The sequence below is a fragment of the Miscanthus floridulus genome, chromosome 3 (genome assembly GCF_019320115.1).
Source record: "Miscanthus floridulus cultivar M001 chromosome 3, ASM1932011v1, whole genome shotgun sequence".
Taxonomy (NCBI): domain Eukaryota; kingdom Viridiplantae; phylum Streptophyta; class Magnoliopsida; order Poales; family Poaceae; genus Miscanthus; species Miscanthus floridulus.
This window is the reverse complement of record NC_089582.1, coordinates 145,374,619-145,446,226: the sequence shown is the minus strand read 5'-3', so window position 1 is coordinate 145,446,226 and position 71,608 is coordinate 145,374,619. Positions and strand designations below refer to the sequence as shown.

At 46.8% G+C, this 71,608-nt stretch overlaps 3 protein-coding genes and 1 pseudogene across 8 annotated transcripts; 2 read left to right on the top strand and 2 right to left on the bottom strand.

The window, feature by feature from the left end:
* Positions 1–15,261: 15,261 nt before the first annotated feature.
* On the bottom strand, positions 15,262–31,089 carry LOC136544639 (carboxylesterase 15-like; annotated as a pseudogene).
* Positions 31,090–31,358: 269 nt separating this feature from the next.
* LOC136542735 (protein transport protein SEC31 homolog B-like) lies at positions 31,359–48,689 on the bottom strand. Of its 6 annotated transcripts, none has more exons than XM_066535304.1 (22): positions 48,182–48,689; positions 48,047–48,104; positions 47,830–47,952; positions 47,292–47,388; positions 47,157–47,193; positions 46,955–47,060; positions 46,616–46,673; positions 46,415–46,512; positions 46,182–46,301; positions 43,645–43,687; positions 43,015–43,142; positions 42,813–42,940; positions 42,219–42,735; positions 42,030–42,122; positions 37,201–37,386; positions 36,912–37,122; positions 36,184–36,290; positions 33,380–33,529; positions 32,848–32,979; positions 32,423–32,771; positions 32,080–32,318; positions 31,359–31,957 (listed from the first exon to the last, which is right to left on the bottom strand). In XM_066535304.1, exons 1-22 carry the CDS (start codon positions 48,499–48,501, stop codon positions 31,865–31,867), a joined length of 3,393 nt encoding a protein of 1,130 aa, XP_066391401.1. In that variant the 5' UTR covers positions 48,502–48,689; the 3' UTR covers positions 31,359–31,864. The 6 variants fall into 6 exon arrangements, with proteins under 6 accessions (XP_066391401.1, XP_066391403.1, XP_066391402.1 ...); XM_066535306.1 differs by having other exon boundaries at positions 32,848–32,973; XM_066535305.1 differs by having other exon boundaries at positions 33,380–33,526.
* A 2,988-nt stretch (positions 48,690–51,677) lies between these two features.
* Positions 51,678–55,702, top strand: LOC136547398 (uncharacterized). The gene is made up of 3 exons (XM_066539348.1): positions 51,678–52,296; positions 54,346–54,856; positions 54,932–55,702. The coding sequence occupies exons 2-3, from the start codon at positions 54,353–54,355 to the stop codon at positions 55,469–55,471; spliced, it is 1,044 nt and encodes a 347-aa protein (XP_066395445.1). The 5' UTR covers positions 51,678–52,296; positions 54,346–54,352; the 3' UTR covers positions 55,472–55,702.
* On the top strand, positions 52,651–54,261 carry LOC136547397 (protein ALP1-like). The gene is made up of 3 exons (XM_066539347.1): positions 52,651–53,297; positions 53,365–53,590; positions 53,666–54,261. The coding sequence occupies exons 1-3, from the start codon at positions 52,770–52,772 to the stop codon at positions 54,112–54,114; spliced, it is 1,203 nt and encodes a 400-aa protein (XP_066395444.1). The 5' UTR covers positions 52,651–52,769; the 3' UTR covers positions 54,115–54,261.
* Positions 55,703–71,608: the final 15,906 nt, after the last annotated feature.

The following is a 71,608-nucleotide window of genomic DNA, read 5'->3' as shown; positions in this document are numbered from 1 at the left end:
TACGGGTCAAACGGGCATGTGCGAAAAAGAAAGGATAAAAAGCAGAGCTATGTTAGGGTAAAAACAAAGAGCGGATGGGACAAGCTTCCCCTTACAAAGTGATTCCATCACAAAACGAAATTGATGTATTCATGAATACAAACTGTTCACACGGGGGCTTCCCCACGATCTTAACTTTTACATATACTGACTACTTCTACTCTAAATACTATTGTAGCCGTCCGACGGCATCGGTTGACGGCGTGACTGACGAAGATAAGGGCTGCTCGCTCTCCGATGGGGCGACGTTCAGTTCGGTCGGAGGCAGGACGACGCTCGCTTCCGACCCGGCCTTCACTCTATCCGCAGGCTGGATGACGTCTTCTTGACGCACGCCTTAGCCACGCTTGCACGGTGAGCCTCCATCACCCACCGCGCGGAGACTTGCTCAGGCAACCATCAGCGCACATGGCACAAGCTCTCCTCGAGCGCGTGGATGGCGTCCGCGCTCCAGCCGTCGGCGTACCCCCTGCAGATGGCGACGAAGTCCAAGTCCGGGTGGTGCGTCGCCACTAAGGTCAGCACCCCCGACGTCTCGTAGAACAACCCATCGGAGATGAGCACCCGAACCTCGTTCGGGACCTCCGCCAGCTGGATGGCGGGACGTGCTGGTGCTCGGCGTCGACCCAAAAACCTCTGAAACAATGACCTAGGGTAACGTTGCAGATCTGGTCGAGCTCCCCCTCGAGAGCACATCGCTCTTCAAGGGACTTGGCCAGCGCCTCCAACGATCCAATCCTTCCGCCCAGTTCTGGAAGAAGGACGACAAGCTCAGAAGCAAAGGAAAGGAAAAACTAAGGCATCGACCAAAGGCGCAACAGGTACATACCGAGGAGGGTGTTCTTGAGGATGGAGAGTCCTTCCTCCTGTCGGGTCACCTTCTCGAGCAGCCGAGCAGTTCGACCCCTCCGCCCCTAAGCACTTATCCTCGGAGCACGAACACTTCCCGATTGACCTCCGACCTCTGAACCAGGCCTTTTGCTCTATCTCTAGGGTCTCCAAGGACTTCTAGAGGCACCGCCTCGGTCTTCGTCAGGTGGACCTTCGCCGCCATGAGTCCTCGCTCGACAACGGTCGCTCATTCCACCGCAAGCAGCTCCACCGTCGGCGCTCCCGTTGCCTCGACCGCCCGATCTTGGGACTTGTGGCAGGCGGACTCCAACTTGTCAACCCGCCACGACATCACGGCTTCTTGCTCCATCCAACCATGCTCCTCCCGAAGGAAATAGGACTTGTGGATCGACGTCGCCTCTAACTCCTGTAAAGCAAGAAGCAAGCAAGCTGGGACAACCAGTGGAAGACCAAGGAGTTGAGGACAAACACTAAAAACATAGAAGGCTTACCTCAGCGACGCACGGCAGGTCAACTGAGACCACCTGATGGACGAGCTTACCTCAGCGACGCGCGGCAGGTCAACTGAGACCACCTGATGGACGAGCTCAACCAGCTCCAAGGCCTCCTTGAGCTTCGCCTCGGTTTGGGCGAGGTCAGACTCCATCGACAGTCCGCTCTCCTCCAGGAAGTGCCAGAGCGCCACCTCCTCCCTGTTGCGAAGGATGAACCGAGCCTTCCTTGGGTCGCTGGGGCAGGGCCACACTAGCTCGCAGGTGAAAGCTCTAGTTTGGTTTTGGTGAATTGATGAAACCCTAAGTGCTAACCTAGTTTATCAAGTGATCATGAGATAGGTAGCACACTCCAAGTGATGAAGCAAATGAAGATCATAGCATGATGATGATGATATTATGATGATGATCAAGTGCTTGGACTTGGAAAGAAGAAAGAGAAAAATAAAAAGCTCAAGGCAAAGGTATAAACCATAGGAGCTATTTTGTTTTGGTGATCAAGACACTTAGAGAGTGTGATCACATTTAGGTTTAATAGCCATACTATTAAGAGGGGTGAAAACTCGTATCGAAATGCGGTTATCAAAGTGCCACTAGATGCTCTAACTCATTGCATATGCATTTAGGATCTAGTGGAATGCTAACACCCTTGAAAATGTTTGTAAAAATATGCTAACACATGTGCACAGGGTGATACACTTGGTGGTTGGCACATTTAAGCAAGGGTGAAGAAGTTAGAGATGAAAAGGAGTTAGTCACGCTGGTCATAAAGTGACCGGACACTGGTCTCAGAGGGACCGGCGCGTCCGGTCAAGTGTGGCAAGTGAAAACACTAGTGTAGGTCACTGACCGGATGCTGGGTCTTGGACTGAACTAGGACACTTGAGGTCCTAGCGTCCGGTCCTGTTGTCGAGCAGTGCAGAGAAAAAGTCACTGAGTGACCGGACGCTGGCAGGGTCCGGTCAAGCATGACCGGACGCGTCCGGTCAAAGAAATTCGTTTCTAGAACCTTACTGGAAACGATCGGACGCTAGAGGCTGAGTGTCCGGTCAGTTTGTGCGCCGCGTCCGGTCAATAGATGACCATTAAAATCTGACAAATAGTATTTGAAGCAGGGGACACGTGGCGTGTATCACTTGACCGGACGCTGAGAGCCAGCATCCGGTCGATCGGACCGGAGCGTCCGATCACCCCACGCTGTGCCCAGTGAAGGGGTATAATGGCTCTATTTCATGGGGGCTTCTATTTAAGCCCCTATGGCCGGTTGAAGCTCACACCTTTGGCCATTTTCATTGACATAGCAACCTTATGAGCTTAGCCAAAGCCCTCCCACTCATTTCCATAATTGATTCATCATCTTTGTGAGATTGAAAGAGAATCCAAGTGCATTGCTTGAGTGATTGCATCAGAGGCACTTGGTGTTTAGTGTTTCGCTGTGGGATTCGCTTGTTACTCTTGGTGGTTGCCGCCACCTAGATGGCTTGGAGCAGCGAGGATCATCGAGCGGAGAGCGGTGATTGTCTCCGGCTTCGATCGTGGTGATTGTGAGGGGTTCTTGACCTTTCCCCGGTAGGAGAGCCAAAAGGTACTCTAGTGGATTGCTCGTGGCTTGTGTGATCCTCATCTTGTGTTGGTTGTGCGGCACCCTATTGAGGGAATGGCAGTGTGAAGCCAATTAGCGTGTGAACCTCCAAGTGAGTGAATCGCCACAATGAGGACTAGCATGCCGGCAAGCAAGTGAACCTCAGGTAAAAAATCATTGTGTTCATCATTGATTCCGAGGTGATTGGTCTTTATTGTTATTCATCCTTGTGATTGATTGGTTCCTTCATCTACACGGTGGTATAACCTTCTTGATCACTCTCTTTATATTACCGCAAACTAGTTATCAAGCTCTTTAGTGTAGCTAGTCATGAGAGCTTGCTTGCTTGCTTGGTTGGTGTGGCTCTTTAGTTAGCCTTTGAGAGCACACTAACATAGGGTAGTATCATAGCTATTATTTGAATAGACACTATCTAAACTAGAATTATGGTAGGTGGCTTGCATTTTGAGTAGGCTAGCGCAACTACTTGCTTTGCCTCATAATTGTCTAACCATTTTGTTAAGTGTTGTCATAGAAATTTTTATTAGGCTATTCACCCCTCCATCTAGCTATTAGGACCTTTCAGCGGGTCGCCCCCAACCCGCTAGAAGATCTAGTCGCCATAGCATCATGCGACGACTGGACCACCGCCAGCTCCTGCGATAGCGGGATGGCCAGCGGCTCCACCCTAGCGCCTGCCTCTCTAGAGCAGGGGATCTCTGCTACCTCGACCCCAGTGGCCCGCCAGTGGATGTTCTGCCTCTAGCCTAGCCGTGTCACCTCTCGACACCTCTAGCTCTGACCAGGAGGGCGAGCCGTACGTCCCTTCACCAGGCGAGGCAGTAGCGCTCAAAAAACTCAACTGTGAGATCAAACTAGCATAGGTACATACCTAGACGAAAGGGGCAGGGTCCTAAAGCCCTAACCCGCTGATGATCCACCCACCAGATGAGGACCGCTCACTGGGCCGTGACCCATGCCCCCTCACGTCGACCGAGGGAGGTGCTGACCTAGCCTTGTTCCTAAGTGGCCCGCTAGTCGCCACAACCACCGGCTCGTGGCGCACCCACCGGGGCAACCGACTAGGTGTCTCCCTATTGTGGCTCGCGCTGCACGCAGTCGACTCTGAAAGATGCGGGGGTATAGGCATGCTCCTTTGACCGGCTGGCATGCCCAGCCACTGCTTAGAGCAGAGGGGGTGAAGCCAAGCAACACCTCTGAAGGGTGCGGTGATCACGCCCGCTTCACCTCTTGCTCGGTGATGGCGTCCGAGCTCGCGGTGCTGCTTCCTCGACGCGAGTACGTCGCCGCACCTCTCCATATCCCACCCACCGCCGACGAGCACGACCGTAGGTGCACGACGCTCCACCAAGGTCATGATGACGCCCTTGTCTCCATCGTCCTCAGAGGTGCTCGCATCGCCACCCATCTCCATGGGCTCCTCCGACTTGAGCTCCACCTCCATGTCGCTCCCATTTTCGTCGGCCCGCACCTGCCAGGCGATCTCCTTCTCCATTGCATACCTCCTCCGAGCCTTCTCAGCTCTCTTCTTCTTCTTGGCATCCTCCGCCTCCTTCAGGGTAGCTTGCCGAGCTATGCCCTCCGATCCCCTTAGAAGATGCGGTCGGGATTTGTAACCGGCAAGCCCCTACGAAACGGACGACTCGAAGTCAAAATACAGGAGAGCAAAAGAGAAAAAAGACATGGAATAAGGAGAGGGGAGTGTACTAGAGTGGATAGCTTCATGGTGTGAAGGGGTCTGGGCTTTCCTTCGAGAGACTCTTGGGCCCTTAGTTGCAGCACCCAGTCAAACTAATTGCAGACCTCGTCCTTCACCAACTCCATCGGCGACGTGCGGTCAGGATCTGTTGGGCCCAAGTAGTTCCACATTGGCCGCCTCCTCTCTGCCAGCGGGGCGACTCAATGATGGAAGAAGGTGTGGAACACCCGCAGCCCATCGAGGCTGTGCTACACCAGCTTCTGGAGCTCTGCCTTGATGACCTCTAGCTTGTTCTACCGACTGGAAGGCCCCCACGACCAACTCTCCCGCCTCTCTGGCCTCCTTCGGGTGAACGGAGGGAATGGTGCCTCCGCTAGGTTCCTAATCAAGAACCACTCTCCATGCCACCCCTGATTGAAGTCATAGGGGGAGTACACGGGGTAGGAGCCCGGTGGCCTCGGTTTCTTCTGTAGCGTGAAGCCCCCAACCAGCGCGGTCCTAGGCAGGCCTCCCCTCTGACAAGGCTCGCCTAGTGAAGATCCACTGGAAGAAGTCCACGTGCAGCTCCATCCTGAGGAAGGCCTTATAGACGGTGAAGAAGCCGGCGATGTGCAGCACACCAGTCGGATTGAGGTGATGTAGCACCAAGCCCCACTCATTGAGGAGCCCACGCAAGAACCAGTGTGCACGGATATCCTAGCCTACGCTCATGGAAGGCAAGGATGGAGACAACCTCATCGGACCGAGGTCACGGAACAGCCTCCCCCAGCGCAGGAGCCCTCCAGTGCGCCACCTCCTTCGGTGAAAGCAGTCCCTTCTCAGCGAAGGCGGCCAACACCACCTCATCTTTGTTGGATGGCCTCCAGTTCGACATTACACTCCAAATTCATGAAATGGATCTATAAGTTCTCCTCTCCCTCACTTTACCCTCTTTTTCTCCTAGGAACCGCCGCGGCACACGAACAAGCTTGGCAAAAGGGAAGGAGGAGAGGCAGCAGTTGGAGAATAGGCGAAAGAATGGGACCAAAATCCTCTCCCTTCCCCTATTTAAGGAGGAAAGACAGCAGTTGGAGAAAGGTGAAGGATTGGGGCAAAAAACCCTCTCCCTTCCCATATTCAATGTAGATAGGCATGCGGTGGGACACGCCCAGCCCAACGAAACGACGCCTGGTAAAACGGGATGTGGCCTAGGTATGGCCCATCACTACCGCACGTCCAACATGGGAAACAAGGCGCAACCGCGCACAAATGACCCTCGGGCTTCCCAGGCAGGACTTGCAAGGGCCCAACAACAGGATCTCCATCAAAGGAGAGACCAACGGGCTTCATGAGTCGATCGGATAGCTTAGGTGAATGCCGAGAGACAAGTAAGGAGCAGAGAGATGCCTCATGAGGGCTATACCGACTCCATCACAAATGATGGACACAGATCCCCTTCGGACATGTCCAATGAGAGCTCCTCAAACCCATCACTCGAGTCATTAAGGTAACTTTACCAAACCTTTGTACTTTATTTTATGATGCATGATCATTCATTCATCCTTTCTCATATACACATTCACACATTCATTCATCCTTTCTCATACACGCATTCACACATCCATTCATATAATCATTCATTCATCCCATACATCCAAAGCACCGCATATGCAATTGATGCATCACAACGCTTCGTGTTGCGTCACAAAATGGTAGTCTCCTCATTCAACATGAGCGACGATTGATCGGGATTCGAAGGCTGGCCCGTGAATGGCTTGAGGCCGCCTCGGGTCAAACAGAGCCAAGGAAGAAAATGCAGATGAGCCCGAGCGGCCCTTGCCCGATCTGCCCAGAAGCAGACAGGGTCATCTCAACCTTCTCGTTTAATCCTAACCTTGAGCCATGCCCACAGAATCTCCATCGAAGGGAGGCCAGCGGGCCACCTAAGTCGGTCTCCGGAATAACCCAGGCATCTACCAGGAGGTAGGTTAAGGAGCAGTGGAATGCCATATGAGGGCTATGCCGACCCCATCACAAATGATGAACCTAGATTCTGCTCGAACGTGCCCGTTAGTGAGCTCACCGAGCACGTCACTCGAGCCATCGAGGCAAGCGACGTTAGCTTAGCCTCTCCGGTTGTGGAAACCGCGGATGGAGTAACGCACGAAACTAGACCAACCCCTACCGAACCCAACGGGGCTTAGGTGCTCAGGTCGCCCGACGCCAACTCAAAAAATCAACCGACCGCACAGATCGTGGGTGGGATGAACACAGGGAACACCCCGAACGGTAGAAACACAGGAAACTGTGGACCCAGGAAAGAGTACCAAGATGCTCAGCCTTCAACCAACTCACCTAGTCAGACGCTAGGCTCGGGGGCTATACCCACCGGGTGCGCTCACGCGCACCATGTGGGCAAGTCGAAAAATCCCCCACACGATTCTACTCGAATCGCCAGGGGCTCGGGGCCTACACCCACCGGGTGCGCTCGCGCACACCCACTGACAAAATGAAAAATTGCCCCAGATGATTCTACCCAAATCACCATGTGGCTCGGGGGCTCTTGTCGGGTTCATAAACCCGGGGTCCCTAATGGGCCTGCTTCCCAATAAAAGCTCAGGCCCAGCAGACGACATTGCGAACGACGTGCAACTCCTAGGCCGGCCCAAATGCCTAACGACCGACCGGAAGGCCTAGCCAAGGAGGGGACGACGCTCGCTTCTGACTCCGACCTCCTTCTCCGATCGGAAGGCTTGGCCAAGAAGGGGACGACGCTCGCTTCCGACTCTAACCCACATCTCCGACCGAAAATACACCGAATCTCTACTTACGGCTCTTCTCCGACCGGCGCGGTCGGAGCCGACTGGGAACGATCGAATGGGGACGGCCCGCTCGGTAAGGACCCAAAGAATCAGGTGGAGCAAGTGAGGCAAAGTGCTCAAGTTAACCGCAATACCGACGACCGTACCCTGCACACCTACAGGATAGTACTGATAGGTCATGTCAGAAGGGTACTTTATAACCTTTCTAGGCATGTCAGAACATAAACAGTGTTGTGGGCGCTGACATTTGTCCTATAGTATGGTAGGCGCCGACATTTGCCATACCAGAAGAATACGGTGGAGCCTACCACATTCATCTGGACGTCAACAGTATTGTGGGCGCCTGACAAATTATCTTGTACCCGACGTCGGTGGGCAATAAGACTAGGACACACACTCTCTCTGTCACTTATAAGGGCATCTCCTTCACCTATAAAAGGGGATACGCTCTCTCCTAAAAGAAAGGATAGAACAACGACCTGACGAACAGATCAATTCTGACTCTCACTCTGTTAGCTTTAGGCATTCTGAGCACTAGAACAACTTCACTGCTCAAGAACTCTACTAGCTACACAAAGCATATGTTCTATTACTTAGTGCACGTAGGAGCTCCCGTCACTCTCGGCCCTTCAGTCCAAAGTTCGATCGGACCTCTAACACCCCCCATATTATTCCCACTCGTTTGTAACCCCACAGCAAACTTTGAGCACCTGGGCTCAGGAATAAAGTCACCGACCGACTCAAACTGGACGTAGGACACGTTGCCTGAACCAGTATAAACCCTGTGGCATTAAGTGCTAGGCCACATCTGATCACAACGTACGACAAAACGATAAATATTTACTAGTTGGTCACTTTTCGCACCGACACTCACAGTTGATGGTAACAGATTAGATTAAGAGCGTTTGTAGATTCATTTGTACTAAATAGTCGATTTGTTTGCATGTTATATCCTTTCTCATTAAACTTATTGGCTCAATGCTTTACACCGGTTATATCCATCTAGCTGATAATGTTTCTTTATATTACTTGCATTTGGGTGTATTGTACATGTTCTATCTAGATTAATCAATCATAATAAAATCGATATGACCCATGAGTATCGGTTATTTTGAATTCATACCATCATCATTGATATTAGCCGATAATCTTCAATTCAGCAATACTCGCTTTACTGATATGTTGGATATCGACTATTTAGTCGATAGCCCTATCGAATCGGCTATTTAGCCGCATATTTGGAACTGTCTGGAGCAACACCGACATGTTCCACCTTAAACTACTGATTATTCTCTCCTTGTCAATTGTAGTGTCAAATTGATTGGCACACCTTTGGTCCTGAAACCAATCGTTCTTGTGTTGAAGCCAAGCAGATCTCCAATCTCATTCCGTTCAGATCGTCCGGCTTGCTATGTGTTGATTGCATCCCTATATTTTTGCATCAACACATTGTTATTATTTGCATTGTTCTTCAAAAAATGAAATTTCTAGTGCAGTACCAATATATTGTAGGTATGCTTCTTATTGTCCTGCAAAATGATAGTGTAGTGGTCTATGTTTAGCTGACGCAATAGCATTGATCAATAGTTAGACCATTCAGTTCCATCAACTATAGAAGAGCCACTGAAATATCAGCAAAAGCTTTTCCTTTCCAAACTTCATTGTAAATTAGCAATAAACTATCAATTCCCTCCATGTGAGGAGCACTGAGCAAAAAGTGAAACTCTATACCGGTGGACTAAGCCCTTATTTAGTTCCCATCCAAAAAAATTTTATACCCTATCACATCGACTGTTTGGACACATGCATTAAGTATTAAATATAGATTAAAAAAATTAATTATATAGTTTGTGATTAATTTACGAGACGAATATTTTTAGCCTAATTAGTCTATAATTTAACAATAAAGTGCTACAGTAACACATGCGGTAATGGCGGATTAATTTGGCTTAATAAATTGATCTCGTAGTTTACCGACGGATTCTGTAATTTGAGATTCTGTAATTTGTTTTTTATTAGTATCTGAACACCCTATACAACACCCCATATAACATCCGATGTGAAATCTTAAAATTTTAAGGACTACATCTAAACAAGGCCTGGCAGTCATAAATATGGGAGTAGTAGTAATTTGGAAGAAGAAAAAGAAGACTGAGTGCGGACGGCTGACGGCTGAAGTGCTTTTACTGCTCCTCGCCTGCTCCTGCTGCTCTCTGGGCTCCTCGTACAATCGGACGAGGCGTGCACGCAGTCGCAGAGACGTGATTTAACAATATGGCGCCTGTTCGGCTTAACCGTATTCAATTTATTAGGTTTTTTAGTTAGAACAGTATTTTTTCTCACAATAATTCAGTTAAAACGGTGTTTTTCAGCTAATTTTAGCTAAAATTCTGTCAGCCAAACGGGACCGTACTCTTTCTGTCCAACAAAACATACAGGTATGGATTACGTGCCAAAAAAGTAGTTTACGTTTAACTAAATTTTTAGTAAATAATATTTATATTTATAGCTCCAAATTAATTTATTGTGAAAATACATTTCGTAATTAAGTTAATAATATTTGTTTAAGAGCAGCTCACGGGCGTTCAGCCTCTGACTGCCAAGTGCCAATGGCGTGTGGGCTCCGCGCCCCACACGTCAGAGGATGTACAGTTCGTGCCGCATTTGCAACAGATCCCGTCGCAACTTGGTGGAGACATTGGTAGCCTGTCTGATCGTATTAGTCATACTTATTAGTTATGATATTTCTCTCACACTAAAATAGTATTAGCCGGTTTATAAACCATGTAAACGAAGTCAACATCAACCTATTCATTTAATTATATTTGACTTATAAATCATAATTTATTAACCAACAAATAATATTTTTCTCTCACACAAATCAAACACGTCCAGATGAACGGGGCGACGGCGACCCACGCCTCTTCCTCCAGCCGTCCAGCTCCCAGCTTGCTTGGCTGGTGGAGTGGTGTGCTTTTACTGCAACTCGCCTACTCCTGCTCCGTGGCTGCAGCACAAAGCTTATGAACTATGGCTATGGTACAGCTAGAGCAAGGCCTTTTTTAGTTGCTCCTAACTTTTAATTTTAGCACTATATAAAAAAAAGATTCCCCGTTGTATTAAATTTGTGGTACATGTATGAAGTACTAAATATAGACGAAATTAAAAACCAATTGCATAGTTAGGTTGTACTTTACGAGACGAACGTTTTAAACCTAATTAGTGAATGATTGAACAATTATTACTAAATACAAACGAAATGCTACGTGTACTACGATGCTGCACGGTGAATCCGACGGCTCCGGATTCGGCCAAGGCCCCGTTCGCTTGTCTTAAAAATGACTTGTTCGGCTTCTTTTTTCAACCGGAATAGTATTTTTCTCTCACAACAATTCAGCCGGAACAGTGTTTTTCAGCCAGTTTCAGCCAAGTTTCAGACCAGCGAACAGGGCCTAAACGTGGCCCAAGCCAGGAGGAGGCCTGCACGCAGCCACAAAGACACTGTGAGTGATGTGACAAAACAGCGAGGAAGAGCTACGAGTACAGCTTACTGCCCACTACGCTAGGAGGTGAGGGCGAGAGATCCACGAGAATGGTAGTCCTTGGCGGGTGTGTCTGCAGCAACTGACGGCGCCATGTGCATGCGTTACGGGCAGCCTAATTTTAGGGCCTTGTTTAGATCGTAAGTTTTTTTACTCTTTTTTTATCACATCAAATTTTTGACATATGTATAGAGTATAAAATGTAAATAAAAAAAATAATTAATTACACAGTTTGATTGTAAATTACAAGACGAATTTTTAAAGCCTAGTTAAGTCATGATTGGACAATAATTGTCAAATACAAACGAAAGTGCTACAGTGCCAAATACCGATTCCTAACCTCAATCTAAACAAGACCTAGGCCAGGTTTAGTTCACCCAGAATCCAAACTTTGCCACTATGCAAAAAGAAGATTCTCCATCATATCAAACTTGCGGTACATGCATAAAGTACTAAATATTGACGAAATCAAAAACTAATTGCACAGTTTGGTTGTACTTTACGAGACGAACGTTTTAAGCATAATTAGTCAATGATTGCACAGTTGTAGCTACGGTGAATTCGTCGGCGCCAATTCGGGCCAACTAAACACGACCTTAGATGCAGCGTGGGTGTCACATTAAATATTATATAAAATGTTACATGGAAGTTTAAATATTAATAAAAAAATAAATTACAGTAAATTTTACATGCGTGTTCGGTGGGTGTTTGAATACCACACTCACATCATATCACACGTCCGAAATTGGTTCCCTGACTGAGGTCTTGTTTAGATCATTCATCAAAACTTTACACTCTATTTCATCGAATATTTAGACACATACATAGAGTATTAAATATAGATTAAAAAATAACTAATTATATAGGCCCCGTTCGCTGGTCTGAAACTTAGCGAAAACTGGTTGAAAACACTGTTTCGGCTGAATTGTTGTGAGAGAAAAATACTGTTCTGACTGAAAAAGAAGCCGAACAAACCGAATATGGGGTAAGTCGAACAGGGTCATAGATTGTGACTACTTTGCGAGACGAATCTTTTAAACTAGGTAGTCCATGATTTGACAACGAGATGCTACGGTACACATGTGCTAATGATAGATTAATTAGGCTTAACAAATTTATCTCGTGATTTGCTAGCAGATTCTGTAATTTTATTAGTATGCGAATATTTCATACGACACTGTTACGTGACACTCCAAATTTACCTATACAAGCCCGTGGTGGTTTCCCGAAGGAACCACCGTCCACGTCGGCCTGAATGTTTCCAGCCGTCCGATCCGCGATCGTGCGTCCACGATTGATTGGAGCAGATTTCGCCGGAAGCGGCTTCTGTCGCTCCTCGTTCGCTTCCATCCGCTTTCTCTGCTTCTACCGGTGTCATGCGATTTCTGCTCCGGAGCCAGCCCACCAAATATATACGCGAGCTTCGGATTCTCCTTCCAGATTCTTCTGCTTCCCGATCCTCCTTCTCTTCGCTCTCTCTCCCTCCCCCGACGCTCTCTCCCCCGACGCGGTCGACGGCGACGGCGCCACGCCGCACGTGCGCCCCCACGGTGCCCGCGGCCACTGAGCGACGTGACTGGTCCTCGCTGGTGGCCGCTGGCGCGCCTTCCCCTCGGAGCTGCCTCCTCGCGCCCATCCGCGGCGGCTCGAGGAAACCCTAGCTGTCGCGTCCTCGTCGGTCGCGCCTGTGGCTCTGCTCTGCTCTCCTCCGCGTTCCTTTCGCGCTGGTGCCGGTAGCTCCAGCGGCCATTGCATCCCACCCCGGCCTTGGCGAGTGCAGGCCACCCTGCGTCAAGCCCCTCCGCGTGCGCGGCCCCTGTGTGCCGGTGCCGGCCGTCCGCGCTCGCCCAGGCGCTCCTCCAGTCGCGTGAGCCAGCCCCGGCAGCGCCTACCTCGGGCCAGCCATCTCCCTTCTCTTCTTCGCTGCAAGGTCACAAATTCTCTAACCCTAACTTCCTCTGATCGGATTTCATACATGTACGTAGCAGAACTGTAGAAATTAGGCGAGATTTCTCTGATCTAAAGCTCATATAGGAATACATCTTTTCTCTGATTTGGTATAGGTGTACCCATAGTGCTAGAGTGCTGTCTGATTCATGGAGAAGATCCCAAACAATGGGCTTATATCATCGAGAAAGTACCAACCTGGTGCGCTGCCGATTCCCTGGTAAGCATACAAATTGACCTGCTCATGAAGTGATGATAGATCCCTGCTTTCCATTGTTCTTTGAATTGGAAGGGGGCTCTGCTCTGCTCTCCTCCGCGTTCCTTTCGCGCTGGTGCTGGTAGCTCCAGCGGCCATTGCATCCCACCCCGGCCTTGGCGAGTGCAGGCCACCCTGCGTCAAGCCCCTCCGCATGCGCGGCCCCTGTGTGCCGGTGTCGGCCGTCCGCGCTTGCCCAGGCGCTCCTCCAGTCGCGTGAGCTAGCCCCGGCAGCGCCTACCCCGGGCCAGCCATCTCCCTTCTCTTCTTCACTGCAAGGTCACAAATTCTCTAACCCTAACTTCCTCTGATCGGATTTCATACATGTACGTAGCAGAACTGTAGAAATTAGGCGAGATTTCTCTGATCTAAAGATCATATAGGAATGATGATAGGCTTCAGATCATGTATTTGTTTATTTTATGGGAATGGAAGAACAGAAGCCGATGGAACTTATCATGCTCATGCACAGTTGGTCCAGTATTCAGTTTGATTAGTAGCAGCTCCTTTTTATTTAATCTCTGTGTATCCCGGTCTTTGCTTTTTAAGGCCGGGCACCGTATCATTTGTAGATCTTTTTGCAGATTTGAGACAAAGGTACCAATTTTCAATTTACAATTCTTTGAGTTTTCTCAGCCTATTGTGAACCAAGCTTAGGTGCTATCATGAGCCACATAAGTGTAAATCTCTATGCTGTTTTTTAGATATAGTGCTACATAAGTTATAGAGCTATCCCATTAGATGATCAATTGAGCAATTATTATGTAGACCGCTATAAGAAAATTTCTATGGTGCGATTATTGAGCAAAACTTGAATATGGCTCCTATTGAATAGTTTTTTTTTCTCTAGGGATGCTTTACCAACCATATTTGACAACCAGTATACCTTGTGTAATGAAATAGAAAAGACAGACTATGTAATGGAAAGTGAAAACAAACAGGATCTTACCAGTTGGTGAGTAGCTAGCTGTGGAGGCACGCTTGCAGGCCATGGCAAGTAAGAAGCTAGGCAGACGAATTGATGGACGCTGCCTGCGTAGCAGTGCTGTCGCCATATCAAGGTATTCTGATTTTACTTTTTTTCATGTATACGGCTAAAGCTTCTTTGCCCTGATGCATAGGCAGAAAGGCTTCGCCTGCAATTTGGCTACAGGCTGTGTGCCATGCTTCGTGGACTGGTATGGTTTATGCTAATGATGCTTTTGGGACCAATTATTAATTTGGACCACGCTTGATTTCTTACCAGCCTAATCTCATCCTTGTTGCATCCATTTTGTTTTTTTTTTTACATTGACTGGCCACCTATGGAAGAAAAGCCTTTGTGCATGGCCATGGTGGATTTCTTACTAGCTTTTTGTTGGTCACTCTTTAGGAGTTGGCTTGCTGGTTTGTCAATTTATGAAATTACTTTCCATTTGTAAATAATATTTATAACCATAGGTGAATGACAGCAATGAAGCGATACAGAAAAACAGGCGATGAGACTTCCAACTAACACTTCCTCTAGATTTGAAGAGATTAGGTGACTGCTAATATCACCTCTTTCTTTTTGTTTCAAAATGGCGCTACAATTGTAAAGTAGTTCAACCGAGGAATCAGTATCTGCTAATGACTGCGTTGATGTCTTATTTAGCTACTCCCGTGTTCGCCTCTGGTTATATGATTTCCCCCCAACCGACGCGCGCAATGGCGCGCGCAACCTACTAGTATCTAAACGAGGCCTGAATGCTGCTGCATCCCTCGGTGCAGCATACTGTACGTACTTTTCACTGATCGGGTGCCCGCGTGCCAATCCGGGCATGAGTCGTACTGCTGCTAGCTCTACGGCACCGAGGCATGAGTGCTGCTGTCCTAGTCGGAGAGTACCGCAGCAAGGCATGCATGAGTGCGTTCCTAGTCGGATAGAGTACTGCGTGGTAAATAATTATTACTGTACAGCGTCGTAAATCTCGTTCTGGTACTTGTACCGTTGTACGTACTCCTTCCTATACGGTACTATTCTTAATGTACGCAGTAAAGTTGCCGATACTACTAGTATGTAGTATAAGGGACAGGGCAGCAAGGGAATCTCAGTTCCTGCCAAACACAGCACATTACGAGTACCCAGGATCGAGTAATGCCTTATTGGCCAGGGATAGAGGATTTGTTAATGAAACAACTAATTTACTACAAATTTTTCGCTAATACGCCATCCAGAACAGTTCCTCCCCAAGAGGGGGCAGTGGAGTGCAAGCTCCAGCTGTGTGAATGGTTGTTTTGCATCCCAATCAAGCGCTCAAACCACAAAGCCACAACTGAGTGAACTCCTATGTACTAGTAGAGAATAGATCTTTGATCCTCGACTAAAATAGGCTCTAGTTCCGGTATTTTTTGCGCTCAGGACTAGAGAGACCTTTAGTCCCAGTTGGAGCCACCAACCGGGACTAAAGGTCCCTGCCCAACGGCTATTGCGCCAGACAGAGGTGGCAGGGACCTTTAGTCCCGGTTGGAACCACCAATCGGGACTAAAGGTAGACTTTTACTCCCGGTTGGTGCCTCCAACCAGGAGTAAAGGTCTACTCCCGGGCCGTGGCTGCACCGGGGTTGGAAAGTTACCTTTAGTCCCGGTTGAAGCCACCAACCGGGACTAAAGGTCCCCCTTTATATCCCGGCCGTCTCCTTCTTCCTCCCCAAGCCCGAGCTCAGCACATTTTCAAGCTCACTGCACTAGTGTTCTTGCTTCCTCCCTCCATTGTTCCTCCATCCATTCTTCGATTTCTCCGTCGATTTCTTCGATTCCTCCGTCGATTCTTCAGTTGTAAATGTTACCAATCTCATACTCTTATTTTTCATCATTGGCTTATCTCATATTGTTCACTATATATATATTCTTTTTATGGTGTTTTTTTATTTGTAAACAATTTGAGCTCAAAATAACTTATAGTTTGCATATTTGGATGAAGAAAGGTTAAAGTGGATATTTAAAATTAGTATTCACTTTTTATTTCTAGCATGCATAGCACACTTCATTATTTAGAGATATAGATAATTTTATAGCTTTTTAATTTTATTTGTTTATAAAATGAGAAATTTATAGTGTATTAAAAAATGAGTATAGAGAGTAAATGGCAACTGCTTCCGGGTCCTCGGCCTCTCATGGGTTTCCAAAGCGACTTAGGCCGGGCCACCCTCTCATTCCATGCGGCAAGTGTTGTGATGAGACGAAGATTGTGATGGAGTACCGAGTGAAGAAGGAGGATCCCAACAATGGTCGTATCTTCTATAAGTGTCCGGATCGCAATATGAGTTATTTTATCGTATTTTATGATTATGGTTAGTTTATACCTATATTCATGATGGTTGTGATTAAAGTTCTAATTTTTTGTTTTAATTTCAGTGGGATGGCAGTGGACGATGTTCAGGCTTCTACTGGGAGGAAGAGTATGTTGAACTCATGCAAAAATATCTTTCACAACAGGCAGATACGACGGCTAATGAGGCAGTGATCCAACCGAAGAAGCCCAAAGATGTGGCACAATCGGGGGATCTGTCTGTTTTAGTTGAGATTGGTCGTGAAATCCTTGTGCTCCTGAAATGTATTTTAGCTTTAGTTCTTTTAGTGGTAGTTGGGATTGTCTACATTGTAGCGATGCTTTCATAAATTTGTACCTTTTGTGGTGGCACGCATGTTGTATAAATAATTAATTATGATCTAGGTTTTAATATGGTATTTATGTCATGTAATGCAAATGAGCCGGTATTGGATGTACAATGCTGATCGTCGCTCCCAAGAGTTCATTGACGGCGTGCATTCTTTGTTACGTGTGGCCGAGGCAAACAAACGCGACGGTTTCATGTGCTGCCCATGTGCCATATGTAAGAATACGGTGAAATATCCTTGCTCAAGGACTCTTCATTTACACTTGTTCAAGTCAGGTTTCATGCCAAACTATATTTGTTGGACGAAGCACGAAGAAACCGGCGTTGTAATGGAAGAAGGTGAAGAAGAACAATAGGACGACAATGATATTATTCCCGATGGTGCGTGCTCCAATGATACTGCAATAGGAGGAGCTGAAGAAGAGGTAGCCGCAGAAGATGAGCCTGCTGATGATCTTTGTCAGGTCATTCGTGACGTACAAAGAGAATGTGAAAGTGAAAAGGAGAAGATCAAGTTCAAGCGGATGCTAGAAGATTACAAGAAATTGTTGTACCCAACTTGTGATGCAGGGCAGAAAAAGTTGGGAACCACACTAGAATTGCTGCAATGGAAGGCAAAGAATGGTGTATCTGACAAGGGATTTGGAGAGTTACTAAAAATCCAAAAGAAGATGCTTCCGAAGGACAATAAATTGCCCGCCACTACCTACGAAGCAAAACAAGTTGTCTGTCCTATGAGGCTAGAAATCGAGAAGATACATGCATGTCCTAATGACTGCATCATGTACCGTGGCAAAGAGTATGAGAAATTAGATGCATGCCTGGTATGCCATGCATCGCGGTATAAGATCAGGCGAGATGACCCTGGTAATGTTGAGGGCGAACGTCCGCGGAAGAAAATCCCTGCCAAGGTTATGTGGTATGCTCCTATAATACCATGCTTGAAACATCTGTTCAGAAACAAAGAACATGCAAAATTGTTGCGATGGCACAAAGAAGACCGTAAGGTAGACAATATGTTGAGACACCCTGCTGATGGGTCCCAGTGGAGAGCAATCGACAGAGAATTCCCGGAGTTTGCAAATGACGCAAGAAACTTAAGGTTTGCTCTAAGTACAGATGGTATCAATCCTTTTGGAGAGCAGAACAGTAGTCATAGCACTTGGCCTGTTACTCTAAGTATCTACAACCTTCCTCCTTGGTTATGCATGAAGCGGAAGTTCATTATGATGCCTATGCTCATCCAAGGCCTGAAGCAACTTGGCAATGACATCGATGTGTACCTGAGACCACTTATTGACGAACTTCTTATTTTGTGGAATAAAGAAGGTGTACGTGTGTGGGATGAGTACAAACTGGAACACTTTGATCTGCGAGCATTGTTGTTCGTAACAATCAATGATTGGCCTGCTCTAAGTAATCTTTCAGGACAGTCAAACAAGGAATATAATGCATGCACACACTGCTTCGGTGATATTAGAGGTGTATTCTTGAAAAAATGTCGAAAGGTCGTGTACCTTGGCCATCGTCGATTTCTTCCTGCAAATCACCCCGTAAGAAAGAAAGGCAAGCATTTTAAAGGGAAGGCAGACCACCTGACCAAGCCTCGCAACCGAACCAGTGAGGATGTACTCGATATGGTCAATGATGTGAAAGTCGTCTTTGGAAAAGGACATGGCAGCCAACCTGTTTTGAACGACGCTAATGGTCATGCACCCATGTGGAAGAAGAAGTCCATATTTTGGGACCTACCCTATTGGCAAGTCCTAGAGGTCCACAGCTCGATCGACGTGATGCACCTGACGAAGAATCTTTGTGTGAACCTGCTAGGCTTCATGGGTATGTATGGAAAGCCTAAGGACACATTTGAAGCACGACAGAACCTGCGTTGTTTGAGAGAAAGAGACAACCTGCATCCAGAGAAGATAGATGATGGACGCCATTACCTACGTCCTGCCAGCTACACTCTAAGCAAAGAGGAGAAGGAAATCATGTTTGAATGCTTAAACAACATCAAGGTACCATCTGGATTCTCCTCGAATATAAAGGGTATTATAAATGTGCCAGAGAAGAAATTCTGTAACTTAAAGTCCCATGACTATCACGTTCTCATGACGTAATTACTTCTAGTTGCATTAAGAGGAATTCTACCTCCAAATGTACGTCTAGCCACCGTGAAGCTATGTGCATTCCTCAATGCAATTTCTCAGAAGGCAATTGATCCAACTGATCTAGCTAAACTACAGAATGATGTGGTTCAATGTCTCGTCAGCTTTGAGTTGGTGTTCCCTCCTTCCTTCTTTGATATCATGACACACCTCCTAGTTCACCTAGTCAAGGAGATTTTCATTCTCGGTCCTGTGTTCCTACACAACATGTTCTCCTTAGAGAGATTCATGGAAGTCCTAAAGAAATATGTTCACAACCGTGCTCGCCCAGAAGAAAGCATCGCCAAGGGCTATGGAACAGAAGAGGTCATTGAGTTCTGTGTTGACTTTATTTCCGACCTTGACTCGATTGGTGTTCCTGTATCAAGACATGAGGGGAGACTAAGCGGAAAGGGGACACTAGGGAGGAAAACATATATTGGTATAGAGGATGATTATTTCAATAAAGCGCACTACACAGTTCTACAGAACTCCTCTTTGGTAGATCCATATATTGAGACACACAAGGATCTCTTACGATCCGAGTTTCCCAGGAAGACTGAAGCTTGGATTACACGTAAGCACATAGAAACTTTCGGCGGTTGGTTGCGAAAAAAATGTCAAGGTGATGAGAGCATCCATGAGCAACTGTATTTATTGGCTATGCAGCCATCATGGCATATCGTCATATACAAAGGGTACGAGATAAATGGGAACATATTCTACACAGTAGCCCAAGATAAAAGGAGTACCAACCAAAACAATGGTGTCCGCATAGATGCCACAGACCCGAATGGGAATAAGCAGACATATTATGGCCGCATAGATAAAATATGGGAACTAGAATATGCACCTACTTTGAAGATCCCATTGTTCAAGTGCCAATGGGTCAAGGTGACCGGAGGTGGGGTAACAGTAGACAATGAGTATGGAATGACAACAATAGACCTTAGTAATATTGGGTACAAAGACGAATCATTCGTCCTTGCCAAGGATGTGAATCAGGTATTCTATGTCAATGATATGTCTACCAAACCAAAAAGAGGGAAAAACGATAATGACTCAACCAAATAGCCAAAGCGCCACATAGTTCTTTCAGGGAAAAGAGTCATCGTGGGAATTGAGGACAAGTCGAACATGTCAGAAGATTATAAAAAGGATGACCAAATTCCGCCCTTCAAAGTGAACAAAGACCCTAGCATCTTGGTAAATGATGAGGACACTCCATGATTACGACGCGATCATAACCAAGGGACATACGCAAAGAAGAAGTTCACTGCTGTGTCCACTTGATGATATAGTGATTTAATGTAGTGTGTGTTTGAGATATTATATAATAATTATGAATTCAGATGTTTATTATGTCGTGTTTCAAATTAAATCAATGTTTGATTTGGTGGGATTTCTCTCTCGAAAAGTTAAATTAGGATATTGAGTGATGAAAAATTAAAATATTAACGTTAAAATGATGTGAAAACAAATTTCCTGTCCAAAACCAATAGTTTTAATAATTTTAATTGAACACTACATTTTTGCATTACGAAATAATAAATATTAGTTACATTATATTTTATAATTATAACAAAAAATAAAAAAAGTTAGGTTATAGATTTTTCCTATGTGCAATAAAGAAAAAAAATCCATATTTTTAACAAAATAATTTTATGCCTTTTATTTAATTTACTATGTATTTAACAAGACTATTGCATTTTATTAAAAAAATTTGCTCAAAACATGCGGGAAACGAAACTGCAGCCCACCTTTACTCCCGGGTGGGAAGCCCACCCGGGAGTAAAGGTGGGCTGCAGTTTTGTGGCCCGCCAAAAAAACCCTTTACTTCCGGTTGGTAACACGCACCGGGAGTAATGGACCTTTACTCCCGGCCGGTGGCTGGCACCGGGAGTAAATCTCCCTGGTATATAAGCGCCAGTGCCTGGCGCAGATCGATCCCCTCCTCTTCTTCCTCATCGAATAGCCGCCCTTTCTCCTCTTCTTCCTCGCGCCGCCGCCAGTCACCACCCCACCTCGCGCCGACGAGCCCTCCACCGCGCGCGCCTCCGCATTCGTGAGGTGAGTTCTCTCGGCTTTCGCATTCCGGGTCGAAGATGAAGAACCCGTGGCCCTGGCCCCCTCTGAACATGGCAACACGAGCGCGCCTCCTGTATGCGGTCATGCAGCACGTCCTGGTATGGGTCCACGACGAGCAGCGGTGGAAAGGCGACGTCGTCCAGCGGGACGCTGTCCGGCCCGAACGGGTTGGCCGCCGGGTCACGTCGACGGGCAGCGCCAGGCGCCACGCCTGGTCAAACAGCGCCGTGCCATGTTCGTCAACAAGGCCAGTCGCCTCGGACGCCGTCCTCTCCTCAGCGGTGAAGAAGGGCCAGAGCAGGACGCATCGGCGATCTGGATGATGGGGTCGAGGGCGAGCTGCCCGCTGCCGTACCGGACGGCGACGTGGTGCGCGATGTTGCCGCTGGCCGAGTCGCCGTAGACGAACACCCTACCCAGGTCGCCCGAGTCGTCGGCCAGCCATGGGTCGGCCTCGGCCTGGGCACAGAGCCACGATAGGACGGCCTCGGCGTCGCGATGCATCGCGGGGAGGCGGTGCTCGGGCGCCAGGCGGTAGTCGGTGGAGAGCACGAGCGCCGGGAGCTCCGCGGCGAGCCTGAGCATGCCGGCATGGAAGTGGGGCAGCTCGAAGCTGCACAGGTAGAAGCCACCACCGTGGAAGTAGACGAGCATCGGCAGCTTATTATTGGCCGTCGTCGTGTTGTCGTCGGTGGGCCTGTACATGTGGAGGCGGAGCGCGTGCGCGGCGTTGTAGACGACGTCCTTCCACTGGACGGGCAGGTTGGATGGCACCTCGCCCTAGAGAGGGAGCACAGAGTACTCCACGGAGCGCGTCATGGTGCCGTCGCTAAGAAGCTGCACGATGCCGAGGCAGTCGTCCACGACGTGCGGCGCGGTCGCTAAGAAGAAGTTCACTCCTCGGCTAGCTCCACGATGTTTAGGGTTTATACGGCGGAGCACCGCCGCCCTCGTTAGGGTTTATACGGCGGAGCACCGCTGCCCTCGTTCGCCCTAGGGTTTAGGGTTTATACGGCGGAGCAACGCCGCCCTCGTTCGCCCTAGGGTTTAGGGTTTATATGGCAGAGCACCGCCACCCTCGTTCACCCATGTGTACAAACATATATACGACGGAGCGGAGCACCGCCACTCTCGTCACACCGCCCTCTCTCACGGCCTAGTCGATCAACATTCATATTATCGTTATCATTAACGCTAAACAATCACACTAGGGCGAATTGCGTCGGTGACTAGGGCGAACCGCGTTGTTGATGTCACCGACGTGGTTCGCCCTAGTCACCAACGCAATTCGCCCTTGGCCGTTTATGTATAGCCCTAATTCACCCTAGTACCGACGCAGTTCGCCCTAGTGTGGCGAATTGCGTCCGTGACCGAGGGGCAAGATTTAATAATGTATATTGTTCGTAGATTTTACGCATGTAAGCAAAGATTTGACGTACTATATATTGGTTTTGTTTTTGAAGCTAGATGGCCGACCTGAGAAACATGGATGAGGAGTTGATGATGAATTTGATCAACACTGGCACTCAAGTTGCCGGTGATGATGGTGCTAAAAATAACGTGCAAGAGGATGCAGATGACGGGAGTCAGTACTTAGCTCTTGAACAAAATGAGCAACAACATATTGGCCAAGTATATATTTTTTATTATTAGCTATTTATATTATCATATGTCTTATGTGTGCTCATGACATTAAAAATAATGTTTATGTTTTGTAGCCCTCTGGATCGACATCAACAACTACAACGAAGAGTAAAAATGTTTGAGGTCCCAAAAAGCCATTGGAGGGCCGCTTCATCATCTCGGAGTTCAATGTGGATATAGGCGAAACGGGGGGGGGGGCAAATAAAATGAAATTCGTGCACCACTGTGGTTACCTTGTACGGGACTAGCTCCCGATCAGTACCCACGAATGGAAGAAGAAGACCAATGCTCCTCATATCAGTTTTGTCTCCGATCGTGACAAGGCGTTAATTTGGAATGATGTCTTGGAATATTTCACGCTCCAAACAGATGGTTATGATGATATAATAGATGGTGATGAATTGAAGGAGCGAGTTAGGAATTGAGCAATGAAGAAGATGGCCACCCAGTTTCAGACTTGGAAGAAACACCTATACACGACGTATGTCAAGAAGAACATAGTACCAGATTTTACTGTCCCAGGCCCGATCTCAAAGAAGAGGCCCTATTGGGATGAGTTTGTACAGTACAAGACGTCGGAAGAGGGTGTGAGTTGGGTGATAAAGAACCAACGTAATGCCCAACAGAAGACATACCACCATAACTTGGGATCAGGTGGCTACCCGACTGCCATTAAGAAGTGAAACAAAATGGAAGCAAACCTTCTTGCCAAGGGTATCACACCAGAATCACTCGAGTGGGGAGGGCATGCAAAGAATTGTTTTTTCGCTCATGGAGGAACACTGGACCAGGCAACAGGGAAGTGCGTTTATGGCGCAAGACTATAAGAAGCAACAGAAAGATTGTTTTATGCTCAGAGAGCTACTGCTACTGGTGCGTTCAGGCCCAACAGAGAGAAGGATGAACTGACATACGCCATCGGGACTATTGAACACGGTGGCCGAACTAGAGGCAAAGGAAGTGTCTCGTGGGAGCATGGATTCCCTCAGGATAGACCTTCCTACAGAAGCTGCTAGAGAAAGAAGGAAGAAGAGGCACAGCGGCTCCAGAGGTTGGAGAAAGCGGTGCGTGAAGCACAGGAGCGGGAAAAAAACCTTGAAGCGAGAATGCAGGAGGAAATCAGAAGGCAAGTGCAAATAGCAGTGAGTGTAAGCAAGCAGGCATCAGAGCCAGGAATCAACATTAGCCAATCTGTTCAGTTGAAAAGTAGCTGCGCTTCCACGGAGATACCAAATCAAGGGGACACAGGACTATGCTTCTCTGTGGATGACATCACTGAACCTTGTACATCGTGTGAGCTACACATTTCGAAGGGGAATTCCACAATCAAGGTGGCTATCGGTCTTGTTAATCCTATCGACCGAACCAAGACACCAAGGATTCATGGGAATAGAATCCAAGAAGGATATGCTACCATCTCGGTAGATAAAGCTAAAAAAGGTTTTAGTGATTTGCCTCTTGACATTCCTAGAGGTGATGGCGAGAAGACTCTCAGAGAAGCAGAGAAGACATTCATTCTATGGCGCAAGCGCTACATCATCATTCCCGGGATGTCGCCTCCACCTCCTCCTGAACCACCTCACCATAGGTGCGGATGAAAACACTACATCATTAATTTATATTGGCTTAAATAATTAACAATATGCTCATAATAATATATCATTCCTTTTTTTGTAGCAGATCCTCCCCCAACCTAAGTCCAATTGTTCAATTGCCAGATCATCATAGTGCTCTGTACGATGACAATTTGTTGGAAGGCGAGGCTACATCCACATCATCTCCAAGGAGGTCTCCAACGCCACAGCCGCCACCTCCAAGGAGGTCTCCAACGCCGCTGCCACCACCTCCAAGGAGGTCTCCAACGCCTCCCCCGCCCCCACCTACCAAGAAGCCAAGTACTAGCAAGAGGCCAGCCCCGCAAACGAAGAATCAGCCCCCGCCGGCAAAGAAAGCCACCATGAAACCAAAGGCTATTCCCAAAACAATATCTGAAGAGAAGGAAGAAGTAACTGATGCATATAAAAAAGATATGTCCAGATTCTATGACAAACTTAAAAAGGACCAGGAAGCAAGGAGTAACCCGGAGAAACCGTACTTCTTCGTACCTCTAGATATTCTAAGAAAAAAGGTCGCTTCTTACCAGCAACAACAGCGGGAATCTCGTAAGTCATCCAAAGCAACGTTTACGGACTATGACCGCACTCTCACCAAGTCAATTGAGGCGGCACAGAAAAAGAAGCGGGCAGGGAAAGGAGTTGCACAACTCGAACAACAATCGCACCAATCAGTCCCCCGCTAGTTGTTGGTAATGAATATGGTTCGAATTTAGGATTAATGCATCAGACAAACATACCTCCGGATATCGATTTGGATCACCTTGGTGAATTTATTGAAGAGACTGGTCTCGACCTTTACCATATGTTTGGTGATGGAAACATTGAGAGTGCGGCGGAGGTTGATATTTGGAAGAAAAAAATTATACTAGGCCAGAGTCTATACAACCCTCAAGCCTTAGATGATCTGGGGACACAAATGTACCTGCTAAATAAGTGGTACATGCAGGCGTCTACCGGTGGATACTTCTACGTTGGTGTCAGAATTAGAGACGAACATTGGTTCCGTGACGATGATGTTATGTATGTTGACTTTGCAGAATTTCATCAACTATGCCACCTGACCTCTCTGGACAAAGTTATCATTAGCTGTTATTGCCTAAAAGTAATAATTCTTTCGATCTATTATTAAACTCATCATATGTGTGTATATGCATATAAATTATCCTAACAAGTACTATATATATATATATGCAGATTTACAATGACAGAGTGCAGAAAGAAAGGCTGCAATAAAATTGGTTTTGTTGATCCCCATATAGTATTCAAAGACCCAGTTACTCCAAAGCCTAATTGAAAGTCTGAGTCAGAGAGTAACCTCATGAACTTCTTAGTGAACCAACGCCATAAGAAGGATATACTCTTTCCCTACAACTTCAAGTGAGTGTTAATAATGTCGATCATCCTTAATAGCGCATATGTTGATTCTAGTTAATTAATGAGTGTTATGCGTTATATCCTATAAACACATGCAGCAATCACTGGATATTGATGGACATCGATCTGGTGAAAAGTCACTTGATAATCTATGACTCGATGAGAAAATCACAATAAGACTACCAAGATATGATAGATATTATCCAGAGGTAATTTCGGTATCTCTAGCAACTATATATACACACAAACATGATGATTAACTATATCTGATGACGTGATAATTTTTTTATTGGGCAGTGTTTGGAAAACCTTTATTGAGAAGCAACACATGGGAAAATGCAAAGCGCCACTGAATATAATCCCTTTGAAAGTAAGTCCCCTAAATCGCATCATCTTTATTAATTAAACATATAGCTTTCACCGGATCACCAGATTGGATGACAAATCTTTTTCTCGTAAAGTGGTGTCTGAGGCAAGAACAGGGGAACAACTACTGTGGTTACTATGTTTACAAGTTTATCAAGGAGCTCTCCCAAAGAACTCCTACAGAGAGACTCAAAGTACGTTAAAAATACACTATATATTCATTTAATTATTATTATTGATTGTGTTACTATGTCTTTATATATATATATATATATATATATATATATATATATATATATATATATGTATGTATGTACATGTATTAATTTATTTTCCTTTAATTCAAACCTGTAGGCTCGATGGTTGGAGGAAAAGGTCATACGACAAGACCAGATCAAAGCAATTCAATAGTCTATAGCCGGAATTTTTAATGACCAGGTCATCGATTCCAAGGGCGAGTTCTACTTCGACCCAACACTGTCATGGAAGCCAAGCTAGAGGATAAGAGGAAAATTGTTATATCACAACAACCGTAAAATACACATATGCATGCATGCATGTAAATATATATATGATGCATGCATGCATATATATATATATATATAGTTCTATGCTTGAATTGTGTCATTTAATACGTTCATCGTGCTTGAACCGAAACATACTAATACGACTTCGAAAACCTATTTTGAAAAGAAAACAAAAAAATAAAAAGAAAAGAAAAAAGAAAAAAAATAACCTTTAGTCCTGGTTGGTATTACCCACCGGGGCTAAAGGGTGCCGGCCTCATGGCATTTCAGGAAGCACCTTTAGTCCCGGTTGGTGTTACCCACCGGGACTAAAGGTCCCCTTTAGTCCCGGTTCCTGACCCGGGACTAAATGACCCCCTTTAGTTCCGGATGCTTGCTCTCGGGTGGGGAACCGGGATTAGAGGGGGTTCCCCACAGGAAGTAAAGACCGTGTCTGTACCGGTGATGCCGATTAGGTGCAGTTTACATAAAAAAAACAGTCTGAAATTTTAAGGTCAAAGTAAACATTATATCCTAAGCCGACTAGCGTACTCGAAAGTATGGGTATACACAGATGCAGAGAATACAAGAGCATACACTCATCGTGCAATGCAGAGGTCGAGGCAGCACCTGCCCTGATAGCCGACGCGTGGACCGAAGGGGAAAATCCAAGGGTGCAGCGATCGGCTTGAATCCACATGACTCCCCAGCATGGCTCGTCGCATCCTCGGCTCCAGTTCTTTGGCAGCCTCGGCTTGGTTCACTCGCATCCGCGTACTCTCAGCACGTCTTTCGTTGAACTGAGCACGAGGACGACGAGGTTGACTTGCTCGTCGCCGGCCTGCCGCCGGCGCATGAGGACGCCGCAGCTGCCAAGAAGGAGGTTGATGTGCTCGACGCTGGCTCACCGAGCACGAGGACGACGCAGCTGCTGGGAAGAAGGACAATGAGGTTGATCTACTCTCGCTGCCGGACACGAGGAAGATGTAGCAGCCGGGCAAAGTGATCGCTCTCGGCAACAAGGGTAGGTAAAGAACGCATGGAGCTAGCAATCGATTACACTGCTAGAGGAGTGATTGGGAAAATTTGTAGGAGTGATTGCTAATAATGGCTCGCGGAGGCGGACGCGGAGAGAGATGTAGCAGCATTACACAAGGCCAGTCCATCGGACCTACATCGGGGCAGAGGCACCCAGCAGCCGTGATGGTCGTTGCCATGAAGTGTCATGCCGCCAAACGCTGAAGGACCTACATCGTCGCCATGGTGGGAGCCTGAGCCTGGGAGGAAGCTGAGCGTCGAGACTCGTGACGGGTTGGGGACTTGGGTGTTGGCCTGGTGGGGCGGGTTAGCAGATCGGTCTCATGAGATACGGAGCGGGGTAGGTTAGGGGCGGGTTTAACCCCATCAGAGCATCTCCAAGAGACTCTCCATATTCTTTCTAAATGCTAGCAATAGGAATTTTGTTGAAAAACTACCCTCAACAGCTCTTCTAAATGATCATCCAAATATAGCTATCCTCTATTCCGGAATTTTCGCTAGCCAAAAATAGAAGACGAGAATGGTTCTCTAGAGTGCGCATGGGATATAGAAAAACTGTTGGAGATTAAAAAGATATAGAAAGCGATTTTTATGCAAATGGCTCTCCAAATGATGATTTAGAGAGTGGGATTTAGAAAGACTCTTGGAGATGCTCTTATCTATCAGGCCTAGCCGAGCCGTACGACTCGCTGTGAGCTGAGGCGTGCGTCATATGCGCTGCGTTGAATCAACTTTCGAGCCTATAAAACCCCCACCCGTTCTCCTTTCTACCCTCACCTCACCCCTTTCACCACACCCGACGGCCGACGCTCCAAGCCCTACTCGCCTCTCCTTCCACCACTCCCCACGCACATCTCAACACGGGAACCGATGGCGCCTCCCAAGAGGGCCGCGGACGGCGGTGACGGCGGGCCGCGCAGGGAGGGTGGCGAGGGTGGCACTAGCGGCGATGGCGCTAATGGTGAGCAGGGTGGGAAAGGCGGCCACCGAGGTACAGGTGGTACCGGTGCGCCTGGCGGTCGTGGCGGCGACAGCGGGTCTTCCCTCTAGGTGCTGCCCCTGCGCTACCGCCTAGCCGATGTCCGCTAGGCGTACGTCCCAGCCATACTGTTGCGTGTGATTTGTTGTTTTACGTGTGAATGATGTGGGTGATCGCATGAGCAAGGGTCTTCCGTGTGAATGATCTCGATGGTGGGAGTATAGCTGGTGCGTGTAAGGAAAATGGACCCTAGGTCCATTTACTTTGGATTTTGGTGTTTGATGACCAACATAACCAAATTGGACTAATGAATTTGCAAGTGATTGTTTTGTAGTTCAATAAGACGTGACTTGGACAAAAGCGATGTGATGATCCGATGATCAACACCTCAAGCAAGACCTTAGGAGCACAAGAGAAGACCCAAGATATCAAGCAAAGTCCAAGCATGAAGATAGAAACCAAGCCGCACGCAAGATCGTGAAGAAACGAGCTCACAGAAGCGACCGGACGCTGGAAGAAAGTGACCGGACGCTCTGATCAGTGGCTCGGCAACAACAAGCGTCAGCAGCAGCGACCGGACGCTGAACAAGTGAATCGACCGAACGCACCGATGGCACTGTTCATCAGTCCGGCAAACACACTCAGCAAGTGACCGGACGCTGGCGGCAAATCGACCGAACGCAGGACAACAGCGTCCGATCGAGTACAAAGAGGTTCTAGAGCGGCGAACTTGCGACCGGACGCTGGCAGCGTCCGATCAGTTGTTCGCGGCTCCAACGGTCGACACGACCGGACGCGTCTGATAAGGACGACTCCAGCGTCCGGTCAGTAGCAGAAAAGCGGGATTTCGTCCTCAACGACTACTTTCTCAGTGGGGCTTATAAATAGACCCCCCAACCAGCCATTTGAGGTGAGTGGAGCTAAGAAAACATATCAAGGGTGTTGATACACCATTTTAGTGATCTCCACTTGCATATTGCTTAGTGTTTTATTAGGTGATTAGCGTAGGTGCTTTGCGAAGTGCTTAGATTGATTAGACCAATGCTTATGCGCTTGGTCTAGGTTTAGGCCTAGTGTTTAGTGAGGTTTGCATACCTCTTACCACTCGGTGCTTGCGCGCACCATCGTTGTACATCGGAGGGGCTTGTAGTCTGCGAGATCACACCAACCGCGTTTGTGGTGCGGCCGCCACCGTGTACTGGAGGGAACAAGACCCACGGCGTTTCGGCCAGAAGCTTGATGGTGAGGACGGCGGGGAGCATCCGGGAGAGGCTTGCCGGAAGGCACGTCGGAGACCCACTTGCGTGTAGGGAAGGCCCGAGGCTATCCACGGAGTTACCCGACCGGGAGCTTGGCTCTGGCGAGGGATTCCTTGCGAGGGGCTCCAACGAGCACTAGGGGGAAGCTTGCGCGCTTCTCGATACCTCGTAAAAAATACCGGAGTCATCGACGGGAGTTTGCATATCTCTACCTTGCTTTTTAGCTTCCATATTTACATTGATTGTATTACTCTTTTAGCGGTAGAGATAGCAATACACTAGCAAAACCGTAGTTGCACATTTAGATAGTTTATTTATTGCATAGGTTTTTGTAGAGTTAGAAAAAGAGGCCATAGTTTGGAGTTAGAATTTTAAATTGCCTAATTTAACCCCCCTCTTAGGCGTCACGGTCCCCTTCGGTGCGAAATGGAACCCCTGAACTTTATGCTTTGGCAAAGATTAGGGGCCATATTTAGCACCAACTTTTGGCAAAGATGGTCCGCCATGCATGCGATGTCGGTGTGTATTTGTTTTGTGGTGCTCAGGCATATTAATAAAATGGCTGGGAGGGAATGTTTGTGTTTGTCTGGCTTTCTTAATGTGACGGAGTGTTGCCTGTGACTGCCAATGATTGAAGTAACGTTGTCCAAGAGCACAATTTAATACGAAAATAGTCTCAAACTTGATATGTTATAGTTTTTGCATAATATTGAATGCATCACAATCAAGAACAACTAAATAAACATTGAATTTGGGTCGCATAACAGCGTAGATTCGACTTCATCATTCTTTCTTACATCTCTTCTGCCTCTAGATGTTTTTTGTTACACTCTGAATTTGCTCCAACTCCATCTTCAGCGCTTGTTATCTTCACAGGCTCTCTTGTTCAGAATGAGAATTGTCAGAATTCGTTAATCCTCCATGAGTTACTGCTATTGAACCAAATATTATCATATCAAGAAATATAGTTACTGCTATATCATATATCCAAAGCTATGTTGCACTTGAAAGCCAATAAGATGTATCTACTTTCCAGCAATTATTTCTCTTCACTTGTTGAGCTCTTTGTTGTATATCAAGCTCAAGCAGCTCGAGCTTGGTGGAATGGGATGGGTATGCTGTTGTTCTTGCCGGCTCAAGGTACCAATCAGTGCGGAAGTCGATGGCCTGATGCTGATTTGGTTTGTAGTGCTTGTCTCCCATGGATACTTGAGACCCAGGTTGTAGCTGTTGCTGTAGGCTGCTGCTACACTGTTGTCCAAAGAGAGAAGATTATGGCCACTGTTAATCGTCAGGTTATTGCAGGTTTTTTTTTCTTTTCTGGAGCACCAAACTCAAATAAGCACGAGCACGATTTGATTAGTCGGTTCGGCAAGCTCTAATAACCGCAACGAAAGAAACTCCCTTACCGCGGAACTGAAAGAACATTCACGGAATACTAGTAAACTGCCAGGACCATGACAACAAGAAGAGAGGCCAGAACATGTAAACCAGTAAATGGTCTACGCCAAGAGCACAATCCGCACGTCCAACATGCAATACAGATTCAAGATTACAGAAATTTATTGATTTCTGTTTACAGTACAAAAAAAAACAAGCCACTGTCACTCGTATTGACCATCTAGAGTTCTTCGAATGTCCGAACTGACGAATTCTAAGTGCAAAAATTGAAAAAGGTGATCCACCAGCTATAACAGACTAAGTGCGCTCTTACAATTACCATTCAGAATAACCAACAGCCCGGCAACAGGTCACCTTACAGCAGATGTCAAAAACCAAAACTATTATCGAAATGTATAAGAGAACCGAAGTATCAGACCAATTTCACCAACACGTCTAGGCAGAATCAAGAGCCGGGAACAAAGAAGCAGGATAACACCGCTGTGCTGGCGAACCCTCTGAACTGCTAACGCTATCATTTCTGGCAAGCAGCAGAAAAGGTGTGTACAGAACTGGCTGCATGAGAAGGCCACAAGGTTTACATTCTGAAATTCTGCCTTGTCTTGATCATCCGCTTCAATGCTGCAAGCCAGAAGTTGCACTCATCCCAGTCACTTGTTGTTAAGAGTACCTGACAACAACATTGTGCAGTTGCAGATAGTTAGAAGTCAGGGAAGAACTGATATCCAAACTTTGAAAAGAACATGGAGAAGACAGACACTACAGAGCCTAAAAGATCAACATCCAATCTACCTGGAGGTGCATCGCAGTGGCAAAATCACTAGCATCAATTGCACTGCACAACTGAATAAGTTTTGATGAAACATTTGGAGATATGTCGCCACTATTTAGTTTTGAAAACAATGCCCCTATTTTCCTTGAATTGTCCTCAATTTCACGCTTTTTTGCTTGAGTTGCTTGTGATCCTCCCAGAGCTTTGGACGTCTCATCGAATAGTCTGGTTAGTGTACCAATAACAGGTCTCAGCTCAGCTGCAAAGACAACAAGAGTGTCAGATATTTGGTAGACCTCATATGAAATCACAAGTCAGACAACAAGATGGAAGCCTTTAGCCTTGCATCTGCATTCGACATACCAGACACTTTTGTCGTATCAGCTGTCTGCACAGTCGGGGGAGGTGCAGGAGGAGCTGGCTGTGCCTGCACCTGTGTTGGACTTGAAGGCTGTGCAGGACTTAAACCTGGCCTCGGAGCGAAGCTTTGATTGTTCGATGGCATAAGCCTAGAAGTTGAGTTAGTAGCAGCAGAATGTGGAAACATCTGGTTAGGGACTGTTCCTGGTACGGGGGCGCTCGGACCAAAAGAAGATACTGATGGAGCAGCAGGCTGATATTGAACAGGCGATACAGGCTGATGAAATGTTGTTGGAGGTCCGCTTGGATAAGGAGCAGATGGTCCAGAAGAATACGGTTGATTTGCAGCACCCTGTTAAGACCAGAGAGACCAGTTTGGAACAAATATCACAGAAATACTAGTAAATATAAGTCACCAGTATACCTACCGTGTAAAGCTGGGAACCTAAGGTATTAGGTTGCAGATATTGTCCAGGATTTTTTAGACCAGCTGGGTTCGCTGGAGTAAATGTCTTCACTGTTTGCGGAGGCACTAGTACAGGTGAAGGGCCTGGCTGTTGCTGCGAAAAAATGTCAAAATAACCAGTGAGTGTAATAATTTTGCATTACCTTAAATGGAAAACGACACAAAACACTCATTAACTTCAGATGAGGCAAAATTCTGCTGGTCAACCCTCAAAAGTAGCATATACTTGAGCAAGAAAAACTTCAAATACATGGGGGGGAGGGGCTACATGTTCAGACATACCACAATATATCCAACATTACATTTCTTTTGTTCAAACACAGCACCAAAAAAAGGGAAACCAAATATTTGCTATTTTGTACCAAATACTTGCTGCAACGAACTGGGCACTCAAACTACAAAACCACTGAGAAGCTTCTCCAAGCACAACTGACCTATAGGGTTGTTCACGTACATGTGATGCTAAAAAAAAGGATTTCCTGAATCACAAATACCTGAGAGTTGGCAGGTGTGCTAGGTGGAACAAACATATTGGTTGGTTGTTGAGGTTGATATGCGTTGTTGTATCCATAGGCTCCAGTAGGCTGTTGTGGGTAAGGTTCTGAATATGTATTACTTGGTACATTGTATGGTTGAGGTACCTGCTGTTAGCAGTGGTCAGAACATTATCCTACAAAACCAATAGAGCAAAAATGCCACTCCCACTATCACAAATGTTTAAGACATTGTCACGGCCTTACAAGATGACACTTTGACTTTAGTTTTATGAGAATATGACATTTTAAATATGTTCAAATATTGTAAAATTGTTTTTATGATGAACCTAGCAACATCTATATTACAATGTAAATCTACTATGAACTCTTATACAGAAAAGGTTTGACAGAAAGAAAACCTAAAACGGCACATTTGTTAGGGAGTATTAGTTTATTGGGGAAATTGACTGGCGGACACCCACAGTGGTGGTCGTTTGCTGCCGGACACCCAAAGTGGAGCTGTATGCTAGAAGACACTCTGGTTTGTTGTAATTATGCCAGAGGACACCGCGGACCGGTTTCCCCCGGTTGAGGGGAGAGAAATTTTCAGTTTGGACATCCGGTGCCCCTGAGCCACGTTTGGGTCGTTCTTTACTATTCTGTGTACATCCCCCGTGTATGCGTAGCAATTTATCCTGTGGTTGACGCGTGGGTCAGGGCTGACTGGGGCACTGTGAGCTCGTGGACCTATACACCGATCTATGGACTTGCCCCTTCAGTATCAGTGGTCTTTGTGAACCTTGTCTACAGAAGAGGAGGGAAAGGGAGTGGACCCTATGATAGGCGGGCCCCGCGGCCAGGCGTGGCCGGCCCCTATTGGGCCGAGTGATGTGGCCGAGCGCTGCCTTGCGCTGGTCGTCCTCATCCGCTGCCAAGCCATGAGGTTAGAAAGGAGAGGAAGGGAGAGAGAAAGAAGAGAGAGAGGGCGACAGAAAGAGAGGAGAGGGCATGGCGGCGGCGGCGGCTCATGGCCACGGCTCCGACGCGGTGACCGGTAGGCGGAGGGCACAGGGGGCGGCGACGGAGGAGAGAGAGCGGAGGAAGATAGCGAGGGAGGAGAGGGAGGCGGAACAGAGAGGGAGGGGCGCGCCGACTGTGGGGAGGTTGGCTCCGGCGACGTGGGGTGAAAGTGGAGCAGAGAGGGAGATGAGAGAGACGGAGAGGGCAGAGGGCTCACGGCGTTGGGCAAGGCGGAGGATGGGGAGGAGTCAGGCCAGGACGGATCCCGGCGTGGAGACGACGACATCCGGCTGGGCTGCGGCAACCCGGGGCGCAAGCGTCTGTGGCTGGTGCGACGCAGCTTCGTCGGTGCTCAGGGCGGCTTCGGCGAGCGCGGCTCTAGCGTCCTGCGGCGCGGTGGTGCTCGCCCGTGCCGTGCGTACGCGAATTCGAGCAGGCGGCGTTCTCCGTTCTAATCGAGAGGGAGGAGGTAGAACACCGAAGCAGAGAGGCAGCGGGCGACCTGGGTGTCGCGGTGCCGACGACGTGTGCTGTAGCGCGGCGCGAGGTGACGGCGCTCAGGCATCATCGGCATCTCCATCGCGTGCTCGGGCTCGGCTTCGTTGGTGCGGCCTTGGCGAGTGCGTCCTCGGCCTTCGACGACGACAGCGGCTTCGGCGACAGAGGCGAGCACGGCGGCGGTCACGGCGAGCTCCTTGGCTTCCGTTCTTTCGGCGCGGCGGCTCGGGGCTGGCCGCGGCTGCGTCCCGGCGATGGTGCTCGGCCTTGGGCCAAGGTGCGGCGACTCGGCAGAACTCCGCGAGGCTCGCCGTCGCCTTCGGTGGCAGAGGGTCGCCGTCGCCTTCGGTGGCAGAGGTAGCCTTCGGATGGCAGGCAAGGGCGGCGGGCGCCGTCGCCTTCGGTGGCAGAGGTGAGGCGGGGGTCGCGGCGAAGACACTGCCGCACATCTTCCTCTTTCCTCTCCCTCTCGCCGCTCGCTGACCGCACAGGGAAGGATGAGGAGCCGCGGACGAGCTCACACCACCTCGCCTGGTCCGCGGGCGCCAAGACCGCCGCCGGTGCCGAGGTCTTCACCGGCGCCCTATGCCCCTGCCCCGTCCATCTCGCTCTGTTCTGTTTCTTCCCCGTCCCTTGCTCCGCCCTTGCCTGCCATCCGCGCCGCCGCTACCGGAGCTGCCACCACTCCGAGATGACGCCGCGCCACTCCTCCCACCCTCACCTGCCGAGCCGCCGTCGTGCCAAGCCTCACCACCTGCGTCGCCCTCCTCTGACCCCGCGGCCGCCCCGCTGACCCGGCCGGCCTGTGCCGGAGCCGAGCGCCACCCAGGCCTACCCAAGCCGCTCCGCTCCCTCCCTCTCTCTCTCCCTCCCTCTCTCTCTCTCTCTCTCTCTCCTTCCGTCCGCCCTGTGCCACACAAAAACGGATGAGGACTGCCGAGACATCCAAAGCCGTTCGCCGGCCACGTCGTCCCAGCTAGTGAGCGCAAGACACGTCGCCGAACAACAGGCTCGGGTCGGTTATTAGTTGGTCCAACCAGACCCAAACGTGGCTCAGGGGCACCGGATGTCCAAACTAAATTTCTCTCTCCTCAACCGGTGGAAACCGACCCGCGGTGTCCTCTGGCATAATTACAACAAACCAGAGTGTCTTCTAGCATACAGCTCCACTTTGGGTGTCCGCCAGCAAACGACCACCACTGTGGGTGTCCGCCAGCCAATTTCCCCTAGTTTATTCTGGCAAACATTGAACTGGTAAATCAAATGGCAAATTTTAAGTATGAAATGATGGTACAAGAGGGAACCTGGTAAACATTCTGAGAATAGTCTGGGGTGGTATATGGTTGATTTGTGACATTGGGGTCAGAAGTGCCGGTGCTTTCAGAAACAGAACTACTAGCATTATCGTTCTCTGCAAAATAAAACTCTAATAAATACTATGGTATAAAATGAAAGTCCAATATTTTAGGACAGCAGCATGAAGAAAAGTGACTTTACTCTGGATACAAAAAGGTGAAACAAAAGACAGGTTCTGTAAGTTCAAATGTGAATATTCACAGCGTACATGCTAAAGGACGAATTAAATCGATACACCAAATTTAAACCAAGTAATACTTCATTTACATGTAAGCAACAACGAAAAGTTAAACAAAGATAAGAAAAAAAAAAGGATAATATAATGTTGCTATACAGATCTTAGATGTACAAGTTCTGGATAGGGGCTCAAGGTTATTGCATGGAAGGCTAGCCAAAAACTGAATGAAGTAGCGAGATATTTGGTAGTAAATAACAATTAAAAACATCAAACTGAACAGGATGAAAAACAACTTTGTTACAGCAAGGTGTGAGATGGCCAGTACTTTTCAATATGCACAGGCACCAACGGGGAATACAGAACCCATTCAGTTCAACAATGTGTGGTCACATCATAGCAAAAAAATATATAGACCGGAAAAATGGATAAAAAAAACTTCAAACCAATGAAAGACGGAATAACGGAAGACAAAATTAAGTGATGTAAGTTTGGAGCGACCTTCTGTAGAACATGCAATTCGATCTCTCAAAATTGCCAGCTCTTGCGAATGTTCATCTGATCCCAACAGTTTTAAATACTCCATTGCAGTTTTAAGAAGACCTTGACTAGCCAGCAATTCAGCGTAGTTCTCAACAAGCTTAGACAGTGACGCGCTAAATCTCTTGTGGCCCGTAGCAAGGGCAAGAGTAATGGTTTTTTCCATCAAATCCTGCATTTCCACAGTGGTCAATTAGGAACTGTTTGGAAGCAATGCTATAGAATGTGAACTAGTATTATGCAACCGTACCTGGAGAAGATCAACATAAGTCTTCCCACCATCTTCAGATTTCAAGGTGCGGGACCAAATTTCAACAGCTTTGTCAATATTTCCAGCACAAATATAACAGAGGGTTGCAGCTAGCGTATCTCCAACATTCAGAAGTCTAGACGCAAGTGTGTCACACAAAATATGCCACTCCTCTTTCTGTGCAAACTGTTTTGAGTTCACAGTTAAATTAGATTTCATATACAAGCTCAAATCAAATTTATACCATAGATAAGGAATATGAGAAGTCATCAACCCAGCTAAAAAACTGTTTCACTGGGACAACAGCCAGTCCACTGGCTAGAGAAACAGTTTTCTAAACAACAATCTAAGAAAATGCAGGTAATTAAAGTTTGTTCAGTAAGGTTCTATTTACAGCTTGACAGAGTTTGGACAAAGTTATGTTTTGCGAGATGGTCCGATAATACAGCTTATCCTCTCTGAGACATCCAGCACGAGTTCAAGCATCCAGTCCCCAACAAAAAAAACAAGGTGGTCAGTGCTCATGTGTGCAATATCAGATTACCTGTTATGGTTTTAACTCTGCTACTCTGGTTTTGTAACACCCTCGGTGTTACACCGTAAATCATTTACTAAAACATGTCATGAGTATCATGTTTATGTGTTAATGCATGTGATAAAGTGTGTAGCTCAATTTCTGTAACTCGAAACGATCAACTAAAATGCGAAACGAAAGTTGATTCGATAGTCATGTTATATCACTTAGGGTTTAAAACCAATTTTTATTAAGCAAAAATGATATAGAACATATATGTGTCACCTTAAAAAAGTTGGAAGTACAAACTTTGTAGATGACAGTGAAATGCTTGCGGTAAAAAAATGATATTACCAGCTAATATTTCCACTAGCTTAGAAATCGCAAATGAAAATCAAATTCAACTCAAAAACTTAGAAATTTTCAAGTCTGCCAACAGCTAGACATTGCTATGTTTAGCAATTTATTGTGAGAGATTGGATTAAAGGTTGGTGTAGTGTTATAGCTCGATTTGGTAGTGTCATGTGCCATCTTGAGCATGGTGAAGACGGTTTAGGTTTAGGAGCAACCGTGGTCGTGTTGAGCGCTTTAAAATTCGTGCGCGTTACCGGTTTCGGGCTGGTTGGTCGCATGGCCGCGATCACCACGCTCGAGCGCTCGGCGTCGCCGCGTTGGTCGGGGGTGCGCGTGCGCGCACGGCTGGTCGTGGCCGCCTCTGGCTTGGCCATGGCTCGGCTGCCGCTGGCCCGCCGCGCGGAGCCGCTACTACTGCCACCTGCCCCGTCCCGCGCTGCACTGCCGTCGCGTCCGCCACTGCTCCTCGCGTCGCGACGCTGCCGCTGCCGTCGCATCGTCGTCACGTCCGCGCCGGTCCGCTGCATCTCTGCGCTGTTGACCCTGTGCGTGTCGTCTCTGCCGCGCGCACGTGGGCAAGCCACCGTCGCCATGCCGTTTATGGCACTGTGGCGCTCGGGCCACACCAGTCGGACGCGGGCACACGTTGTCCGTAGCGCCAGCACGTGGGCCTCCCGAGCTCGCCGCTCGCGTCCCACCAAGGCAAGGACGAGCCGAGCCCACTGCCGCGCTCCATTTCTCTCTGCTTTCCTCCGCCGCCGAGTCGCGTCACGGCGAGTCAGAGAGCGAGCACCTCTCATCAATTCCTCGTGCTCGCGTCTCCGCCTTCACGCCCCCTCTCCAGCCGACCCCACCGCGCCTTGACTCGCGTCACGTCGAGCTCCAATTTTCAAGCTTTGCCCGCCGCCGTGCCGTTAAGGCAAGTCACCGCCCGCGCCGTGGCCAGCCTCCACCACTTCATCACGCGCCAATTCCTCTGCACCACTAGCTAGGCTTCGCTCCCTCTTCGTCGTGCGCACGCTTGTCGCAGCTCTAGTGTGGCCGCCTCGCCGCTGACGTGGCCGTGCCTCGCTCGGGTTGTCTCCGTCCGAGCCGGCTTCTCAGTAAGGTCACTGGTGAGTTGTCGTTGCTCACCCGCTACCCTACATCCTTGATTGTTGCTGCGGCTCACTAAACGCCATCGCCATTGCCGCAGGGTGCCTGCCGTTGTGGAGAGGTCCTTCTACGGCGTCCCGGCTCGTGCAACCGCCGCCCATCGTCTCGCGTCGAACCCTAGGTGAGCGTCAGCCTCGTAGATAGGTCAGTGTGGGTCCCGTGTGGCCGACGCAAGCGCCAGTGCCACCGCTCGCCGCGCCGGAGCGCTCGGGGAAGGCCGGGGGCCTTGCCGTTGTAAAGAGGAGAAAGATACGAGGGTTCCGCTGCAAAGTCGTTGTCTATAGAAATAGTAACGTGGACTGCGGGTTGTTTTGCTCAAAGTCCAGGGGCGTTTTTGCTAATGTGCCAGCGCGGGTAGGATTCCCCGCCGCGGGCCGGCCTCGCGTGGGCCGCCGCGCGCTCCCGCGCGCGCGTTGCGTTGCGTGGGCCGCATTGGGCCGAAATCAGTTTAGCTTTTTTGTGGAGAATAGAAATAGCTTTTCATTTTAATTCTGAGCTGAACTTTGATAATTAATATAAAATCATGTAGGTATCCAAAAATTGTGAAACCAATTTTGTTAAGTTCTTAAAATTGTGCTCTATCTGTTAGTGTATTTAGTTCATATATATACTTGTTGATACCAGAAGCTATTAAATCATTTGAGTGCTTAATATTATTAGGTTAAATATTGTAGGAATTTGTGGCAAAATGGTGATAGTTTTAGCTTTGAAAATTTTACAGTAGCTTCATGGTATTATTATGTGTTCATTGTAATTTTTGTAGCTTTAGAATAGACTTAACATAAGGGTAGTTAAATGCTCTTTGTTTCAAATATATATTAAATCATTAGCAGAAATAGAGATATATCCTTCATTTGTAAAGTTAGGTGTTTGTTAGTTGAACCCAACACTTTACTTGATGAAGATGATAGTTAGCCTAGTATCTTAGTCATTAGAGCTAGCTTAGTAGTTTACCATGTGTATTCTTATTTTAAGAGTTGTTGTTGCCGAAATGCTAAGTGTTGCATCATCATCGCATGCATGTAGAGAACGAGTTAGCGGAGATCGTGACCATCGGAGATCACGAGTTCTAGGAGATGATCGAGGAGTACGAGGAGATCCTCGTGCAGGTCCCAGAGCCGCCACTGACTGACTGAGCTGACACTGCGCCTGCCCAAGGCAAGCCCGATGCATAACCCTTATTTTGAGTAATCACTCGATATATTTATGTGATGTGCATTTACGTTACATGATTTATATTGAAACTACATGCATAGATAATCCTACCTATGAGTCCTACTAGCATAGGTCGAGTAGCTGCTATGCTTAGGCTATCGATAGCATGAGTAACCTGCCGTCACTCACAATAAGTGATTATTATTATCACTCTCATGATAAAAATGGTGAAAAGGAAAAATGGAGATCGGACAGGGATATGGTATGGGTATTGGTGGATGTAATAGGTTGTGTCCCGTGGTCAACGGGGCATAGCTTGGTTACACTGTTTTTTCTGTCCGTATCGGTTAAGGACCGGCCGTTGCATTTGATTCTAGTCAGGTCACAGACTTATTATCCTGAGCACATACTTGCTTATGGGAGCGGGAAGGCTCGTTGCTCTCTTGTCGTGGGCTCCGGCTCTTTCCGGACCGACTGATTGGAGACGGAGATGGTGGAGGTCTAAGCACCACATTGAGTACGGGACTCAGGTGTGGGGGCTTGGAGTCCAAGTTTGGACGGGGACCTGGACCCCTTGACGGGGCGTGTGTTTCAGGGTACCCAGCTGGGCTACACTGGTTTGCAAATCGCCGTGTAATACGGTACAACTTATGTACGATCTAGCACCGTAGTAAGAACTGGAAGATGAAAGACGGTGAAATAGATCTGATTGCTCAACTCTTGCTTGAAAGTAGAACAGGTGCTTACATAGAATGGTTAGCTAATGAACTAATCATGACTGCTAATAAAATACATACATAAGGATTCACTGCTAGTAATGCTTTTGCAAAAAGGAAACCCAGCAAACCATAAAGATTATCATATCCTTTGGAATCGAAAAATTATTCCCACCAGTCGGATAAGTCTTGCGAGTACATTGTGTACTCAGGGTTTGTTTACCCCTGTTGCAAGTGCAGCTTGACGAGTAGCTGTTGTGTGGAGGATTCTTCTGGTGGGCACTGACGGATCCTTGTATCTTATCGTTAGACGTTTATTTTAATTTCGCTGTTTAAATTCCGTACTCTGAACTTGGTATTGTAATAATGTATTTTCTAAGAACTCTTGTTATATGAAATAGACTAAGTACTGTAAACTCGTTCTCATTATTGGATCCTGGAGGAAAAACGTGGATGGTTCGAGTTCTCCCTTGGGGTGTGCTCGACGGAACCCCCCGCTATAGCTTGCTTTCGGAGTGCTTAGTGTCTAGTGGAAGACGGATACCTCTAAAGGTGTTAATTCGGACGGTTCTGCCTCAGGTTTGAGCCTTTGAGGCCATCCATTACATGGGCACCCAAATAATGAACCAGGCCAGGCCTTTCAAATGCCAACTATATTTCTATTGAACTACTCTACTAGTCCTGCCAAATTTTCATAACAAGGACCAACATGGTGCTAAAAACACATCAGATAGGACAGCGTCCAAATCAGTTCAGTCTATAGTGAATATAAACAAGATAACAAAGAAGAAAAATGCAATGCCACTTTAGGACCGATCTATCAAAGCTTGAAACTTAAAACCAGTCAAACCGCCATTAAGGTAATTCTAGATTAGAAAACATGGCAAAAGAAAACACAAACTGACTGAACAAAAAAAAATGTAGTTTGCACTTACTGTGCAAAGCAGAGCAAGAGTTTCCTTCCATGAACTTAGTGGCCAGGTACTCACAAAACTCATTAAATCATTGCCCACCATAGCAGAGACAACCTATACTTGAAACAGTATAACAATAAATAATGGTGATTATGAAAATTAATATGTACAAATAAATACATATATTCAAAACCGGGAATAAAATGAAACCTTTAAGTAGGGTGAGATACTGTTCTTAAGATAATGATTTCTTGTACTTTCCCAGAGAGCAGAACCACCGGCATGGGCTATAACCAAAGCATCAGCCATACGATTAGCAGCAAGACACTGGTTAACTGCCCCTTTGTAGTCTCCAACCACCAATGCATGTTGAATGCTTTTGTCAATTGATGAATCTGACGGCACAACATCTCCAGACATTTCCTGCTCTATCTGTTGACCATTTGTAGAAACTGGTTCTTCAGCCAAGCTAGCCTCTGAAGGTTGAGGATTGTTGAAAAAATCATCCCCATTATCAATAAGAAACTGGGCATCCATATTATCGGTTACTGTGGCATGATCAAGATTAAGTGTATCTGCCAATGTTTGGCTCAATTCATCAGTTGAACTTGCAGGTGGTGCCTGAGGTGGTTCGAAGCCAAGATGAGTAAGCAATTTTGTCCGTGCAAAATCCCCGTCCTCAAACATAACCCTTAAGAAGCCCCATGTTTCTCTCTCCTCGTCAGATCTGATCAAACATGCAACGCATAAAGTTAGTCTTCATGCAAGCACCAGGAGCAGTTCTACTAAAGGAGAAGTACATACAAAGATTCTTGTGATTTTTTTTCACACAGAGCACGCAGCGAACTTTTGTCGCCATTCTGAATAGCAGCTTCAAATTCAGTTGATCGGCTCACCAGACTTTGCTCAATCACCAAATTGTGAACATGCACCTATAAAAAACATAATATAAACACAGGTACTTGAAGAGTTGCAGAAAGCAGGGCACTGATAAAGAATACTTAACCTCAGATGTAGATGCTTGTGCACCTTGGGTGGGAGCCACCGGATGGAAAGAAACAAGTTTACCACCGAAGCCAAAAGATGCACCAGTGGAGCATTTCAACCATTTTGGAGCCGGAGCCCTTGGACGTGCTGAGCATAATTTAGTTCTTATCAGACAAATCGTATCAGAGAAAAGGTACGCACACTAGTATAATTAGTGACTAACTGGTAAGGCTGTTCAATTGGTACTCTATAAAGTGAAGAAATAGATGTTTTTTATTTGGTGCTTACAGTTTAGTTACAGTCTTATATAGATCTAAACAGCAATCTTAATTAAATGGTCACCACAACTAACCCAGTTCACCAAATACAGGCAAGATAGTATCTAGAACAGTTAACAGAGTGTAACGCGGCGGGGAAATAAACCAGCCAGTAATAATCTCAAACATAAATCAAATCTGATATAAAGGGCATTGTCATAGAAAGAAACATCACATTTGTCCTTGTTATGAAATGATGGATCAAGGTCAATATTGTTGAAGAGTGCTTTAAGATCATGCAAGGGCTGTACACAAAACCAAAGGCAACAATCTAACTGAATATGTATCTAACTATCACAGAAACTTAAGCAAGAGACAGTATGCTAATTCACCTGGGGCACCAATAGCATCACCAGCCGCATAAAGACCAGAGAACTGTAAAAGATAATAAATAAATAAATAAATAAAGGGATTAAATACTTTGTATGCATTATGCAAGCAGTAAACATGAAAGTGCGGACCCACATATACTAGTGATGGATAAAATAAACCAGGTGCAACCAACCAACTCATTTTATAAGATGCGACCAAGCATAAAATTTAATTCACACTGAATAAATAAATAAGGAAATTCAGTTGCCAAATATATGTGCACAAAAGATATTATTATTATCAAGCTGAATCAGTCAGCCTAGTCCCGGCTCAACTTTTAGTAACAAGTCCCATCAAAAAGAGAATCTTAAGATGGAGCTTAGAGGCTTGAGGACCCGTTTAGTCAAATCTTGTCAGGACCTAGTACCGGGATACCCAATAAGGTGGAACTAATAACCATCGAACGTTGACACTTCTGGTCAGATAAGAACGCTACTGCGCTTCTTGCCCGAACGACAGAAGATTGGTTCCGCCTCGCCCGACCACCGAGGGCTAGACACCGCCTCGCCTGATGGCTAAGGGCTGGCTCCGCCTCGCCCGACGTCCGAGGGCGGGCTCCGCCTCGCCCGACGACTAAGGGCTAGACTCCGCCTCGCCCGACCCCCTAGGGCTAGGCTGCGCCTCGCCCGATGGCTAAGGGCGGGCTCAGCCTCGCCCGACGACTAACGGCTAGACTTCGCCTCGCCCGACGCCCGAGGGCGGGCTCCGCCTCGCCCGACGACTAAGGGCTAGCTCCGCCTCGCCCGACGCTGCACCCTGACCCTTCATAAAGACAAGCACAGGGTACGACAGGACATTCAAGTCAACCGCAGTATCGAGGGCCATGCCCTGTACGCCTGTAGGAAGGCACCGCCAGGATACGATGGGACGGGCGCTTTAAGCCCTTTCCGACCTAACAGTGCTCGAACAGTGTTGTAGGCGCCGACTTTTGTCCCACGGTGTTGTATGCGCCGCCATCAGCCCTCGAACGCGGATACTAACACAAGCATGCGACAACCACTACGATCCAAGACAGAATTCACATCACCTACAATGACGGACGTAGGGTCACTTCCCCGTCTACTCCCCGAAGGGTCGCAGCTTGGCCCTCTAACACACCGCACCATCCGCCGGCGTAGGATGGGACGCACCCACTTGCTGACAGAAGCCAGGGCACGGCCCTATAAGGATCAGTGAACACGCCATCTCTGACACGGTCTGCCATGTTAGTAGGGCAGGCACACGGGAAAAGGAAGACCCGGCTCCCCCAAAGGACCTTCTCTACCTTTGGTTTTTTCCTCTTTCTCCCATCTGTAACCCCTGCTCCCCCTTGGTCTATAAAAGGGAGGGCAGGGCACCCCACTAAAGGGACCGACTTTTGACGGATCGTTTGGGACACACAACACGCAGTCAAGCAGCAACCGAGCTCTTGACGTTCTTTCGACCCTTCCATCGGAGACTTGGGGACTGTCCCTCTCTCGACCGTTTGTACCCCCTACCACGAACCTTTTTCGGTACTAATAACACGAGCAGCAGCGGACTGGACGTAGGGACATTCTGCCCGAACCAGTATAAACCTTGTGTCCTTTAGTACACCATCCGAGCCTAACGCGCAACAATTATAAATTTACTAGCCGGTGTTTGTTCGAAACACCGACAAATCTTAAACGCACAATCGTAATAGTAGATTGATCCTTCCAATTCACATTGTCGCTTGTCGGTTAACCTTCAGCAGCCCCACCACCACCAACACACACACACACACAAATCATAAGGTTGATCCGGATCTCTAAATAGCTTGACGACTGTTCTCTCCAGGCATCCATGGACCTTGCCACATGTTCTCACCTTACTGTACAATCTACATTCAAAACAATATGTAGCTCTAACCCACTATGCAAACCTCATTCCTTCCACATGCACACATTCACGGACCCATTTGACTGCTCCACTGGGGCATGAGCACCTTAAACTTCTGAGCAATTCACAACCTCACCGGTCACCAATTCCCGGCTTCCTGCTTAAGTGATCGCTGTTACCACAGGGTTGCGCTTAAATATTGCTGGATAATGCCCCACAATACACTATGTACTTCCAGTCTGATAACCAATTCTATTAGTGAACTTTATTGCCCTAATCGCACATTTTCCAGGTCACAAACTCAGCCGAAACAAAAGCATTAACATGCTCAGCTGTCGGCTGTCGTCAATGACAAATCAAAGTGTCATGTGCTCTTTAACACTTTATAAAAGAAACATAGCATAATACTCTCCAGCTGTAACTTAAGACAAACAACACTAGAATGTCCTACTTCGATGATACCAATGACTTCTATAGCACTATCGACCTATACGACAAATAAATGTTTAACACAGTATATTAAGAAATCCTAGACCAGGTCTCAAAAGCTGGATGACAGTTCTGAGTGCAATGAAGTTGAAGTATATTCAAACCCACATAAATTTAACGAACAGTATACAACATATATTCTGAAGTGGGAAAATATAAGCATCATTACCTCTAGGTTATATATGCCAATTTTCCCATCAAATGAGGATGCTGCAATGACACCTGGTATTTTCCGGTACCAGTGAAGGTCAAAGTTCCAATTAGCACTTGCAGGTAGTTCACTAATAATCTGCAAAAAATAACACAATGAAAAGGGGATGGTAAGAAAAAAAACTTGTTTCAGAAAATAAGAACATAATATATCTCTGCAGTTTGCTTTTAGATGTTTAAGTTGTAATATACCTCTCCACTAACAGTATCCCAGCAAATTGTTCTATTGTCTTTTGAACATGTAAGCAAGAATGAACTATCATAGGGGCACCACGACATAGCAATTACACCTGCTCAAAAGATAATACATCAATATAATAATAAGTACATGCAATTTAAGTACATTGGCAAGTAATAGATGGGAAACAAACAAGATTAGGAGAGAAATGAAACCTTTTGAATGGCCAACGAATTCTCTTACTGGTGAGATGGTCTTCCTCACATCCCAAACCTGTGAAAATAGTGTATGAGCAGTGATATTGATAAAAATGAGAAAAAAAAACACTTAATAGAATGAGTGTGTGATGTGAATTTGATGGAACATCACTGTATAACCACCTTTTTCTTCAAAAAGTACTGAATGTCATATTTAAAGAAGCCCAAAATGAAAACTAACAGCTTTGTCTATTTAATTATAGGTGCTAATGAGCTTACATGGAGAAACGTAAGTAAACTAGATTATTTTGGGGGATTGGGTGTGCAGAGGAAAGGGGGTTTAGAAAAGGTAATTACTCTCAGTGAGGGAGAGTTGTCATCATCTGATGCAACAATCAGCTGGGTGGACATATCTGGATTCCATTGGAGAACAGAGCATTTCCTTCGATTTGAATCTGAAAAACTGTTCAACAGTTCAAAATTAATCAATCCAAATCACAGATTGTATCAAAAGAGATCCTGAAAGTGCATAAGTAACTCTAGCAACTACTGTAATTACCTAGTCAGTGGTTTCTGATTCCTTAAATCCCAAACAACTGCAGGGAAACAAAATTAGTCAGACAGAACGATCAGAAGTCCAAGTGATGGTAACTGATAGCTAAACTTTTGCAGAATCAACCAAAATTTTATTTACCTGTCATCCCATTACTCGAAGTTGAGGCAACTATATGTTGGAACTTGGGATTCCAGGATAAACAAGAGATTTCAGCTTGCGCATGGGACCCAACACTCTGTTAAAGTGTTAAAATTATTATACTTTAAAATATGGTTACATGCTATAAAAGGTTGAACAGAAGAATGTAGCCAGAACATAGTGACATAACTGAAATATCCAAACACATCCTGCTTTACAACTATGTCACGTGCACTAAACCTCAACTTTATTTTTTCATTAACAGCAACCCACATCCTGCTCATACTGAATGAAAATTAAAAATGAGACTGCTACTACATATAACTCAAAACATCACCGTCTGGAATGGCAAAAATCATGCTAGGGTCACTGTAAGCACGCAAGATGGCATCATGTTTACCATGGAATAAAAAGCACCACTGAATCATTACAAGCCGTGAGTAGCAGAAACCATGCATCTCATGAATAACCATTAACCAATCGGGCAAATCCTTAATCCTCTTGTATGACAATAAGCTCTGTACAAAACTGCAAGTACCTTGAGTGGTGGGTACACAATTGGCTCAACAGGGTTCTTGAGATCCCAGATGCAAAGCTCCCCCTGCTCAGCCCCAGAAGCGAGCCTATTCGGCGTGAGCTCACTGAACTCCAGTCCACAAACCTGGCAGAGCGAACACAAACGCAATCAGCACACGACGCAACCCCGTCAGAACGCCAGGCGCGTAAAACTAACTAGCCAGCCCCGCGCGACTCACCGGCCCGGTGTGCTTCTCCAGACGCGCGACCATGGCGTCCTCCGCTTTCCCCTCGGAGCTGAAACAGCGATGCAATTCAGTCAGAACGGGAGCAGATCTCAAGTGCGAAGCGGGGCGAGGGAGGCGGATCCGGACCTGATCATGCTCAGCGGGTTCCACACGGCGACGGAGCCATCGCTGAGGCCACCGGCGAGGAGTCCGAGCGCGAACGAGTCGCCCTCGACGGCGCCCGGGCGCGACCAGGAGAGGCGGTTGAAGCGGTCCGGGGAGGGCGCGGAGGCGAGGAGCGGGAGGTCCGGGGAGTCGGACTGGAAGTCGAGGCGGAAGATCTCGATGTTGGCGGAGTTGGAGAAGCTCAAGTCGACGGCGCCGGTCATGGTGCCCGCGGCGATGTACGGCGCGTCCGGCGCCAGCGCCGTGAGCGCCGCCCGCTGCGCGCTCTTGATGCACGCCATCGCCGGCGAGACCGCGCAGATCTGGGCGCGCGCGCTCTCTAGCTCGCCCAGGGCAGGGACGCTGCACGGATGAATTGCGAGGGCGATCTGGAGATCGAGGGGGGAGAGAAGAGAGGTGGTGGTGATGCGGCGGGAGAGGGGTTGGGGACTTGGCTGAATCGCTGAGGATCTGATCGAGGGGGAAGAGAAGCGGGGGTTTGCGCTGCGTGCCAGCGTGCTGCCACGCGTGATTTGGAAGCCTTCGGCCGCGTCATTACGAGCGATCAAGGCCGTTGTTTACTCGAATGGATTACTCTGAACCGTTAGATTTGAACATCCATTAGCGGATGTATGTATATAACTTCCCAAAAAAGGCAGATTAATCCAGTTTCTAAGTGCTTATCTATAATCTAGATATAAATTGATATTCCAATTTACTACCTTCGTCCTAGAAAAAAATTATAAATTTGGTGAAAGTCAAACACTTTTAAGTTTAACTAAGTTTATGGAAAAAAAATATATCGCTTCAAATAAATATACTTGGAAATATATTTCACAACGAATTTACTGATACTTATCTAGTATGATGATTTTTTTGCGAATAAATAAACTTTATTAAAACTCAAATTGTATCATTACAGACCAAGGAAACTCAGGACAAAACCAAAAAAGACCTGACTACTACCTGACCTAAGAGCAAAATGGGCAAGTTCATGAGCTACATTATTTTGACTTCTACTAATCTTAACCACCTCTAAACTATGAAGATCCTCCATCGCATGCCGGGCTTCATGTACAATCGACCACGCCACCGACCGATCTTTCTCCTTGCTCTTCAGCTTCTCAGCAATAACCGCATATCCGTTTCAAGCACCATAGGAAGATCAGGCCAGCGAGCAGCCATAGCAATCCCTTCACGGCACGCCGCAGCCTCGGCTTCTTCTGGATCCCTGCAGTGAAGAAGAAGGAGCCAAGCTGTAAGTTTTACACGACCTCCATGTTCCCTGATAATCACTCCCACCGCAGCTTTGCCGGATTCATGAAGGAAAGCTCCATCTACATTAATCTTCAGAGCACCAAAGGACGGCGGTATCCATCTCTTGCGCACTCTCGGCACCGGCACAGTTCTTGGCCTTGCCCCACCATTCAGCATACATTGTTTCCCTTTACCGTCAGTTCGCATATTCTTATGACGGAGGAGCACAAGAGAATCCATATACCTTGTGAGAAAAGTAACGGATCCTTCGATGGAAAGCTTCTGACCAGCCCGCAATATACTATTCCTCACAGACCATACACGCCATAGAACCATCAGGAAGTTATCAATCGTCTCCGGGGAGTAATGATTCAGCAGAACCAGCAACCAATCCAGACCCGTCTGTATCAAATCCTCCTCAACCGGTAACACCCAGTGAGCCCGGCCTCATGGCATGTCGGAGGGCCGATGCATGGGGACACTGCGCGCAGGCATGAAAGCAATCCTCACTTCCAAATCCACATAACTCACACGATTCCAATGGAGAGAGATGACGGTAGCACTTGTTTGCTTGGATGGGGATGGCATTATTTGCCACCTTCCATGCAAAAACCTTCACTTTTTCCGGCACATGTGCAGACCACAAAGCCTTCCAAACCTTCCGATCATCAAAGGTAGTGGAGCTGCTTCCAATTTCCGCTTCACCGTGTGTTCGTCTCATGGCCAGCCGATAAGCACTTCTAACAGAGAAAATGCCATTCTTTTCATAGTGCCAAGCTACATAATCCACACCTCCTAAACGTGGGATTTTGATCTTCAGAATCTCCACAACATCACACGCATGGAAATACCTTCTGACAAGAGTTTCATCTCAGGAACCAGACCCAGTATCAATTAAATGAGAGACCCGTCTCAGTCTGCAAGGTCGACAGCTGCCAATAGGCTTCATACCGTGAGCCCTTGGGATCCAGTTATCACGCCAGATGCGGATGCTTGTACCATCCCCCACCCTATGTACCACGCCTTGCTTTAGAAGCTCAAGACCATGCTCAATACCACGCCAAGAAGGAGAGGTATCCCCAGCTATACAGTGTCTAACAAATTGCCTTGCGGGAAATACTTCGCCTTTAAAACTCTTGCGCAAAGGCTATCAGGGAAGTATATCAATCTCCAGGCTTGCTTAGCTAATAAAGCTTGGTTTACCAGCCTTAGATCTCTGAAGCCCATACTACCGAAGCCCAAGGCATGATCATTTTCTCCCATGGGATCCATTGCACTTTACGTCTTCCATTTTCTGACCCCCACCAGTAGCTTCTAATATGGCGCATTAAATCATCACAAAGAGTGACAGGCAGCTTGAAAACACTCATAACACAATTGGGCAAAGCTTGTGCAACCGATTTGATAAGAATTTCCTTACCGGCTGCTGACAGCTCTTGTTGATAAGAATTTCCTTACCGGCTGCTGACAGCTCTTGTTCCTTCCACGCCGACATCCGCTTCTGAAACCTTTCCTCTGGCGTTGGCAGCCCCAAATACTTAGCCTCAAAATCAACCCGCTGGACTCCCAGTAAGTCACGAACTTGATTACGAACTGCAGTATCTCTTGATTCATTCATTAGTATGGAGCACTTACTCGGGCTAAGCTGCTGTCCTGTGCATCTTTCAAAAACTGAAAGAAGCTTCACTGCCGTAGCTTGCTGCATATTCGCACGGAAGAACAAGAGGCTATCATCAGCGAACAACAGGTGAGTAATGCTTGGAGCGCGCCTGCAAACCTTGAGTCCTTCAATCTGACCCACGCCTTCATAGTGCCTTAGCAACGAGGAGAGACCGTCAGCAACTAGGAGGAAAAGGTACGAAGACAGTGGATCACCTTGCCGCAAACCGCGAGTCAGAGAAAAGGAGTGCGTGGACACCCCCATTGTAGCGAACAGTGGAGACAGTGGCGGAGCTATGGGCCCCGCGAGTAAGAACGTATATATACATATTTATATATAAAAAAAAGAAAAAACACTCGTCTGCTGCGTACTGCGTGTCTGAGAGCTGAGGCCGAGCGTGCCAGCGTTGAGCACGAGCGAGAGGCAGGCCGCGAGCGAGCATCAGGGCCACGCTGGCATGCGGCCCATGCGGCCAGCGACGGAGACGCAAATAGCCCAATACAGATCGAGCAGCGCCGCCGTAGTTCAAGTCTTGGACGCTAGACGGTTCATCTAGGGCGCGTTTGCGACCCTGGCCCGGAGGCCCGGCTGCGCCCGTGGGCTGCAAGTTGCCATGTTTGTGGTCGATGGCCCGCAAGCGAGCCTGGCTTCGCAGAGCAACACTCGACCTCTCCGCCTGGCTCTCTGGAAACGACCGAAACCCTCGTTTCTTCGGAGCCGAGCTCGTCTGCGACGCACGCGGGCGATTTTGGGCGGCGGCGGGGTGGCTCGCGCGGGCTCTGGCGGGAAGGGGAAACGTCTTCGCGCGCGTCCCCGCTCTCCGCTCCCGCTCTGGCCGCCGCGCGCGAAGCGAAATGGCGGCGATTTCGCCGGCCTTTATATACGGGTTCCCACTCTCCACTCTCTCCTTCTTCCACTCGGTGCTTGCTCTTCCACCTCCCTCGTGAGAGACCGGCGGTGAGTTGTGGTGCGTGGCGGCGGCGGCGACGACCTCCGGCTGGTTGTGGGTTAGGTCACCGGCGCCGAGTTTCTTCGCCGCTTCCCCGCTCCGGCTGCTGCTGGGACTCCGTGGCAGCGGTGTTCCTCTTCTTCTCCGTCCGCATCTGCTTCGTCTTTTTCCCGATCTGCATCCTCTACTTCCAGATCTGCCTCCTCTCCGTTGTTTGGACCCCGAGCCAAGGTGAAATCGACCCCTAATCTTCTTTTTTGTGGTGCTTCTCGAACCTATTAGGGTTTCTTGTTCGTTGCTGTTCATGATCTGTTAGGGTTTCATACTTGTTATAACTGCTTCATGCTCCTATTAGGGTTACTTGTACCTTGCTGTTCTTGATCTGTTGGGCTCGTGATCTGTTAGGGTTGTTGATCTGTTTCAGATTTGTATTGTACCTTGCTGTTCATAACTGTTTGATGCAGTTGTTAGTGTTACTTGTACCTTGCTGTTCTTGATCTGTTAGGGATGTTGATCTGTTTCTGATTACTATTGCTCTGAGTTTTTTGTTCCATCATTGGTCGATGATGTTGTCCACATAGTACTGGGAGGCATCACATAAAGATGCAGCCGTGCTTTTGTTGGCATGCATTCATTTCACAGTCATGTTGATGCCTAGCAGGGCTCATTAACTGAAATCATGTTACATTTTTACATGCTTGTAGATGGATCTGTCTTTGAGCCGTGACATGCTGTGTAGGAAGGCAGCTGCCTTGACTGTTGTTATGGTTACCTTTGTATCCACTAGGCTGAAAAGGAAAACCCCTGAACCTGAAACCCCACTGCCTGATCCTATAGCACTGGCCCTGATTAGGGATGAAAATGAACAGCATAGACAGAGAACACTGAGAATGATATACAATTCCACTGATTCAGAGTGTATTTCTATGATTAGGATGAAGAGAGTTGCTTTTTTTAAGTTAGTGAGAACTTTTAGAGAGAGGAGTCTTGTCACTGATAGGGAGGGGGTGTCAGTAGAAGAGCAGGTTGCCATGTTTTTACATGTTGTAGGGCACAACCAAAGATTTAGGGTTGTCCACCAGTCCTTTAGGAGGTCCATCCAAACTGTCCACAAGCACTTCCATCAGGTGTTGTATGCTGTGGGTGAGCTTAGGAATGAAATGATAAAGCCAGCTAGCACTACCACTCACCCAAAGATTCTTGGAAGCCATACATGGAATCCATATTTTAAGGTAATTGTATACCCTGGGTTCATTAGTTACATTAGACCTATTGCAATGACTGACCCATGCTTTTTAGGATGTCATTGGCTTTATAGATGGCACTCATTTCCTAGCAAGGGTTCCTAGGCGCATGCAACAAGCTTTTAGGGGTAGGAAAAAGGATCCCACCCAAAATGTGATGGTAGCTGTGAATTGTGATCTGAAATTCACTTATGTCCTGGCTGGCTGGGAGGGCTCTGCCCATGATGCAACTGTTTTGGCAGATGCTGTAGCCAGGGAAGATGGCTTGAGTTTGCCAGAAGGTAATTGCACACCAACACTAATTACATATTCCATGGCCTATTAACACACACTCTCACAGTAGATGTCTTGTGTAGGTAAAATGTTCTTGGTAGATGCTGGGTATGCATGCAAAAATGGTTTCCTACCTCCCTACAGGGGGGTTAGGTACCATTTGTCTGAGTATGGCCCAAGGAACAGGCCCACCAATGCAAGGGAGCTCTACAACCTTAGGCACTCATCACTTAGAGTGACTGTGGAGAGGGCTATAGGTGCACTGAAGGGCAGGTTTAGGATCTTGGACAACAAACCCTTCCACAAGTATAGGACACAAGTGAAGCTTGTAGTTGCCTGTGCCATTTTGCATAACTGGATCCTAGGTTTTGGCATTGATGAAGTAGTTCCTGATGAGGAAGGTTTCACTACTTCTGCTGATCCAACCAACCTGCCCCCAGCCCATCTGGACCAAGACTCTGTTGACATGGCTGAAATAAGGGATGCCATTTGCAATGCTATGTGGGAAGGGAGGGGAACAAACACTAGTTGATGTAATATGTTCTTGAATTTAGTTTCTGTACCCTGCTATGGAACTCATGTGTGTCATGGTGATGTAATAATTTGGTGGACAAAGCTGAGACCAATTTTATGCTTCATTCATTCTGTTCTTGAAACATTCTGTTCTTCATGATCTGTTAGTCTGTGGTTAGTTCATACAACTGTTAATATTGTTGTCAGTCTGTTCTTGACTAATTCTGTTGTTGATTTCATTACATGCCAGTCCTAGGATGGATTCAGGTGCATTTGAGGGTGGGTTTGTTGCTGGTACTTCAGTGATGGAGCAGCTCATCAATGGTGGTTCTGCCCCTGTTGTAGCTGGTGCTGGTGCTAGTGCTGCTGCCCCTGTTGCAGCTGGTGCTGGTGCTGGTGCTGCTCCAGGTGCAGCAAACCCTGTTGATGTTGCTGTTCCTGTAGCTGGGAATGGGGCTGTGAGGGCAATGAGGTGGACCAACACCACCTCTGGCTTTGTGCTAAGGAGGATGGCTGCCCTTGTTAGTGATGGTAGCAGGCCTGAGAAGGTTTTCAAGGACAAAGATGTGAATTCTGTGGCCAAAGCCCTCAAGCAGTTCTGTGGGGAGGTTGTTAGCCCAACTCAAGTGTACAACCACTTGAGGAAGTGGAGGCAGAAATGGGCTAGGGTGAGCAAGTTGAAGGACCTTAGTGCTGCTCTTTGGGATGACCAGGCTCATGCTATCATGCTTGAGCAAGAGCACTACCTTGGCCACTGCAAGGTAGCAGTTTGATCTCGTCTTTGCCTTGACTACCTACATTTGCCTTTCTTAAACTACATTTGCCCAACTCTGCAGGACCATCCTAAAGATGCAGAGTTTCTTAACTGCCCTATTAGGTTCTACACTGAGATGGAGGCTATCTTTGCTAATGCCATGGCCACAGGCAAGTTTGCACTTGGGTCTGGTGAAGCCTTAGGGCAGAACCAGGCTGACAGTGTTGGTGCCAAGGCTGATGGTCCTCCTTTGACCCACACCACAGTTCCCAGTGAACAGGGAGGGGATAGCAAGGCCACTGAACTGCTTCCTACCTCCTCAGCTGCTGGCCCAAAGAGGAAGAGAGGGAACTTCTCTGAGGAGGAGATGCTCATGTTGACTAACATGTCAGATGCTGTGAACAATGTGGCCAATGCTCTTAGGGAGACTGGACCTGCCCATGTTGATGCCAATCTGTACCTTGCTGTGATGGAGATGCCTGGCTTCAGTGAGGAGGCACTTATTGTTGCCTACACCTTCCTCCTGGACAACAAGGCCCAAGGCAGGGGCTTTGTGAACATGAGTGATGCCCACAGGGCCCTTTGGCTTAGGACCTTCCTGGCCAAAAACTACTATGTGTAGTTCCACTACACATGAAGGGCTAGAAGGCCAGGAGGGGGTTGACTGTAGAGATGTATAGTTCCTCCACCCCCCTCACCCACTCTCTCTTCTTTTGACAACAGGACCTTTTGTGCAGTCTGCTTGTTCTTTTGACACTTGACCTTGATGGTGTAGTTTGCCTAGGAGGGTGGCTAACAATAGGCAAGGATTTGGGAACATTTGAGCCCTTGGCTGTTGGGCTGAACTTGGTATTGTAAGAAACTTATTTGTAGCCTCTGTTGGCTACTTTTTATTTGATAACTAGTTGCCTATTTTTGTTGTTTATGCCTCTGGTGGTAACTATGGGATTTAAAGGCCTATGATGCATAAAACAAACTTGAGGTGGCTACCTTATTCTTGTTTTGATGGTTTACAGTGTTGTGCTTTCTTCTTTATTTGCCTATCCTTCCATTCTACACTTATGCTCAGTTGTACTCCACAGCAACAACATCCTCTTGTGATGGCTGATGGCAGTGAGTGCAACTGTTGTTTATTTGCCTCTTTATTTGGTTCTTACAATTCTTGGTAGCCACCAATGACTAAACAAGGAAAATAACAGCTGAGGCTAATTTTTTTATCAAGTTGCGATGATGTTCACCATCATTCAAACTGAATGGTCGACTGAGGCATGTCATTCAGACCACTTACATGTTCTACATTTGGTTGGTTTCAGAGAATGCCTCCCTGCTATGTGGTCTTTGAAGGGAAGAAACCTGGGATTTATTTTACATGGTATGAGTGTGCTAAGCAAGTGCTTAGGGAAGAAGGGGCTATCTATCAGAAGTACAACAACTATGATGATGCTCTTAGAGATTTTAATGCAAGGGTACCTCAAGAACCCTTGCTGTTACCAATTCATGCCCCTCATGGGGATGCATCAGCATCCCATGAACTGGTGACAGGTCAAGGTTCTGAAATCTATCCTCATTCACCTGGGCTGCAAGGCTGTTGCAAAAATGCTGTCATCTTGATCTTGTTTATGGTTGTAGTTGGTCTGTCACTCAAGCTGTTCATGTGCCACAGCTGTTGTTTTAATTAGGCCGATGATGACACAATAGGATGACTGCATTAGCTGGCTACATGCTTTCTGTTAACTTGTTGCCCTTCTCGGCTTGCCAAGGCTGATGGTTGTTGTATTTTGGCCAATGATGACACAATGGATCGATGCATTAGTTGGCTACATATCATTTTGCTGTCTCTTATCTGTTTCTGTGAACTTTTTCAGTTTGTTGGCTTCCAAACTTGACTGACCCATGCTTCTGTTCTTCTTTACTGACTTTGATTATCCCATGTAGCCAGTAATGCCATGAATTGTTAAATTAGCATGTCTGAGGCCAACTATTTCATGCTGAAACTTTGATTTGTTGTTGTAACGGTTATGGAAGAGCAACCTCATTCTCCTTTCATTCATGTCCATTTCTGTTTGTTGTTATGGGCCTGGCCGACCACAGCCAAATGACAAACACTATCTCGGTGTGGTAGTTGGTGGCGGTTAGCCTCTCAGCCCGGCTGCCTCTTCGATGACAAACACAGCCTCACCTGAGCCGGGCTCACTGGGTACATAGGCGCAAACAAGAGCTGTTGTACCACTTGGGGCAGGCCTGCCCAGGCCTGGGCCAGTTGGGCTGGCCAGGCCGGCCAGGTACAGGGTCGCAAACACGCCCCTAATCATCTTGATCATGATTCACATGTCCTGCGTGGCTGCGCGCCTGAATCACCCACGTCGTCCGCCGCCGTCGGCTATTGTCCACGGCCCATCATTGTCCAGTCGTCCTCGTGACCTTGTCCCGTTCGCCGTTCAGCACTTTGGCCTTCGGCCTTCGCCCTGCCCTACGACCGCACCAGCATTTGTGATCAGAATTGTTCAGCCCTTCAGGTGAGATTCAATCCTTGTTTTTGGCTTTTTGCAAAAAATTCATATGTACTTTAATTGCTAATTGCTTAGCGCTAAAATCATAAAATCATCCATCATGCAGCAAGGTCGAGGATTTGTCCCAACATTAGAGTCGATAAAGATTAATCTTTTGTTCAGTACTCGTATCATGTGAGTGATCCATAATTGCATGTGAGTGTTCAATCATGCAAGCGTAATTTATTTAATTATTTGGCACTGCGTTCTTTGTAATATTTATGCAGTTATGGAGAGAAACGGGGACATTGCATCTCTTTTTCATAAGCATGAAGCAAAGAAGAAGGCAGCGACAGCTGCTGTTATTTCTAATCGCTCAAACTTGAATTGCAATTACATAATTATATTGATGACATGAGACAGGATGATAGCTTCAAAGGTCTAGACAATATTGTTGATCTCTCGGTTAAACTTATTGAAACAAAGAGGCACAAAGTGTATAATATGGTTTATGAGCTCCTCAAATTGGTATTGCCTCTACCTGTGGCAACGGTAAGTGTTGAAAGGGTATTTTTTGTAATGGTTATTGTGAAAACAAAGTTAAGAAATAAGATGGGAGATGGTCTTTTTTATGATTGTTGTCTAGTCATCTTGATTGAGCGCAGTGGCGGATCCAGAAAAAATATATAAGGGGGCTGGACTGAAGAGAGCAAGACCAACTTATAACTCAATTATGTCCCATACATAACTAACATATAGCAGTTTTAAGCATTTTATAACACGATAACTTTGATAAACAATTGAAAGTGCATCATATTTCATAAGAAGTAAAAAAATACAATTGAAAACGGCAAACGGGGAAAGGAGAAAGGCCCACGGCCCACTTGGCCTATTGACGTTATTGCCTTACTGGGGCTATTTGGGTGGGGGGAAACAAAGAGATGGAGAAACACCCGATGCGCCGTCTTCAACCTCCGTCGACCTCTCGGGTGTTTTAGGTCTCCAGCCCTTCCTTTCCTTCCTCCATTGCCAGTCCACTGTCCAAAACTTTCTCTATTGCCAGCCCACTGTCCAAAAATTCTTTGGGGGGCTGAGGGGGGCTCCATAGGCGCGGCCACGGTAGGGGGGGCTTGAGCCCCCAGCCCCGGTGGCAGATCCGACACTAATTGAGCGGGGTATTTTATTTGAAGTTGATGAAGATGATATAATCAAGATATTTATGTCCCTTTGAAAGCGTCGAATAAAATAGTCACAAGAATAGCATCGTAAGTCTTCGGTTCTCTTTTATGGCTTTTGAACTATTTATACTATACTTAGGGGATGGTTTGAACTTAATCCATGAATTGAAGCCTTATTATGTTATTTAGTCCATATATACCTAATCATGTTGTCAATTTTATAATTATTACCGAATTGCTGAAATGGATTTACCGAATTGTATATGAAAAATTTTGGGCGGCATCCCTTAGACAAAATCCTAGATTCACCACTGAGTGGAGACACAAGTCATGACCCACTGAACCCACTTACGCTGAAAGCTTAGCTTCTCCATCAACATTTTAAAAATCCCCAATCAACACGGTTATACGCCTTGGATAAATCCAACTTATAAGCACAAAACTCCTCCCCAACATTTCTCTGAATAGCATGAACACATTCAAAGGCAATTAAGGCATTATCCGTAATCAACCTGCGCGGAACAAAAGCACTTTGCACTTTGGATATAATTTGGTCAAGAAACGGCCGGAGATGATTCACCAAACACTTGGAAATAATCTTGTATATAACGTTGCATAAGCTTATAGGGTGAAAATCTTTGAGTTCCTCTGGATTAGCACCCTTAGGGATGAGAACTATAGCTGTATCATTGATCCCCTCAGGAAGGCAACAATCCACAAAGAACTGTTGTAGTGCAGCAACCACGTCATCCCGCAGCACATCCCAGTGACGCTGATAGAAACGTGCAGGGAAACCATCCGGACCTGGCGCTTTAAAAGGCCCCATCTGGAAAAGAGCGTCTGAGATCTCCTTAGTCATGAATTGCTTGCATAAGGCTTCACTCATGTCATCGGAGATTTTACTTTCCACCCGTCGACACAGAATTTTGTCCCGTGCCGAGGACACACACAGCAAGCCGGAAGGGTCCGCTCGATGGAGCAGATCCGCCTAGCTTCAGCGCAGGGGTGGTCGATCCTACACAATCCTCCCGAGGCATGTCAGTCAATTTGACCCTGTAATTGACAAGGATAGAAAGTTCATCAGTAATTAAGAGCGGAACTTGCCGGTGTTGCCAGACAGTTTCAAAAGTACGGCTATGAGAGCCGATATGGAAGAAAATCGGCTAAATAGCCGATCCCAGTATATTCATGAGAATAAGTCAGTTAGAGTTCATGGGGTCGTGTGAAGAAGAATTGGTTATCATTCAGAATAAATATCATTTAAGCAAACATTAATCAATGGCAATAAGATATCGATGATGATTGGTTTATACTGAGCCAATGACTACAAGTAACCAAACTCCTATTTATGTAAAGAAATAATTCAACACCGCTCAACCATCTAATAAAGATAAATCTAATAAACATGTTAGATCTCATCTATCGCCATAACTAGTGGGGCATGATGCAGAATCATGCAGGCCGTAGAAACAACAATAGACTTGACGACCCTAACTCATTACTAATATTAGTGGGGTATGAGGCAGAATCACGCAGGCCGTAATACAATAACAAGATCATGGGGCTAACACATCTTTCAACTTATCTCTACTTCAACGATCTCGTGATGTGAACTGTTCGTGAAAGCATTCGATATCGGCTAAACAGCCGATTCAGCCATAGCGCACAGTTAAGGTCATGCCTTCTCAGGAACGGATATACCAACTAACGATCCTCACTCCATGGTGCCAACAGTGGGGTGAGAGGCAGAATCCTACAGGCCGTGATTACGGGCCATGGAACGGTTCTCGCTAACCAATAGATCTACTCAAGATCGAACATGCCTTAACTGTACGCTATGCACGATTAAGATTGATATAAAACAGCCAATAAAACATAACTCATTGTTTAAGATATAGATTAGATTAGTTTAAGATTAGCAAATGATGGGTTAAATAAGATATAAGGCCGATCTGGATCAATCTCAATCAGGCAGAGTGATATTGCTGTAATTAGATAAACAATGAAAGCAATAAGCAATATCGGTAACTTATTGAATCTACCAAAGACTATCATTCAAAGGTAGAGCCGATAACTTGACCTCAATCTAATTCAAGCAGTGGGGTGTGAGGCAGAATCACACAGGCCATACTTGAATTAGGTAAGAGTCGATAACTAGCTTATACCAGAGCCGCAGTGGGGGTCGACCGGATCGATGCAGCCATATAAACAGAGGTATAAACCATGACGGTACTTACAACAAGCAGTGGTGGTCAACCGAATCGATGCAGTCGTACTCGCTGAAGAACTCATCGAGATCTACTCTACTCCTACTTCTAAGGGGTGGCCGGAGCCAAAAAAAGTAATTGACTTGTATTTGATTGATTGGTTCCCCTCTACAATAGCCGGAGTTTGGTATTTATACCCAGAGCCTAAAATGAACCCTACTCGAGTACGATTTAATACAATCTTTGGCATAATGAAAACATTCCTAATTTAAGATAACTTGGACTCTAATCTTTCCCTTTTTGTAGAGTCCAACATGTTTTCATCCCGGCGTCGAGCGTAGCCTCCGTCGTTATCTGCTGGTGCTGTCCGAAGAAAGCCGATTCCTAGATTTTTGCATCTGAATCAACTGTTTTTGATCCGCCTGATCCCTTGATGATACGATCCTGGGAGCTTCTGGGTCCCTGTGACTCTCCTTCCAAATTTTGGTGTAAACACATGCCCCTAAATTTTGGGACAAAAGAAATTTTGTTCCAAAATCATCATGTCCGTGCTCCCAATAGGCTCGTAGTCATGGGTAAATTATCTTGATCTGGGGTCTACTATTTGTCATCGTCCATATCAACTCATGAGCCCATGCTTCAAAACTTTTTTAGAGCATTATTGCTTCACGAGCGTTTTGGATTCATCCTTCCAAGCCGGCTATAAAAATGGCTATCCGACCATGGTGAAAGCAAACTCAACGATTCAGCCATGTTCTACTTCTATCTGCCTCCTCGGGTGTTTTCGATCCCGCTGGATCCTTTGTGGTTTATCCTTCTGTATGTAGATCTTGAGCGGTTAGGAGAATTCTTGTGCATAGGGTGATTGTGTCGCTCATTCTAGTGTCCTATTGAGCAAGAGGATCAGCTATTGCAGTTAGGAGAATTCTTGTGATATCACCTGAGTCTTCTCTCTATGCTCGCAAAGCTATCCTAGTGTTTGCAGGGGCTAAAATGTGTGGACACCTTCCCCTTGTTTACTCCACTGAATGCCCACTAGGAAAGCCACAGGCATCTTCCCCACAATTTTCTGATTTATCGAAAAATCGGTTGAATTTATGTTTAGGCGGGCGATTTCCTTTCTCCTTGGGCATAATGTTAGCAATGGGCCAACGTCAACTTGCCTTGCGATGGACTTTAGCCTTGTTGGGGCCCAGACTCCCTTCAATCCAAAATAAACTAGATAGGCTGATCTCTGGTAAAATCTCCAAATCTTTTTCAGATCTTTTGTAATTTGAGGAAGCAATAAGTCCGAATCTGTTATTTCTTTATTATTCGTCTCCTGAACTTCCGCTGTGCCGTTCCGCTTCCATTTCTGATTCCAACCTCACACCCCTGGCAAAATCTATCTCCTCGCCTTCCTGGGCTATATAAATGGGCCTCGGCAGTTGATCTAAGGATAACTCACTTTTCATCAAACCTTCTGCATCCTTAGCATAGTTCCTGATTTTCTGTAGGTCAGAGATCATGGAGAACAGCAAGAGGTTTCCTAAGGTCTTCATCGGGTCTGCATCATCGCGTCAGCGCCTTCATCGTCAGGAGGGTATATCCTGTGATGCCTCCACTGCCTCGGGGAACAGGGCCGACTTTGTTCGGTCTTTAGGGCCTTCTTCGTCGACGGCTTGTCGCCAGCCCCCTTGCCATTAGATGAGGCAGATTGATAATGACGATATGCTTGCCTCCATTGATCGACATGGCTAGAGTCTCGCTGAGTGTTTATCCCTCGTAGAATTGGCCCTGGCCATGGTTCGATGCCGATCACCTCCTATGGTCGATTTGGTGGAGGATAGGTTGGCCAAGGCCGAGGCCAGAATTGCGGGTGAGATACTTGTCATAACCTCTGCTTTCTTTTCAATTTTGTCTCCGAGACTCTGATTAGCTCCCCTTTTGAATCTTTTAGATTTATCTGCCCAACTAGAGAGCCTTCGATCAGCTGCGGATCATGCAGCGGGATTTGTCAATGCCAGGGGCGCCGTTCCGGTGGTTCGTTTGCATGACATCCCGAATCATGTTAGGGAGGTTGCTCTCCATGGCGTTCATCATGGCGCTGCCATGGCGTTGGTTGCCGCCCAAGCCCATTCGGACCAAAATCTTCAGCTTCTTCCCCATGGTTTTCTAGACGCAGCATACCTTAGGGAGCAGGAGCGCTTGGTTGAGGATTTCATGAGTGCCACCAATTCTGTAGCTTTTAATACCTTGGCCGATGACATAGTAGGCAATGTTTTCCTCGGCCCATAGTTTGTAATAGGCGATATTTAGCAGATAATTTTCCTGTCTTGGCACCATGCGCATTACTTTTGTTTATGCTTGCTTTTCCCCCACGGATGATACGCATTGTACTGGCTTTTACTCTTCTGGATCTATTTTCGCACCAGCAGCGATACCTTTCTGGTATCGGCCATTAGAGTTGTCAGTCAAGCGAATTGGTCATTGAGTATTAATCCAAACGTTAGGGTAATATTCCTTCAAATATTCCCTATTGATCTGCTGAATCCTTCTCCTCCTCCTAGCATCTCCAAAATGTACTAGGCGTGCAAATGCCTAAGCCGATAAGGTTTCCCCTGATCAGGCAACCATACCGGCTTTCTCGCTTTTCGATCATCATAAGTGTGTCTTTGAGAGCATTTCTAGATCAGCTGGAGAAGTCAATAGCCTGTGGGAGCTGATGTCATTTGACTAGAAATACCGAGAGCGACCCATGGTGCCCCAGACTTGAGATCTACATGTCATCGTGGATCTTATGTAGAACCGATCATATTCTCCGTTGTTTACTCATGCTTCCTTCTTCGGCTAAAGAGCCGATTTGATATAGTCGATCCAGGCCCTTGGTTTAACCAAGTCTGAAAACACAGCTTTTATTAAGATAACCCTTCGATTTCCTGCCTTCCAGTTGCTCAGTGCTGTATTTTCATTGACATTAGTGAAGTGGCGCTTCGCCTCCTATTAATTGCGGTTGCCTTTTGCGTGTCCCGAGGCATCCGTCCCTTCGCTTCATGTCTTCAAATACCAGTCGATGTCTTTCGCCTCGAACACGTCTCCATCCACAACTATTCCTTTGCTCTCCCCCACCTGCCGAAACCCTATAGCGGTTAGATCCAATCATTCTTCATGGCCGGCGAAGATAACCGAGGCAAGCGCGCGGCGGAGGAAATCCCAGAAGAGAATATACCGATGAATCAGCGCCTCCGGCGCATGAGGTGAGATTGACATTTCTTGTTCATGATGATGAACAGTTCTGATCCACCTACAGGTTTGTTGTGAATGACAGTCTCCGTCCTCTTCCCAGGGCCGGTGGGCCCTCTAACGCCGCATCTTCTGTGCCAGCCTCATCGTTGGATTCTTCCGATTCCTACAACGGCGACGACGCCTGGCGCTATCTTCACGAGTGGAGGATGGCTCACAACTGTTACTCCGAGGCGACTTGGGAGAACGGCCAACTAGAGATTCACCTCGGGGTTTCTCAGGCCGCCCTTCATGCGGCTGAGGAGGAGGCCAGCGCCATCCAAGCATAGCTAGCTGAATCCAATGCCATGGTGGTGGGTAAGATGAATCCCACGAAGGCTTCTTACTCTGACTTCCATTATCTTCATCTTGACTGTCTTCTTGTTCTCGTGATTGTCAGCCCTGACAGCACAGTTGGAATCTCTCCAACTGACGACGAATGCGGCCATAGACGATGTCAATGCCCAGGGTTCCTCCTTCAACGCTCGTCTCCAAGACGTCCCGGTCCGCGTTTAGGAGATCGCCCTCCATGGTGTTCGTCATGGTGTGGCGGTGGTGCTGACCGTGGCATAAGTCCAAACTAGGTACGAGCTTCACGCCATGGAAACAAGTTTCCTAATGGACGACGGCCCTGAGGAGCACGAGGACCTACTTGAAGAATTCACCGTGGCAGTGGAGGCCGTAGTAGACATCACATCCGCTCAGGATGTGGTGAACAAGGTCTTTGACTAGTCTGTATTTAAGATAAATCAATGAATGAAGACTCCTGTTCTTTTTATGACTGTGTTTCAATGCAATGTATTCATGTACGACCGTGAATGTTTCTTGCTATTTTTGTTTTTTGCTCTATAGGTGATACATATCGTATCGGCTATTACTGTCTTTGAAGATGTTTATTTTTTGAACTAGAGGCGGTACCCTTCTGGTACCGGCTATTAGAGCCGAGAACAAATCGGCTATCAAATGTTGATCAGACGCCAGGATAACGTCCCGTAGAACTTTCAATATCAAAGGTCAGACGAGTAATTATCCTAGGTCAAGCGTCCTATTAAGCGAAACAGAACTTCTCTTAACTCTGAATCGCACTTACACTTTAACTCAGCATTCACATACGTCGGCCTAAACCCATCTCCAAGACTTAATACTCATTTTTCTTTTGATCCAACGGCCGACGTGAAGCTGTGACTTTTCCACTAAAACAAACTCTCAGAGCCGATCGCTTGCATCGGTTGTTGGCTTTCATTGCTGATTTTAATGAAGCCTCCTTCCCATGTCTTGCTAGAAAAACACTCGAAATCTCCTAGTTCCCAAAAGACTGGATCAGCTGTCACGATGCTTACGGACTCATCAGTAAGAACCAGTTCGACATCATCTCCATGCCATTGAATCAAACACTGATGTATGGTCGACGGTATGCAGCAATTCACATGAATCCAATCACGACCGAGGAGTAAACTATATGATCCTTTCCCATAAATAACGAAGAATGTGGTGAGCAGAGTTTTACTCCCGATTGTTAGTTCGACGTTTATTTCCCCCCGGGTCTTAGACGTGTTACCTCCGAAGTCTCTCAGCATCATGTCAATTTCCAACAGATCTTCTGGTCCTTTGCCAAGCTTACGAAAAGTAGTATAAGGCATAAGATTGATAGATGCACCTCCGTCCACCAACATCTTGCTCATCGGCTTTCCATAGACAAAACCTTTCATATACAATGCCTTCAAGTGCCGATGTTTGACTGGTTTGTCAAATATCGCTTGCTGCACGACTATTAACTTGGCAACCATCTCTTCATACTCTAACTCGACGAAGTCTGAATAAACTTCCTGATCTGCCGGAGCTCTGAATTCTGATGGTAACAGAAAAGCCATTTGGATATTAGCCGATGGTTGCCTCTTATCAGCTATCTATTTGGTACGCCATACTTGAGTTTTACTGAGTGCCTGAGCCTGTTCCATCTCTCTGTTCCTTAAGCGTTGCACCCTCCTCTTTTGGCTTCTCGTCAAATCTCTTGGGTACTACTGGCCTTCCTGCCATGTGTATATTCTTTCAGCGCCTTCCTCTTCATGATCAGCCCAGTTATGTCCAATGACTCTTTTTCCCAACCGATCATGAACACTTTTGTTTTTTAAGCACCGATCCATGTTGTTATAATGATATGCATCTTGAGCATGGATAGACCGGCGATTGGTTCGAGATTGCCTATACTTCCGATATTGATTGTTGCATTCTGGACAGTCATGTCTGGTAGGCAACTTCAAACTTTCATTTCAGCAATGTCTAAAGAAAGGACAATTCCAATGTAATTCAACTTGTTCCCTTTCATACTTCTCTTCTTCTAATTGATGATGGTATGCTTGATCTTTTAACCAACGCTGATAATCGTTTTCCTTCTGCCACTGCCATTTATTCAACAGAATCCGAGATGTGACCCATGGCTTTGATGTCTCTGCTTTCAATGTCTTCCCCTGCTCGTATCGGCTCTTTTGTTCGGCATGGCGTCTTCTAATCTCTCTATACTCATCAGCCAATATTTGTATTTCGGGATCGACTATTCTAGCTTCTCTCGATTTGGTTGATGTTAGGACCTTGGTTTTTCCTTTGAACAGCCCAGCATCAACCATGTTCTGATCTCCTAGGAAAGGATTATCATCGACTTTCATCTTCCGAGGCATATCAAATTTGAGCCTCCCTTGCTGAATAGCTCTCTATATGCTGCCTGAAGATTCTACATTCATTAGTGAAATGAGAAGTAGTGTTATGGAATTTGCAGAACTTCTTGTTCTTCAACTGATCAGGGGGCAACATGACATGACCATCGGGCAACTTGATCTGCCACTTCTCAAGCAAGAAATCGAAGAGCTTGTCTGATTTGGTAACATCAAAGTCATAACTCTCCTTAACTCCTCTTCCCTAAGGATTTGGCACCATCACTGTCTTCTTGCCCCAATTCTATGCAGCTACAGCGACCTCTTCTTCTTCATCTTCATAGCCGTCATCGACTAAGGTGTAAGATACCGACTGGCATGTTCTATTATGCTTGTGCCGTCTTGACTAGTGAACCTGGTGAATTCCGGGAGCCTGTAATTTGTAGGGAGGGCGACCAAATCATACCATTCTATATATGAGCGTTTGTATGAAAAAGTCATTCCTTTTGGCTTCAAACCGAACTGACTCTTCATCATCTCGGTCACCTTGAGCAGCAACTCGTCAGCTTGCGGATTTGGATTTCTCGGTACTTGCTGACCCATCTGTGGATTGAAATCCCGCATGCCTTGATACCCTAGATTTGGTATCATGTGGAGGGTGTTATAATCTGTGCCATAATGATAGCCTTGTGGAATCTCAATTTGTTGGGTCCTCTGCTAGCTTGCTGCTTGAAGTATCTGATTATAGACATAAGGATCTATATCTCTACGGATCCTCTGAACGGATGGTGCTATCTTCTGAGCCGACGATGGCATGTGGCCTGATGTGCCAAAATTGATCATCTGGTTTTGATTTTGCCCCGCCGGCTGCTGCACACACTGTACTGACGGTCCAGGATTGTACTATATCTAATTTGTAGCAGTACCTGGAGTTTATTCAGATGAACCTTGAAGTGCCTGGACTTCACCATCACCAGCTGGTGCTGCTTCTTGATGGCTGGTGCCGACTTGATTAGTCCCTTAGGTCAACGGATTTGAAATGTTGTAACAAGTCGATCCAACCCGACTAACTAGAATTCCATGAATCGCCTCTCTTCATGATGTTGTGAAACGCGTCAACGAAAGCTTCATTGCGGCTTGATAGGGCATCACGAACAGATTTGTCTATAGCTTCCGCAAAGAAACACCTGTCTTCAGCTTCAACTGCATCTGTCTGTCCGTGTAGTAGAACTCTTGGTAGTGGAAATTGCTAAATAACTGTGCTGTCACGTGTTTTGGTGTAGGACAACAAACACTTCTTCTGAAATTCTTCTGTAGCTTTGTTGATTGTATCCTATCTTCATCAGGTAGGTCTTCATAATGTACCATAAGGATATTGTCGTTGTTGTGAACCGCCATGACGATTGTGGTGTCCCACTGGGCGTGCCTGAAACGTGTGCCGACACAGAATTTCGTCCCGTGCCGAGGACACACGCAGCAAGCCGGAAGGGTCCACTCGATGGAGCAGATCCGCCTAGCTTCAGCGTAGGGGTGGTCGATCCTACGCAATCCTCTCAGGGCGTGTCAGTCAATTTGACCCTGCAATTGACAAGGAGAGAAAGTTCATCAGTAATTAATGGCAGAACTTGCCGGTGTTGCCAGACAGTTCCGAAAGTACGGCTATGAGAGCTGATATGGAAAGAAATCGGCTAAATAGCCAATCCCAGTATATTCATGAGAATAAGTCAGTTAGAGTTCATGGAGTCGTATGAAGAAGAATAAGTTATCATTCAGAATAAATATCATTTAAGCAAACATTAATCAATGGCAATAAGATATCGATGATGATTGGTTTATACTGAGCCAATGATTACAAGTAATCAAACTCCTGTTTATGTAAAGAAACAATTCAACACTGCTCAACCATCTAATAAAGATAAATCTAATGAACATATTAGATCTCATCTATCGCCATAACTAGTGGGGCATGATGCAGAATCATGTAGGCCATAGAAACAACAATAGACTTGACGACCCTAACTCATTACTAATATTAGTGGGGCATGAGGCAAAATCATGCAGGTCATAATACAATAACAAGATCATGGGGCTAACACATCTTTCAACTTATCTCTACTTCAATGATCTCATGATGTGAACTGTTCGTGAAAGCATTCGATATCGGCTAAACAGCCGATTTAGGCATAGCGCACAGTTAAGGTCATACCTTCTCAGGAACGGATCTACCAACTAACGATCCCCACTCCATGGTGCCAACAGTGGGGTGAGAGGCAGAATCCCACAGGCTATGATGATGGGCCATGGAACGGTTCTCGCTAACCAATAGATCTACTCAAGATCGAACATGCCTTAACCGCACGCTATGCACGATTAAGATTGATATAAAATAGCCAATAAAAACATAACTCATCATTTAAGATGTAGATTAGACCAGTTTAAGATTAGCAAACGATGGGTTAAATAAGATATAAGGCTGATCCGGATCAATCTCAATCGGGCAGAGTGATATTGCTGTAATTAGATAAACAATGAAAGCAATAAGCAATATCGGTAACTTAATGAATCTACCAAAGACTGCCATTCAAAGGTAGAGCCGATAACTTGACCTCGATCTAATTCAAGCAGTGGGGTGTGAGGCAGAATCACACAGGCAATACTTGAATTAGGCAAGAGTCAATAACTAGCTTATACTAGAGCCGCAATGGGGGTCGACCGGATCGATGCAGCCATATGAACAGAGGTATAAACCATGACGGTACTTACAACAAGCAGTGGAGGTCGACCGGATCGATGCAGTCGTACTCACTGAAGAACTCATTGAGATCTACTCTACTCCTACTCCTAAGGGGTGGCTGGAGCCAAAAAAAGTAATTGACTTGTATTTGATTGATTGGTTCCCCTCTACAATAGCCGGGGTTTGGTATTTATACCCGGAGCCTAAAACGAACCCTACTGAGTACGACTTAATATAATCTTTGGCATAATGAAAACATTCCTAATTTAAGATAACTTAGACTCCAATCTTTCCCTTTTTGTAGAGTCCAACATGTTTTCATCCTGGCGTTGAGCGTAGCCTCTGTCGTTATCTGCTGGCGTTGTCCGAAGAAAGCCGATTCCTAGATTTTTGCATCTGAATCAGCTGTTTCTGATCCGCCTGATCCCTTGATGATACGATCCTAGGAGCTTCTGGGTCCCTGTGACTCTCCTTCCAAATTTTGGTGTAAACACCACCAAGTCAACAAGCTCAGCTGGATTCACCGTGCTATCTACAGAAAAAGTTCTTTAAAAAACTCAACCGACATGGACTGCAGCACTTTAGGATCTTCACACCACTTGTTTTCCTGATTTTTGAGCTTTGTAATTTTATTCTTACGAGCTCTCCACACTGCTTGTCTATGGAATTATCGAGTGTTGCGATCGCCTTCCCGTAGCCAAGCAATATGGGACCGCTGAAGCCACATCATCTCCTCCTGGTACAGCAACTCATCCATTCGATATGTTATCTGTCTGATGTATGATCCAGAACACTGAGGATTATCTTTCATAGCTTCCAACCTAGTCCGCAACCCTTCTAACTCTTCTGTAACAACACCAAAATTCTCCATGCTCGTTGCACATGCTTCAGGGCAGTAGCAATACCTCCTAGACCCTCCCTATTTGGAGCAGTGCACCAAGCATTTTTTATTTCCAATGCCAAAGACTCAAGACGCTCCCACATTATTTCATACCAAAAAATCCTTGGCTTGTGCTTTTCCCAGCTCTCCTTCTTGATTTCTAGCAGCAGCGGGCAATGATCAGAACGCGAAGACACTAGATGATGCAAGGTAGCATCATCGAACAAGTCCCTCCACCTAGTCTCAGCCACAGCCCTATCCAACCTCACCTTCACATTTGCATTACCATCCCTTCCATTATCATAAGTGAAAGGTAGCCCAACAAAACCCAAATCTGTCAAGCCACAATCAACAAGCACATCCCTAAAAGCAGCCATCTGTCTCTCTGGTCGTTAACATGCTGAAAACTGCTCATAACCCACATGGCCTCGTTAAAATCTCCAATGAGGAGCCACAGCTCCAGTGAGGCCCCATGCAGGTGCCGCATTAGCTCCACGTCAAATGCCTATCTTCTGTGTGGGGTTCATCATACAAAAAAGTGATTCTAAATCGAGAAGACATCCCAGGCCCACGGACATGAACATCAATGAAATGTTTGTGCTTTTCAATCAGGGACATATCAACAACCTCATGCCAAAATAAAGCCAAACCTCCACCACCTGTACTGGAACTGACTCTTAGCTAATCTACTATTACCTTATGTGAACACAGCAAGGGAAGGTGGCACCGAAAAGGCCCCCCTGATGTGATACTGTAGCCGGTGTAGGTGCAAGCGCCGCACGGCTCACCTGCAGCACTGTAGCCATGTAGTGACCGGCGCAGAGTCAGCCCTGCCAGTGTTATCTAGTTACTGTTATAGCATATGGACTGTACTAGGACTAGATAGATAGAGTTGTATAAATAGACTACCACGGCAACTCAGTAAAGAGAGTTTAGATTTGCCATCTCACAGACAGGCCTTTGGCCAATGCTGGTGTCTTGTATTATGCGTGCTTGCTCTGTTCTCCCTTCTTCTTCTAGCTCCAGACATAGTGTGTGGGACGGACAACGCCTACTCGTGGTCGGCACGGCTAGTGGGTGCTCGGCAACACTAGCGGGTGCTCGGCAAGACCGGCGAGTGCTTCACTCGCCTGAGCCGGTGATCCTGTGGGCCAACAAGTGGCATCAGAGCCGTACAAGTGCCGTCACCAATCTAACCGATGGCGACGACGGGCGGTTCTGAGTTGGGCGACAGCAGTGGCACTGCTGTGGCTGCCTAGCCACAAGGGGAGGTAGTTGTTCACATGGTGCGGGAGGTCAACGGCACTAGTTGGTCAATGCTAACTCGCACCAACTATGGAGAGTGGTCGGTGACCATGAAGG

Coding starts and splice junctions, on each gene's coding strand:
- LOC136547397 (XM_066539347.1), top strand. CDS start 52,770: ATGGATCTGTCTTTGAGCCGTGACATGCTGTGTAGGAAGGCAGCTGCC. Junction 53,298..53,364: donor CATGGAATCCATATTTTAAG/GTAATTGTATAC, acceptor CATGCTTTTTAG/GATGTCATTGGCTTTATAGA. Junction 53,591..53,665: donor TGGCTTGAGTTTGCCAGAAG/GTAATTGCACAC, acceptor TGTCTTGTGTAG/GTAAAATGTTCTTGGTAGAT.
- LOC136547398 (XM_066539348.1), top strand. CDS start 54,353: ATGGATTCAGGTGCATTTGAGGGTGGGTTTGTTGCTGGTACTTCAGTG. Junction 54,857..54,931: donor ACTACCTTGGCCACTGCAAG/GTAGCAGTTTGA, acceptor CCAACTCTGCAG/GACCATCCTAAAGATGCAGA.
- LOC136542735 (XM_066535304.1), bottom strand. CDS start 48,501: ATGGCGTGCATCAAGAGCGCGCAGCGGGCGGCGCTCACGGCGCTGGCG. Junction 47,194..47,291: donor TTCGAGTAATGGGATGACAG/GTAAATAAAATT, acceptor GTTTCCCTGCAG/TTGTTTGGGATTTAAGGAAT. Junction 46,674..46,954: donor ACAACTCTCCCTCACTGAGA/GTAATTACCTTT, acceptor CTATTTTCACAG/GTTTGGGATGTGAGGAAGAC.